The sequence below is a fragment of the Triticum aestivum genome, chromosome 4A (genome assembly GCF_018294505.1).
Source record: "Triticum aestivum cultivar Chinese Spring chromosome 4A, IWGSC CS RefSeq v2.1, whole genome shotgun sequence".
In the NCBI taxonomy this organism is placed as follows: Eukaryota; Viridiplantae; Streptophyta; class Magnoliopsida; order Poales; family Poaceae; genus Triticum; species Triticum aestivum.
The window spans coordinates 630,822,690-630,894,778 of NC_057803.1; the positions used below are offsets into that span (position 1 = coordinate 630,822,690).

At 45.1% G+C, this 72,089-nt stretch overlaps 1 protein-coding gene across 1 annotated transcript; it reads right to left on the minus strand.

Moving 5' to 3' along the window:
• Nucleotides 1-54,001: 54,001 nt before the first annotated feature.
• Nucleotides 54,002-58,968, minus strand: LOC123082763 (uncharacterized). The gene is made up of 3 exons (XM_044505019.1): nucleotides 58,490-58,968; nucleotides 58,329-58,391; nucleotides 54,002-54,222 (listed from the first exon to the last, which is right to left on the minus strand). Exons 1-2 carry the CDS (start codon nucleotides 58,875-58,877, stop codon nucleotides 58,342-58,344), a joined length of 438 nt encoding a protein of 145 aa, XP_044360954.1. The 5' UTR covers nucleotides 58,878-58,968; the 3' UTR covers nucleotides 54,002-54,222; nucleotides 58,329-58,341.
• Nucleotides 58,969-72,089: the final 13,121 nt, after the last annotated feature.

Consider the following 72,089-nt stretch of genomic DNA (forward strand, 5'->3'; position numbering starts at 1 on the left):
ATTGGGCATCAAGATCTATAGAGATAGATCAAGATGCTTAATTGGACTTTCACAAAGACATACCTTGATAAAGTTTTGAAGACGTTCAAAATGGATCAAGCAAAGAAAGGGTTCTTGCATGTATTGCAAGGTGTGAATCTGAGTCAGACTTAATGCCCGACCAATGCAGAAGATAGAGGCAAAATGAAAGTCATCCCCTATGCTTCAGCCATAGATTCTATCATGTATGCAATGCTGTGTACCAGACCTGATGTGTGCCTTGCTATTAGTTTAGCAGGGAGGTACCAAAGTAATCCAGGAGTGGATCACTGGACAGCGGTCAAGAACATCCTGAAATACCTAAAAAGGACTAAGGATATGTTTCTCGTTTATGGACGTGACAAAGAGCTCGTCATAAATGGTTACGTCAATGCAAGCTTTGACACAGATCCTGATGACTCTAAGTCACAAACTGGATACGTATTTTTATTGAATGGTGGAGCTGTCAGTTGGTGCAGTTCCAAGCAGAGCATCGTGGCGGGATCTACATGTGAAGCAGAGTACATAGCTTCTTCAAAAGCAGCAAATGAAGGAGTCTGGATGAAGGAGCTCATATCCGATCTAGGTGTCATACCTAGTGCATCGGGTCCAATGAAAATATTTTGTGACAATACTGGTGCAATTGCCTTGGCAAAGGAATCCAGATTTCACAAGAGAATCAAGCACATCAAGAGACGCTTCAATTCCATCCGCGATCAAGTCAAGGAGGGAGACATAGAGATGTGCAAGATACATACGGATCTGAATGTTGTAGACTCGTTGACTAAGCCTCGCTCACAAGCAAAACATGATCAGCACCAAGAATCCATGGGTGTTAGAATCATCACAATGTAATCTAGATTATTGACTTTAGTGCAAGTGGGAGACTTAAGGAAATATGCCCTAGAGGCAATAATAAAGTTGTTATTTATATTTCCATATATCATGATAAATGTTTATTATTCATGCTAGAATTGTATTACCCGAAAACTTAGTACATGTGTGAATACATAGACAAACTGAGTGTCACTAGTATGCCTCTACTTGACTAGCTCGTTAATCAAAGATGGTTAAGTTTCCTAGCCATGGACAAAAAGTTGCCATTTGATAAACGGGATCACATCATTAGAGAATGATGTGATTGACTTGACCCATCTATTAGCTTAGCACTATGATCATTTAGTTTATTTCTATTGCTTTCTTCATAACTTATACATGTTCCTATGACTATGAGATTATGCAACTCCCAAATACCGGAGGAACACATAGTGTGCTATCAAACGTCACAACGTAACCGGGTGACTATAAAGATGCTCTATGATGACCCACAAGTATAGGGGATCTATTGTAGTCCTTTCAATAAGTAAGAGTGTCGAACCCAATGAGCAGCAGAAGGAAATGATAAGCGGTTTTCAGCAAGGTATTCTCTGCAGGCACTGAAATAATAGGTAACAGATAGTTTTGTGATAAGATAATTTGTAACGAGCAACAAGTAACAAAAGTAAATAAAGTGCAGAAAGGTGGCCCAATCCTTTTTGTAGCAAAGTACAAGCCTAGACAAACTCTTATATAGAGAAAAGCGCTCCCGAGGACACATGGGAATTATCGTCAAGCTAGTTTTCATCACGTTCATATGATTCACGTTCGGTACTTTGATAATTTGATATGTGGGTGGACTGGTGCTTGGGTGTTGTCCTTACTTGAACAAGCATCCCACTTATGATTAACCCCTATTGCAAGCATCCGCAACTACAAAAGAAGTATTAAGGTAAACCTAACCATAGCATGAAACATATGGATCCAAATCAGCCCCTTACAAAGCAACGCATAAACTAGGGTTTAAGCTTCTGTCACTCTAGCAACCCATCATCTACTTATTACTTCCCAATGCCTTCCTCTAGGCCCAAATAATGGTGAAGTGTCATGTAGTCGACGTTCACATAACACCACTAGAGGAGAGACAACATACATCTCATCAAAATATCGAACGAATACGAAATTCACATGACTACTAATAGCAAGACTTCTCCCATGTCCTCGGGAATAACGTAACTACTCACAAAGCATATTCATGTTCATAATCAGAGGAGTATTAATATGCATAAAGGATCTTAACATATGATCTTCCACCAAATAAACGAACTAGCATCAACTACAAGGAGTAATCAACACTACTAGCAACCTACAGGTACCAATCCCAGACTTGGAGACAAGAATTGGATACAAGAGATGAACTAGGGTTTGAGAGGAGATGGTGCTGGTGAAGATGTTGATGGAGATTGGCCCTCTCCCGATGAGAGGAGCATTGGTGATGGCGATGATTACCCCTCCCAGAGGGAAGTGTCCCTGGCAGAACAGCTCTGCCGGAGCCCTAGATTGGTTCCGCCTTGTGGCGGCGGAGTCTCGTCCCGAAAGCTTGCTTATGATTTTTCTTCGGAAGAAAGACTTCATATAGCAGAAGATGGGCACCGGAGGGCCAGCAGGGGGCCCACGAGGCAGGGGGCGTGCCCAGGGGGTAGGCGCTCCCCCCACCCTCGTGGCCAGGGTGTGGGCCCCCTCTGGTATTTCTTCCGCTCAGTATTTTTTATTATTTCCAAAAACAACTTTCATGGAGTTTCAGGACTTTTGGAGTTGTGCAGAATAGGTCTCTAATATTTTCTCCTTTTCCAGCCCAGAATTCCAGCTGCCGGCATTCTCCCTCCTTATGTAAACCTTGTAAAACAAGAGAGAATAGGCATAAGTACTGTGACATAATATGTTATAACATCCCATAATGCAATAAATATCGATATAAAAGCATGATGCAAAATGGACGTATCAACTCCCCCAAGCTTAGACCTCGCTTGTCCTCAAGCGGAAGCCGATAACGACAAATATGTCCACCAGTTTAGAGATAGAGGTGTCGATAAAATAAAATACGGACATGAGGGCATCATGATTATTCTTAAAACAACAACATATATGGATAATGTCATATGATTTCTTATGCTCAAGTAATAATCTATTCACAATGCAAAGTATGAATCAGAAACTTTATTGAGAACCAACAACTATATTCTCAGTCATTGAAGCAATTGCAATTTATCATAACATCAGAAAGAGTCTATGTCAGAGCTTTTCAGCAAGTCCACATACTCAACTATCATTTAGTCTTTCACAATTGCTAACACTCACGCAATACTTGTGGTTACGGAATTTTAATCGGACACAGAGAAAGATAGGGGCTTATAGTTTTGCCTCCCAACCTTTTACCTCAAGGGTAATGTCAACAATAATAACTCATGCTAACTTACATCCAATTATATATATATATATATATATATATATATATATATATATATATGTCTGGATCTTTCCAACACACTGTGCTTGCCAAAGGATAAAATATAAAAAGCAAAGGTGAAGATCACCATGACTCCTAAACAAGGTAGAAGATAATAGTAAAAGATAGGCCCTTCGCAGAGGGAAGCAGAGGTTGCCATGCGCTTTCAGAGTTGGATGCACAAAATCTTAATGCGAAAGAACGTCACTTTATATTGCCACTTGTGATATGGACCTTTATTATGCATTCCGTCGCTTTTATTTCTTCCACATCACAAGATCGTATAAAGCTTATTTACTCCACACCAATCAATCATACATATTTAGAGAGCAATTTTTATTGCTTGCACCAATGACAACTTACTTGAAGGATCTTACTCAATCCATAGGTAGGTATGGTGGACTCTTATGGCAAAACTGGGTTTAAGGCTATTTGGAAGCACAAGTAGTATCTCTACTTGGTGCAAAGAATTTGGCTAGCATGAGGGGGAAAGGCAATCTCAACATGTTGGATGATCCATGACAATATACTTTATTTCAGATATAAGAAAACATAACCCATTACATTGTCTTCCTTGTCCAACATCAACTCTTTAGCATGTCATATTTTAATGAGTCCTCACAATCATAAAAGCTATCCAAGATAGTGTATTTATATGTGAAACCTCTCTTTCTTTGTTACTTCCTATTAATTGCAACGATGACCAAAGCTATGTTTGTCAACTCTCAACAACTTTTAATCATCATACTATTTCTATGTGAAGTCATTACTCTCCATAAGATCAATATGATCTCTTTGTATTTCTTTTTATTCCTTTCTCTTTTCTTTTATTCCCTCAAGATCATAATCAAGCCCTTGACTCAACGCTAATCTTTATTATATAGCTCATGGACTCGATTACATAAAGGGATCATAAAGCAAAACTCAAAACTAGATCATACCAAAACTTTTATTCTACTAGATCAAAATATTACTAAAAGTATCGAACTAAGAAAAACAGTAAAGATATGAGTGTGATGGTGTTATGATACTGGGGCACCTCCCCCAAGCTTGGCAGTTGCCAAGGGGAGTGCCCATACCCATGTGATTATATCTCCTTTGCTGGTGAAGGGGTTGTTGATGACGGATAGTCGCACATCGAGCGTAAGAGGTCCTCCAACTTGCAGATAATGCCCTTGAGTGCGATGATATGCTCCTCCAAAAAAATATTTTCACGTGTGAGATACTTGTTTTGTATGCGAGCTAACTCAATCATCTTGAAAGCTTCGACCTAAGTTGAGGTAAGAAGATTGTGATCAAGTTGAAGGATGTCTTCTGTTTCCGGAACTTGGTCCTCCATGGCCTTCTTGATCCCTTCATCCTGGTTGATCTCCTTGGGTTCTTCCCTCTTCAGCTCTATCTTCATTAGCCAAGCATCGTTGTCACCATTGTTGGAGGAGGGGGATGACATGATGCCTGGCCTTGACAACCCTGACAGAAAATAGCTCGAAACGAAAACAGAGGATATTTGCGTGATACATGATTCCAAACGTTTGGGAGGTTATATAATGAATTTTTACCGACCAAAATACGTATCGTGCAAGAAAACGAAGTCCGGAGAGCGCACGAGGTGCCCACGAGGCAGGGGCGCGCCCAGGGGGTAGGGCACTCCCTCTACCCTCGTGGAGGCCTCGTGTCCTTCCCGGACTGCTTCTTATTTTTCTATTTTTCTAAATATTCCAAAACGGAGAAAAAATGCCATTAGAACTGTTTTGGAGTCGGTTTACTTACCATACCACATACCTATTCCTTTTCGGAGTCTGAAACGTTCCGGAAAGTGTCCCTTATGTATTCCTTGAAGGAAATATGCCCTAGAGGCAATAATAAAGTTATTATTTATTTCCTTATATCATGATAAAGGTTTATTATTCATGCTAGAATTGTATTAACCGGAAACATAATACATGTATGAATACATAGACAAACAGAGTGTCACTAGTATGCCTCTACTTGACTAGCTCGTTAATCAAAGATGGTTATGTTTCCTAACCATGGACAAAGAGTTTTCATTTGATTAAAGGGATCACATCATTATTGAATGATCTGATTCACATGACCCATTCCATTAGCTTAGCACCCGATCGTTTAGTATGTTGCTATTGCTTTCTTCATGACTTATACATGTTCCTATAACTATGAGATTATGTAACTCCCGTGTGCCGGAGGAACACTTTGTGTGCTACCAAACGTCACAACGTAACTGGGTGATTATAAAGGTGCTCTACAGGTGTCTCCAAAGGTACATGTTGGGTTGACGTATTTCTAGATTAGGATTTGTCGCTCCGATCGTCAGAGAGGTATCTCAGGGCCCTCTCGGTAATGCACATCACTTAAGCCTTGCAAGCATTGCAACTAATGAGTTAGTTGCGGGATGATGTATTACGGAACGAGTAAAGAGACTTTCCGGTAACGAGATTGAACTAGGTATTGGATACCGACGATCGAATCTCGAGCAAGTAACATACCGATGACAAAGGGAACAACGTATGTTGTTATGCGGTCTGACCGATAAAGATCTTCGTAGAATATGTAGGAGCCAATATGGGCATCCAGGTCCCGCTATTGGTTATTGACCGGAGACATGTCTCGGTCATGTCTACATTGTTCTCGAACCCGTAGGGTCCGCACGCTTAAGGTTTCGATGACAGTTATATTATGAGTTTATATGTTTTGATGTACCAAAGGTTGTTCGGAGTCCCGGATGTGATCACGGACATGACGAGTAGTCTCGAAATGGTCGAGACATAAAGATTGATATATTGGAAGCCTATGTTTGGATATCGAAAGTGTTCCGGGTGAAATCGGGATTTTACCGGAGTACCGGGAGGTTACCGGAACCCCCCGGGAGGTATATGGGCCTTAGTGGGCCTTAGTGGACAAGAGAAGAGGCAGCCGGAGATGGGCCGTGCGCCCCTCCCCTCCCTTGGTCCGAATAGGACAAGGAGAGGGGGCCGGCCCCCCTTCCTCCTTTCCCCCTCCATGAATCCTATTCCAACTAGGATTGGGGGGGATCCTACTCCCGAAGGGAGTAGGACTCCTCCTGGCGCGCCTCTCCTAGGCCGGCCGCACCCCCCCCCCCCCCCTTGAGCCTTTATATACGGAGGCAGGGGCACCCCTGAGAAAGAGAAGTTGATCCACGTGATCATATTCTTAGCCGTGTGCGGCGCCCCCTGCCACCATAGTCCTCGATAATATTGTAGCGGTGCTTAGGCGAAGCCCTGCGACAGTAGTACATCAAGATCGTCACCACGCCGTCGTGCTGACGGAACTCTTCCCCGACACTTTGCTGGATCGGAGTCCGGGGATCATCATCGAGCTGAACATGTGCTAGAACTCGGAGGTGCCGTAGTTTCGGTGCTTGATCGGTTGGGCCGTGGAGACGTACGACTACATCAACCAAACGCTTTCGTTGTTGATCTACAAGGGTACGTAGATCACACTCTCCCCTCTCGTTGCTATGCATCACCATGATCTTGCGTGTGCATAGGAATTTTTTTGAAATTACTATGTTCCCCAATAGTGGTATCAGAGCCTAGGTTTTATGTGTTGATGTTATATGCACGAGTAGAACACAAGTGAGTTGTGGGCGATATAAGTCATACTGCTTACCAGCATGTCATACTCTGGTTCAGCGGTATTGTTGGATGAAGCGGCCCGGACCGACATTACGCGTACGCTTACGCGAGACCGGTTCTCCCGACGTGCTTTGCACATAGGTGGCTTGCGGGTGACAGTTTCTCCAACTTTAGTTGAACCGAGTGTGGCTACGCCCGGTCCTTGCGAAGGTTAAAACGGCACCAACTTGACAAACTATCGTTGTGGTTTTGATGCGTAGGTAAGATTGGTTCTTGTTTAAGCCCGTAGCAGCCACGTAAAACTTGCAACAACAAAGTAGAGGACGTCTAACTTGTTTTTGCAGGGCATGTTGTGATGTGATATGGTCAAGACATGATGCTAAATTTTATTGTATGAGATGATCATGTTTTGTAACCGAGTTATCGGCAACTAGCAGGAGCCATATGGTTGTCGCTTTATTGTATGCAATGCAATCGCGCTGTAATGCTTTACTTTATCACTAAGCGGTAGCGATAGTCGTGGAAGCATAAGATTGGCGAGACGACAACGATGCTATGATGGAGATCAAGGTGTCGCGCCGGTGACGATGGTGATCATGACGGTGCTTTGGAGATGGAGATCACAAGCACAAGATGATGATGGCCATATCATATCACTTATATTGATTGCATGTGATGTTTATCTTTTATGCATCTTATCTTGCTTTGATTGACGGTAGCATTATAAGATGATCTCTCACTAAAATATCAAGATAAAAGTGTTCTCCCTGAGTATGCACCGTTGCCAAAGTTCGTCGTGCCCAGACACCACGTGATGATCGGGTGTGATAAGCTCTACGTCCATCTACAACGGGTGCAAGCCAGTTTTGCACACGCAGAATACTCAGGTTAAACTTGACGAGCCTAGCATATGCAGATATGGCCTCGGAACATTGAGATCGAAAGATCGAGCGTGAGTCATATAGTAGATATGATCAACATAGTGATGTTCACCATTGAAAACTACTCCATTTCACGTGATGATCGGTTATGGTTTAGTTGATTTGGATCACGTGATCACTTAGAGGATTAGAGGGATGTCTATCTAAGTGGGAGTTCTTAAGTAATATGATTAATTGAACTTAAATTTATCATGAACTTAGTACCTGATAGTATCTTGCTTATGTATGTTTGATTGTAGATAGATGGACCGTGTTGTTGTTCCGTTGAATTTTAATGCGTTCCTTGAGAAAGAAAAGTTGAAAGATGATGGTAGCAATTACACGGACTGGGTCCGTAACTTGAGGATTATCCTCATTGCTGCACAGAAGAATTACGTCCTGGAAGCACCACTGGGTGCCAGGCCTGCTGCTGGAGCAACACCAGATGTTATGAACGTCTGGCAGAGCAAAGCTGATGACTACTCGGTAGTTCAGTGTGCCATGCTTTACGGCTTAGAATCGGGACTTCAACAACGTTTTGAACGTCTTGGAGCATATGAGATGTTCCAGGAGTTGAAGTTAATATTTCAAGCAAATGCCCGGATTGAGAGATATGAAGTCTCCAATAAGTTCTATAGCTGCAAGATGGAGGAGAACAGTTCTGTCAGTGAGCATATACTCAAAATGTCTGGGTATAATAATCACTTGATTCAGATGGGAGTTAATCTTCCAGATGATTGCGTCATTGACAGAATTCTCCAATCACTGCCACCAAGCTACAAGAGCTTCGTGATGAACTATAATATGCAAGGGATGAATAAGACTATTCCTGAGCTCTTCGCAATGCTAAAAGCTGCGGAGGTAGAAATAAAAAAGGAGCATCAAGTGTTGATGGTCAACAAGACCACTAGTTTCAAGAAAAAGGGCAAAGGGAAGAAGAAGGGGAACTTCAAGAAGAACAGCAAGCAAATTGCTGCTCAAGAGAAGAAACCCAAGTCTGGACCTAAGCCTGAAACTGAGTGCTTCTACTGCAAGCAGACTGGTCACTGGAAGCGGAACTGCCCCAAGTATTTGGCGGATAAGAAGGATGGCAAGGTGAACAAAGGTATATGTGATATACATGTTATTGATGTGTACCTTACTAGAGCTCGCAGTAGCACCTGGGTATTTGATATTGGTTCTGTTGCTAATATTTGCAACTCAAAACAGGGACTACGGATTAAGCGAACACTGGCAAAGGACGAGGTGACGATGCGCGTGGGAAACGGTTCCAAAGTCGATGTGATCGCGGTCGGCACGCTACCTCTACATCTACCTTCGGGATTAGTATTAGACCTAAACAATTGTTATTTGGTGCCAGCGTTGAGCATGAACATTTTATCTGGATCTTGTTTAATGCGAGACGGTTATTCATTTAAATCAGAGAATAATGGTTGTTCTATTTATATGAGTAATATCTTTTATGGTCATGCACCTTTGAAGAGTGGTCTATTTTCGATGAATCTCGATAGTAGTACCACACATATTCATAATGTTGAAACCAAAAAATGCAGAGTTGATAATGATAGTGCAACTTATTTGTGGCACTGCCATTTAGGTCATATCGGTGTAAAGCGCATGAAGAAACTCCATACTGATGGACTTTTGGAACCACTTGATTATGAATCACTTGGTACTTGCGAACCGTGCCTCATGGGCAAGATGACTAAAACACCGTTCTCCGGTACTATCGAGAGAGCAACAGATTTGTTGGAAATCATACACACAGATGTATGTGGTCCAATGAATATTGAGGCTCGTGGCGGATATCGTTATTTTCTCACCTTCACAGATGACTTAAGTAGATATGGGTATATCTACTTAATGAAACATAAGTCTGAAACATTTGAAAAGTTCAAAGAATTTCAGAGTGAAGTTGAAAATCATCGTAACAAGAAAATAAAGTTTCTACGATCTGATCGTGGAGGAGAATATTTGAGTTACGAGTTTGGTGTACATTTGAAACAATGTGGAATAGTTTCGCAACTCACGCCACCCGGAACACCTCAGCGTAATGGTGTGTCCTAACGTCGTAATCGTACTTTACTAGATATGGTGCGATCTATGATGTCTCTTACTGATTTACCGCTATCGTTTTCGGGTTATGCTTTAGAGACGGCCGCATTCACGTTAAATAGGGCACCATCAAAATCCGTTGAGATGACGCCTTATGAACTATGGTTTGGCAAGAAACCAAAGTTGTCGTTTCTTAAAGTTTGGGGCTGCGATACTTATGTGAAAAAGCTTCAACCTGATAAGCTCGAACCCAAATCGGAGAAATGTGTCTTCATAGGATACCCAAAGGAGACTGTTGGGTACACCTTCTATCACAGATCCGAAGGCAAGACATTCGTTGCTAAGAATGGATCCTTTCTACAGAAGGAGTTTCTCTCGAAAGAAGTGAGTGGGAGGAAAGTAGAACTTGACGAGGTAACTGTACCTACTCCCTTATTGGAAAGTAGTACATCATAGAAAACTGTTTCTGCGACACCTACACCAATTAGTGAGGAAGCTAATGATAATGATCATGAAACTTCAGAACAAGATACTACTGAACCTCGTAGATCAACCAGAGTAAGATCCGCGCCAGAGTGGTACGGTAATCCTGTTCTGGAAATCATGCTACTAGATCATGATGAACCTACGAACTATGAAGAAGCGATGGTGAGCCCAGATTCCGCAAAATGGCTTGAAGCCATGAAATCTGAGATGGGATCCATGTATGAGAACAAAGTATGGACTTTGGTTGACTTGCCCGATGATCGGCAAGCAATTGAGAATAAATGGATCTTCAAGAAGAAGACTGACGCTGACGGTAATATTACTGTCTACAAAGCTTGACTTGTCGCAAAAGGTTTTCGACAAGTTCAAGGGGTTGACTACGATGAGACCTTCTCACCCGTAGCGATGCTTAAGTCTGTCCGAATCATGTTAGCAATTGCCGCGTTTTATGATTATGAAATTTGGCAGATGGATGTCAAAACTGCATTCCTAAATGGGTTTCTGGAAGAAGAGTTGTATATGATGCAACCGGAAGGTTTTATCGATCCAAAGGGAGCTAACAAAGTGTGCAAGCTCCAGCAATCCATTTATGGACTGGTGCAAGCCTCTCGGAGTTGGAATAAACGCTTTGATAGTGTAATCAAAGCATTTGGTTTTATACAGACTTTCGGAGAAGCCTGTATTTACAAGAAAGTGAGTGGGAGCTCTGTAGCATTTCTGATATTATATGTGGATGACATATTACTGATTGGAAATAATATAGAATTTCTGGATAGCATAAAGGGATACTTGAATAAGAGTTTTTAAATGAAAGACCTCGGTGAAGCTGCTTACATATTAGGCATAAAGAGCTATAGAGATAGATCAAGACGCTTAATTAGACTTTCACAAAGCACATACCTTGACAAGATTTTGAAGAAGTTCAAAATGGATCAAGCAAAGAAAGGGTTCTTGCCTGTATTACAAGGTGTGAAGTTGAGTCAGACTCAATGCCCGACCACTGCAGAAGATAGAGAGAAAATGAAAGATGTTCCCTATGCTTCAGCCATAGGCTCTATCATGTATGCAATGCTGTGTACCAGACCTGATGTGTGCCTTGCTATAAGTCTAGCAGGGAGGTACCAAAGTAATCCAGGAGTGGATCACTGGACAGCGGTCAAGAACATCCTGAAATACCTGAAAAGGACTAAGGATATGTTTCTCGTATGTGGAGGTGACAAAGAGCTCATCGTAAACGGTTACGTTGATGCAAGCTTTGACACTGATCCGGACGATTCTAAATCGCAAACCGGACGATTCTAAACAAAGCGTCGTGGCGGGATCTACATGTGAAGCGGAGTACATAGCTGCTTCGTAAGCAGCAAACGAAGGAGTCTAGATGAAGGAGTTCATATCTGATCTAGGTGTCATACCTAGTGCATCGGGTCCAATGAAAATCTTTTGTGACAATACTGGTGCAATTGCCTTGGCAAAGGAATCCAGATTTCACAAGAGAACCAAACACATCAAGAGACGCTTCAATTCCATCCGGGATCTAGTCCAGGTGGGAGACATAGAGATTTGCAATATACATACGGAGCTGAATGTAGCAGACCCGTTGACTAAGCCTCTTCCACGAGCAAAACATGATCAGCACCAAAGCTCCATGGGTGTTAGAATCATTACTGTGTAATCTAGATTATTGACTCTAGTGCAAGTGGGAGACTGAAGGAAATATGCCCTAGAGGCAATAATAAAGTTATTATTTATTTCCTTATATCATGATAAAGGTTTATTATTCCACTGGTAGAAAAGGGCCTATAGTCCCGGTTCGTAAGGGCCTTTAGTCCCGGTTCCGGAACCGGGACTAAAGTGTCGGTACTAATACCTCCCCCCTTTAGTCCCGGTTCAATCCAGAACCGGGACTAAAGGCCCTCCATGTGGGCAGTGCGCAGAGCCCAGTCAGGAGACCCTTTGGTCCCGGTTGGTGGCACCAACCGGGACCAATAGGCATCCACGCGTCAGCACTTCTGTGGCTGGGGTTTTTGTTTTTTTTTTGAAAGGGGGGGGGGGTTGGGGGTTTTGGGGGGTTAATTTAGGTGTTTCATATATTGTGTTAGCTAGTTATAATTAATAGAGAGAAGTGTCCTTTGTTATCTCCGTGCTTGGTCGACGCTACGTACTATACATACGTATATAGAGAGGACTAGACACGCTAGCTAGCTAGTAAGTAAACGAAGGAAAGAGAAGATCGTCATGAACATATATGCATACATACAGAGAGAAGTGATATCGACCACCTCTCCTTCTCCGAGAGATTGGTCGAACAACAAGTTCTCGTATATCTATCTGACACTACCGGCTACATATATACAATAATTATCTCTTACAAATATAATCATATGGACTCAGGGTCCACATAGAATTCTCCGTCTTCAGGGATCACGTGGTCAAGAAAGAATGCCGCCAATTCCTCTTGAATTGCTCGCATGCGAGTTGGTGCTAGGAGTTCATCCCGCTTCCGAAACATCTAATTTGAAGAAGGGGGTCAATACATATATATATATAAATGAATGAAACTCAACACAAATGATGGTAATAAAATAAAATTGTGAATGTTGTTATTTACGTACTTCATATTGTTCGTTAGAGTACCCGCCCCGCTCACAGGTCGTGTGGCGGATGGACTCGCAGATGTAGTATCCACAGAAATCATTCCCTTGTTCCTGCCACAACCACTTTACAAGAAATAGAGGTCAATCAAACTGATAAGCAAGAATGCTAAATGGTATTGATGAAACTAGCACTTGAATCACTAGGAGCTGCGCGGAACATGCTACTATAGTACTTACTTTCGGGTGTCTAAATTCCAGCTCCTTCGGCAGTCCCGGAACTGTTTTGGTGAATTTTCTCCAAACCCTGCCGGACAAAGAAAACAATTACTTGATATCAGGAAATGAACAAAGTTGCTGATATGGTGGATAATGATCGATTTAACTTACTTCTTGAGGATTTCAGTCATGTCCGCATATTCCTTGGGATCTTTTCGTTTAGAGTCCAAGACGGTTACTACTCCCTGCTCAAGCTTAATCTCTAGGAGAATATAGTGGAAATTGCACACACATGCATAACTCATGAATTACATTACTATTACCTTGACTAATATATAAGGGAAACCGAATACGCACAAGACAGTAACACTCACCTGAAGTTGTAAGGAAAGAGTATTATATCTTTGTTTTGATTTATTACGAATGATCGTAGCAAGCTAGCCTCGGTAGCTGCGGCATGAAGTTTAACCTGAGTTGCATCTATGAGATATGTGTTAATGAACCCAATATCACCGACTTGTCTTTTCTTCAATTCGGTGATCTTCAATCTGCATAATATAGTGAGGATGATTATAAATACATGCAATGAAAGAGCTAAGCTATATAGAGAAACTTAATGACAGAAGTAGTACTACTTACAGACAGTAGCAGGCGACCGTTGTTTTATCGAGGGCCAATTGATTGAAAAATTGATAGAACTCTTCAAATGGAATAGGCAACAGATCAATTCCAACGAGGTCATGCTCCTTTTTAACTTTCACATACAAAGTACTCCTCCCCCCAGAGTCTCTGCAGATTTTCAAGTACCAATCATGCAATCTTCGCATCATCGTTGATAGAGATCTTTCATCTTTGATGAGAGGCTTCCCGTACTCGTATCTTTGTATTTGCACCTCCATGGGTTCATAATGTACTTCGTCGGGCAGGTAATCTGCAAGATTGCTATAACCGGGCACCATCCTCGGATCATTATCGACGTTGTGGCTAGGCACCTTGAGCGGGGGCACGATTGCTTCACTTGTTCGCCGAGCTGGGCAATTTGTTTCCCAGCTCGTTGTTCTTTCAGCCTTTGATCACTGACAGTACTTCCCGACCGCTCTGCTTCGGCAAATTCCTTTCCAATAATGCGGTCATAGTTTCCTTTCGGCGGATCAGACTTCGGTGGTTTTGTCAGGGCAGCCAGAGTGCGCTTCACTTTCACCCGATCTACCTTCTCCTCCGGAGGTGGATGTTTCTTTGCTTTCACCCCTTCAAAGAAGCTCCTCACTTCTTCTCGCGCGATCTCGGCGTTCTCCTCCAGGGTCCTCTCATATGGTAACTTCTCTGGAGTCTTCAGAGAAGGACCGAATCTGTATGTCCTCCCGCATCTGGTTGTACTGCTAGACGCCGACCGAGAAGACATAGCGGTTGTCTTCTTTACTTGCTTAAGAGGCGGAGGAGAAGGACTACGACGCCCCGGAGCAGCTGGAGCGGTGGCAGGTCTCTTCCGCCCTTACTGACGAGGCGGAGAAGGAGGAGGCTGGCTGCTCGGGCGCGTCGGCGCAGGCGGAGAAGGAGGCGGAGTGCCGCCACGCGCCGGAGAAGGAGCCGGCCGAGGGCCCTGATCATCACTCGCCGGAGGAGGAGGCGGTGGAGGCGGAGTGCCCTGACTCGCCGGAGGAGGAGGAGGAGGCGGTGGCTTCCAGTTCGGAAGGTTGATGAGCTCCTTCCGCCATAGGCATGGAGTCTTCAGAGCAGACCCCAGCCGAGTCTCCCCTTCACCGGTAGGGTGGTCAAGCTGGAGGTCCTCAAATCCCTCCGTTATCTCATCCACCATCACCCTAGCATATCCTTCTGGAATCGGCCGGCAGTGAAAAGTTGCACCGGGTTTAGTAGGAAAAACAGAGCCAACAGCCGCCTTGACCTTCAAATTCATCCATTGCATCATAAGGTGGCAATTTTGAGACTCCGTTATAGCATCCACGGGATAGCTGGCAGGAGCCGTCAAGGCATGCTCCGGCTGAAGCAGCTCGGTGGAAGCCACGCTGCTTCTGCGCTGAGATGGCGGGGTAGCTTCGGGGGAGGCTTCGGCAGTACGTTTGTTGTGATTTGCTTCTCGTTAGCCTTGGTACGATTTCTGGATCGATCACCTTCTGAGAGATTGCATTGAGGAATGCACATAGCTTCACAATGGCTAATCGGACGTTTTCCGGTAGAAGCCCCTTCAATGCAACCGGAAGCAGTTGCGTCATAATCACGTGGCAGTCATGAGACTTTAGGTTCTGAAACTTTTTCTCTGGCATATTTATTATTCCCTTTATATTCGACGAGAAGCCAGTCGTGACCTTCATACTGAGCAGGCATTCAAAGAAGATTTCTTTCTCTTCTTTCGTAAGAGCGTAGCTGGCAGGACCTTTATACTGCTTCGGAGGCATGCCGTCTTTTTCGTGCAAACGTTGCAGGTCCTCTCGTGCCTTAGGTGTATCTTTTGTCTTCCCATACACGCCCAAGAAGCCTAGCAGGTTCACGCAAAGGTTCTTCGTCACGTGCATCACGTTGATTGAGGAGCGGACCTCTAGGTCTTTCCAGTAGGGTAGGTCCCAAAATATAGATTTCTTCTTCCACATGGGTGCGTGTCCCTCAGCGTCATTTGGAACAGCTAGTCCACCGGGACCCTTTCCAAAGATTACGTAGTGTAAATCATTGACCATAGCAAGCACGTGATCACCGGTGCGCATGGCGGGCTTCTTTCGGTGATCTGCCTCGCCTTTGAAATGCTTGCCTTTCTTTCGACATTGATGGTTGGTCGGAAGAAATCGTCGATGGCCTAGGTACACATTCTTCCTGCATTTGTCCAGGTATATACTTTCAGTGTCATCTAAACAGTGCATGCATGCGTGGTATCCTTTGTTTGTCTGTCCTGAAAGGTTACTGAGAGCGGGCCAATCGTTGATGGTCACGAACAGCAACGCCTTAAGGTTAAATTCCTCCTGTCTGTGCTCATCCCACGTACGTACACCATTTCCATTCCACAGCTATAAAAGTTCTTCAACTAATGGCCTTAGGTACACATCAATTTCGTTGCCGGGTTGCTTAGGGCCTTGGATGAGAACTGGCATCATAATGAACTTCCGCTTCATGCACATCCAAGGAGGAAGGTTATACATACATAGAGTCATGGGCCAGGTGCTGTGATTGCTGCTCTGCTCCCCGAAAGGATTAATGCCATCCGCGCTTAAAGCAAACCATACATTCCTTGGGTCCTTTGCAAACTCATCCTAGTACTTTCTCTCGATTTTTCTCCACTGCGACCCGTCAGCGGGTTCTCTCAACTTCCCATCTTTCTTTCGATTCTCACTGTGCCATCGCATCAACTTGGCATGCTCTTCATTTCTGAACAGACGTTTCAACCGTGGTATTATAGGATCATACCACATCACCTTCGCAGGAACCCTCTTCCTGAGGGGCTCGCCGTCAACATCACCAGGGTCATCTCGTCTGATCTTATACCGCAACACACCGCATACCAGGCATGCGTTCAGATCCTTGTATGCACCGCGGTAGAGGATGCAGTCATTAGGGCATGCATGTATCTTCTCCACCTCCAATCCTAGAGGGCATACGACCTTCTTTGTTGCGTATGTACTGTCGGGCAATTCGTTATCCTTTGGAAGCTTCTTCTTCAATATTTTCAGTAGATTCTCAAATCCTTTGTCAGCCACAGCATTCTCTGCCTTCCACTGCAGCAATTCCAGTACGGTACCGAGCTTTGCGTTGCCATCTTCGCAATTGGGGTATAACCCTTTTTTGTGATCCTCTAACATGCGATCGAACTTCAGCTTCTCCTTTTGACTAATGCATTGCATCCTTGCATCGACAATGACCCGGCGGAGATCATCATCATCGGGCAAATCGTCTGGTTCCTCTTGATCTTCAGCAGCTTCACCCGTGGCAGCATCATTGGGCACATCGTCTGGTTCCTCTTGATCTTCACCAGCTCCCCCCGTTGCAGCATCACCGTATTCAGGGGGCACATAGTTGTCATCGTACTCTTCTTCTTCGTCGTCTTCCATCATAACCCCTATTTCTCCATGCCTTGTCCAAACATTATAGTGTGGCATGAAACCCTTGTAAAGCAGGTGGGAGTGAAGGATTTTCCGGTTAGAGTAAGACCTCATATTCCCACATTTAGTGCATGGACAACACATAAAACCATTCTGCTTGTTTGCCTCAGCTGCATCGAGAAACTCATGCACGCCCTTAATGTACTCGCGGGTGTGTCCGTCACCGTACATCCATTGCCGGTTCATCTGCGTGCATTATATATAATTAAGTGTCCAAATTAATAGAAGTTCATCATCACATTAAAACCAAAGTGCATACATAGTTCTCATCTAACAACATATAGCTCTCCAGAGCATCTAATTAATTAAACCATACATTGAAACTATGTAAAACATTTCAATGCGAAAACAAATGCGATCATAATCGCAACCAAGGTAACAATTGATCCAACGGCATAATGATACCAAGCCTCGGTATGAATGGCATATTTTCTAATCTTTCTAATCTTCAAGCGCATTGCATCCATCTTGATCTTGTGATCATCGACGACATCCGCAACATGCAACTCCAATATCATCTTCTCCTCCTCAATTTTTTTAATTTTTTCCTTCAACAAATTGTTTTCTTCCTCAACTAAATTTAACCTCTCGACAATAGGGTCGGTTGGCATTTCTGATTCACATACATCCTAGATAAATAAAATCTATGTCACGTTGGCCAGCATAATTTTCATAAACAATAAATGAACCAATAGTTATGAAGATAATATACATACCAAATCCGAATCATAGACAGGACGAGGGCCGACGGGGGCGGATACCAAAACCATCGCACTATATAAGATGCAATAATAAATGTAAGAAAATGATACAAGTATCTATCTAAACATACAAGTAAGACTATTTTTCCTTTCAGAAAGAAGATAAGAACAAGAGGCTCACCACGTTTGTGTCGGTGATGAGATCGGCGCGGGTGATCGACGGTGGTGAAGACGGGGACGGGACATGACGGACCGCTAAATCTAGACAAATCTCGAGGAAAATGGAGCTTGGAGGTCGAGCTTCGAGAGGAGAAAGCTTAAGTAGTATGGCTTGGGCATTCCATCGAACACCTCATGTGCATAGGAGGTGAGCTAGAGCACCACAAAGCCCTCTCCCCCTCGGCCAGAAAAAACAGAGCACTGTGCTCTGCTCTTGCGCGAGGGGGTATATATAGGCACCTCGTTGGTCCCGGTTGGTGGCATGAACCGGGACTAAAGGGGAGCCTTTGGTCCCGGTTCAGGCCACCAACCGGGACCAATGGTGGTGGGCCAGGAGCGAGGCCCATTGGTCCCGGTTCGTCCCACCAACCAGGACCAAAAGGTCCAAACGAACCGGGACCAATGGCTCACGTGGCCCGGCCGGCCCCCTGGGCTCACGAACCGGGACCAATGCCCACATTAGTCCCGGTTCTACACTGAACCGGGACTAATGGGCTGAGCCGGCCTAGACCATAGCCCTGTTTTCTACTAGTGTTCATGCTAGAATTGTATTAACCGGAAACATAATACATGTGTGAATACATAGACAAACAGAGTGTCACTAGTATGCCTCTACTTGACTAGCTCGTTAATCAAAGATGGTTATGTTTACTAACCATGGACAAAGAGTTGTCATTTTATTAAAGGGATCACATCATTAGTTGAATGATCTGATTGGCATGACCCATTCCATTAGCTTAGCACCCGATCGTTTAGTATGTTGCTATTGCTTTCTTCATGACTTATACATGTTCCTATAACTATGAGATTATGTAACTCCCGTGTGCCGGAGGAACACTTTGTGTGCTACCAAACGTCACAACGTAACTGGGTGATTATAAAGGTGATCTACAGGTGTCTCCAAAGGTACATGTTGGGTTGACGTATTTCGAGATTAGGATTTGTCACTCCGATCGTCGGAGAGGTATCTCAGGGCCCTCTCGGTAATGCACATCACTTAAGCCTTGCAAGCATTGCAACTAATGATTTAGTTGCGGGATGATGTATTACGGAACGAGTAAAGAGACTTGCCGGTAACGAGATTGAACTAGGTATTGGATATCGACGATCGAATCTCGAGCAAGTAACATACTGATGACAAAGGGAACAACGTATGTTGTTATGCGGTCTGACCGATAAAGATCTTCGTAGAATATGTAGGAGCCAATATGGGCATCCAGGTCCCGCTATTGGTTATTGACCGGAGACGTGTCTCGGTCATGTCTACATTGTTCTCGAACCCGTAGGGTCCGCACGCTTAAGGTTTCGATGACAGTTATATTATGAGTTTATACGTTTTGATGTACCGAAGGTTGTTCGGAGTCCCGGATGTGATCACGGACATGACGAGGAGTCTCGAAATGGTCGAGACATAAAGATTGATATATTGGAAGCCTATGTTTGGATATCGGAAGTGTTCCGGGTGAAATCGGGATTTTACCGGAGTACCGGGAGGTTACCGGAAACCCCCGGGAGGTATATGGGCCTTAGTGGGCCTTAGTGGAAAAGAGAAGAGGCAGCCGGAGATGGGCCGAGCGCCCCTCCCCTCCCTTGGTCCGAATAGGACAAGGAGAGGGGGCTGGCCCCCCTTCCTCTTTTCCCCCCTCCGCGAATCCTATTCCAACTAGGATTGGGGGGGATCCTACTCCCGGAGGGAGTAGGACTCCTCCTGGCGCGCCTCTCCTAGGCCCGCCCCCCACCCCTTGAGCCTTTATATACAGAGGCAGGGGCACCCCAGAGAAAGAGAAGTTGATCCACGTGATCATATTCTTAGCCGTGTGCGGCGCCCCCTGCCACCATAGTCCTCGACAATATTGTAGCGGTGCTTAGGCGAAGCCCTGCGACAGTAGTACATCAAGATCGTCACCACGCCGTCGTGCTGACGGAACTCTTCCCTGACACTTTGCTGGATCGGAGTCCGGGGATCGTCATCGAGCTGAACGTGTGCTAGAACTCGGAGGTGCCGTAGTTTTGGTGCTTGATCGGTCGGGCCGTGGAGACGTACGACTACATCAACCAAATGCTTCCGTTTTTGATCTACAAGGGCACGTAGATCGCACTCTCCCCTCTCGTTGCTATGCATCACCATGATCTTGCATGTGCGTAGGAAATTTTTTGAAATTACTATGTTCCCCAACATTCCTCTGGGTCACGGTTTCAATAACATTGGTTTCAACATTTGTGGGATTGCCTGAGATATAATGTTTGATTCTTTGACCGTTCACCACCTTCGGATTTGTGCCTTCGAAGTTGTTGATTTTTATGGCACCGGAACGATAGACCTCCTCGATAACATAAGGACCTTCCCATTTGGAGAGAAGTTTTCCTGCAAAAAAACTTAAACAGGAGTTGTATAGGAATACATAATCACCTACATTAAACTCACGCTTTTGTATTCTTTTGTCGTGCCATCTTTTAACTTTTTCTTTAAACAATTTGGCATTCTCATAGGCTTGGGTTCTCCATTCATCAAGTGAGTTAATGTCAAATAACCTCTTCTCACCGGCAAGTTTGAAATCATAGTTGAGCTCTTTAATAGCCCAATAAGCCTTATGTTCTAGTTCGAGAGGCAAGTGACATGCTTTACCATAAACCATTTTATACGGAGACATACCCATAGGACTTTTATATGCAGTTCTATAGGCCCATAATGCATCATCCAGTTTCTTGGACCAATTCTTTCTAGATCTATTAACAGTCCTTTGCAAAATTAATTTGAGCTCTCTATTACTCAATTCTACTTGACCACTAGACTGTGGGTGATAAGGAGATGCAATTCTATGATTAACATCATACTTAGCAAGCATTTTACGGAAAGCACCATGAATAAAATGTGAACCACCATCGGTCATCAAATATCTAGGGACTCCAAACCTCGGAAAAATAACTTCTTTAAGCATCTTAATAGAAGTGTTATGATCAGCACTACTAGTTGAATAGCTTCTACCCACTTAGTAACGTAATCAACAGCAACTAAAATATGTGTATATCCATTAGAGGCAGGAAACAGTCCCATATAATCAAAGCCCCAAACAACAAATGGTTCAATAACAAGTGAATAATTCATAGGCATTTCTTGACGTATACTAATATTACCAATTCTTTGACATTCATCACAAGATAAGACATACTTACGGGCATCCTTGAAGAGAGTAGGCCAATAAAAACTGGATTGCAATACCTTATGTGCAGTTCTATCTGCAGCGTGGTGTCCTCCATAAGCCTCGGAGTGACACTTGCGTAGGATCTATTCCTATTCATGCTCAGGTACACAATGTCTAATAACACCATCTACTCCTTCTTTATAAAGATGTGGGTCATCCCAAAAGTAATGTCTCAAATCATAGAAGAACTTTTTCTTTTGTTGGTATGTGAAACTAGGTGGTATAAATTTAGCAACAATGTAATTAGCATAATCAGCATACCATGGAGTAGTACGAGAAGCATTTATGACATTTAATTGTTCATCAGGAAAGTTATCATCAATGGGTAGTGGGTCATCAAGAACATTTTCTAACCTAGACAAGTTATCTGCAACGGGGTTCTCAGCTCCCTTTCTATCAATAATATGCAAATCAAATTCTTGTTGCAGGAGAACCCATCTAATAAGTCTAGGTTTAGCATCTTTCTTTTCCATAATATATTTAGTAGCAGCATGATTAGTGTGAATAGTTACTTTAGGATCAACAATATAAGGTCTGAACTTATCACAAGCAAATACAACTGCTAAGAATTCTTTTTCAATAGTAGCATAATTTCTCTAAGCATTGTCTAGAGTTTTACTAGCATATTGAATAACATTTAATTTCTTATCAACTATTTGCCCTAGAAGAGCACCTACAGCATAATCACTAGCATCACACATAATTTCAAAAGGTAAATTCCAATCAGGTGGCTGAACGATAGCTGCAGAAATCAATGCTTTCTTAAGTATTTGAAATGCTTCTACACAATCATCATCAAAGACAAATGGTATATCTTATTGTAATAAGTTAGTCAGAGGCCGAGAAATTTTTGAGAAGTCCTTAATGAACCTCCTATACAACCCAGCATGACCAAGGAAACTTCTTATACATTTGATGTCCTTGGGACATGGCATCTTTTCAATAGCATCAACCTTGGCTTTATCAACTTCAATACCTCTTTCAAAAAAATTATGACCCAAGACAATACCTTCATTAACCATAAAGTGACACTTCTCCCAGTTCAAGACAAGATAAGTTTCTTCACATCTCTGCAAAACTCGATCAAGGCTGCTCAAGCAATCATCAAAAGAGGATCCATAAACGGATAAATCATCCATAAAAACCTCACATATCTTTTCACAAAAGTCGGAGAATATAGCCATCATGCATCTTTGAAAGGTAGCAGGTGCATTACATAAACCAAAAGTCATACGTCTATAAGCAAAAGTACCAAAAGGGCAAGTAAAAGTGGTCCTTGATTGATCATCGGCTGACATAGGTATTTGAGAGAAACCAGAGTAACAATCTAGAAAGCAAAAATGTGTATGTTTGGATAATCTTTCTAGCATTTGATCAATAAAAGGCAAGGGGTAATGATCTTTTTTAGTAGATTTATTTAATTTGCGGAAATCTATTACCATCCTATAACCTGTAATAATTCTTTGCGGGATCAATTCATCTTTATCATTAGGAACGACGGTAATACCTCCCTTTTTAGGGACACAATGGACAGGACTTACCCATTGACTATCAGCAACGGGATAAATAATACCTGCCTCAAGAAGCTTTAGTATTTCTTTTCTTACCACTTCTTTCATCTTAGGATTCAGCCGTCATTGGTGATCACGAACCAGTTTGGCATCTTTCTCCAAATTTATTTTGTGTTGGCATAGAGTGGGACTAATGCCCTTAAGATCATCAAGAGTATATCCAATAGCAGCGCGGTGCTTCTTCAGAGTTTTCAATAATCTCTCTTCTTCATGCTTTGAAAGGTTAGCACTAATAATAACAGGATATATCTTTTTCTCATCAAGATAAGCATATTTAAGAGTATCAGGTAACGGTTTAATCTCAAACACGGGATCACCCTTGGGTGGAGGAGGATCCCCTAGGATTTCAACAGGCAAGTGGTGTTTCAGGATGGGTTCCTGTTTAAAGAATACTTCATCTATTTCCCTTCTTTCATTCATAAACATATCATTTTCATGGTCTAGCAAATATTGTTCTAAAGGATCACTAGGAGGTACGGCAATAGAAGCAAGACCAATTATTTCATCCTTACTAGGCAATTCCTCTTCACGGTGTTGTCTATGAAATTTAGAGAAATTAAACTCATGAGACATATCACCTAGACTGATAGTAACAACATCCTTTTCATAGTCTATCTTAGCATTTACAGTGTTCAAGAAGGGTCTACCAAATATAATGGGACAAAAGCTATCTTGTGGGGAACCAAGAACAAGAAAATCGGCAGGATATTTAGTTTTCCCACACAAGACTTCAACATCTCTAACAATCCAAATTGGTGAAATAGTATCTCTATTGGCAAGTTTAATTGTGACATCAATGTCTTCTAACTCAGTAGGTGCAATATCATGCATGATTTCTTTGTATAAGTCAATAGGTATTGCACTAGCACTAGCACCCATATCACATAAGCCATGATAACAATGATCTCCTATTTTAACAGAAATAACAGGCATGCCTACCACAGGTCTATGTTTATCTTTAGCACAAGGTTTGGCAATTCTAGCAGTTTCATTACAGAAATGAATAACATGCCCATCAATATTATCAGACAAGAGATCTTTAACAATAGCAATATTAGGTTCAACTTTAACTTGCTCAGGAGGTGTATAAGTTATAATATTTCTTTTACGAACCACAGTTGAAGCTTTAGCATGATCTTTTATCCTAACAGGGAAAGGTGGTTTCTCAACATAAGCAGTAGGAATAATAGGATCATTATAAGTGATAGTCTTTTTTTCAACTTTAATAGGTTCAACTACTTTTACTTCTATGGGAGGATGATATTTAGTGCTAGAATTACAGAAAACATCGGTATCCATAAATTTTTTAACACAATCAAACTTAGGTGTCATACCTGACTCCTTACCTTCGTCGAGGTCCCAATCTTCAGAGTTGCATTTAATTCTTTCCAATAAATCCCATTTGAATTCAATAGTCTTCATCATAAAGGAGCCAGCACAAGAAGTATCGAGCATGGTGCGATTGTTATCAGAAAGCCGAGCATAAAAATTTTGAATAATTATTTCTCTTGGGAGCTCATGATTGGGGCATGAATATAACATTGATTTAATCCTCCCCCAAGCTTGAGTGATGCTTTCTCCTTCGTGAGGCTAGAAATTATATATATAATTGCGATCATGATGAACAAGATGCATAGGATAAAACTTCTCATGAAATTCCAATTTCAATCGTTTGTAGTTCCATGATCCCATATCATCACATAGCCTATACCATGTCAATGCATCTCCCTTCAAAGATAAAGGGAAGACCTTATTCTTAATAACATCATCAGGAACACTTGCAAGGTTAAATAATCCACAAACTTCATCCACATATATTAGGTGCTCATCAGGATGTAATGTTCCATCTCCTGCAGAAGGATTAGCTAGCAGTTTTTCTAACATACCCGAAGGAATTTCAAAGTAGACATTTTCATTTTCAGTGGGTTCAGTAGGTTGAGGAGCAACTCTTTGCTCTACTGGTCGGGGTGAAGATACCCCGAACAAGCCCCTGAGAGGATTACTTTCCATAGTAACAAGTGACAGTAAATTTCAGCACACTATATATATTTTTCCTTACCAAATTCCACCTACCAAAGGTGCTTCACTCCCCGGCAACGGCGCCAGAAAAGAGTCTTGATGACCCACAAGTATAGGGGATCTATCGTAGTCCTTTCTATAAGTAAGAGTGTCGAACCCAACGAGGAGCAGAAGGAAATGATAAGCGGTTTTCAGCAAGGTATTCTCTGCAGGCACTGAAATAATAGGTAACAGATAGTTTTGTGATAAGATAATTTGTAACGAGCAACAAGTAACAAAAGTAAATAAAGTGCAGCAAGGTGGCCCATTCCTTTTTGTAGCAAAGGACAAGCCTGGACAAATTCTTATATAGAGAAAAGCGCTCCCGAGGGCACATGGGAATTATCATCAAGCTAGTTTTCATCACGTTCATATGATTCGCGTTCGGTACTTTGATAATTTGATATGTGGGTGGATCGGTGCTTGGGTGCTGTCCTTACTTGAACAAGCATCCCACTTATGATTAACCCCTATTGCAAGCATCCGCAACTACAAAAGAAGTATTAAGGTAAACTTAACCATAGCCTGAAACATATGGATCCAAATCAGCCCCTTACAAAGCAACGCATAAACTAGGGTTTAAGCTTCTGTCACTCTAGCAACCCATCATCTACTTATTACTTCCCAATGCCTTCCTCTAGGCCCAAATAATGGTGAAGTGTCATGTAGTCGATGTTCACATAACACCACTAGAGGAGAGACAACATACATCTCATCAAAATATCAAACGAATACCAAATTCACATGACTTTTAATAGCAAGACTTCTCCCATGTCCTCAGGAACAAACGTAACTACTCACAAAGCATATTCATATTCATAATCAGAGGAGTATTAATATGCATAAAGGATCTGAACATATGATCTTCCACCAAATAAACCAACTAGGATCAACTAAAAGGAGTAATCAACACTACTAGCAACCTACAGGTACCAATCCTAGACTTGGATACAAGAATTGGATACAAGAGATGAACTAGGGTTTGAGAGGAGATGGTGTTGGTGAATATGTTGATGGAGATTGGCCCTCTCCCGATGAGAGGAGCATTGGTGATGACGATGGCGATGATTTCCCCCTCCAGGAGGGAAGTGTCCCCGGCAGAACAGCTCTGCCGGAGCCCTAGATTGGTTCCGCCAAGGTTCCGCCTCGTGGCGGCAGAGTCTCGTCCCGAAAGCTTGCTTATGATTTTTCTTCGGACGAAAGACTTCATATAGCAGAAGATGGGCACCGGAGGGCCAGCAGGGGGCCCACGAGGCAGGGGGCGCGCCCAGGGGGGTAGGGCGCGCCCCCCACCCTTGTGGCCAGGGTGTGGGCCCCCTCTGGTATTTCTTCCGCTCAGTATTTTTTATTATTTCCAAAAACAACTTTCGTGGAGTCTCAGGACTTTTGGAGTTGTGCAGAATTGGTCTCTGTTATTTGCTCCTTTTCCAGCCCAGAATTCCAGCTGTCGGCATTCTCCCTCGTTATGTAAACCTTGTAAAATAAGGGAGAATAGGCATAAGTATTGTGACATAATATGTAATAACAGCCCAGAATGCAATAAATATCGATATAAAATCATGATGCAAAATGGAAGTATCACTCTACAGGTGTCTCCGATGGTGTTTGTTGAGTTGGCATAGATCAAGATTAGGATTTGTCACTACGTGTATCGGAGAGGTATCTCTAGGCCCTCTCGGTAATGCACATCACTATAAGCCTTGCAAGCAATGTGACTAATGAGTTAGTTACGGGATGGCATTACAGAACGAGTAAAGAGACTTGCCAGTAACGAGATTGAACTAGGTATTGAGATACTGACGATCGAATCTCGGGCAAGTAACATACCGATGACAAAAGGAACAACGTATGTTGTTATGCGGTTTGACCGATAAAGATGTTCGTAGAATATGTGGGAGCCAATATGAACATCTAGGTTCCGCAATTGGTTATTGACCGGAGACGTGTCTCGGTCATCTACATAGTTCACGAACCTATAGGGTTCGCACGCTTAACGTTCAGTGACAATCGGTATTATGAGTTTATGTGTTTTGATATACCGAAGGTTGTTCGGAGTCCCAGATATGATCAAGGACATGACAAGGAGTCTCAAAATGGTCGAGACATAAAGATTCATATATTAGACGGCTATATTCGGACACCGGAAGTGTTTCGGGTGATTTCGGAGAAACCCCCCCACCCACCCCTGGGGGGAACTAGTGGGCCTAGATGGGCCTATGGAGAGAGAGAGAGAGGCTGCTAGGGCAGGTCGCGCGCCCCCTCCCCCTTGAGTCCGAATTGGACTAGGACTAGTCTGAATTGGACTAGGACTAGGTGGCGCCCCCCTTTCCTTCCCCTCTCCCACTCCTTCCTTCCCCCTCCTAGTAGGACTAGGAAAGGAGGAATCCTAGTCCTACTAGGAGGAGGATTCCTCCCCTCCTTGGCGCGCCCTAGGGCCGGCCGGCCTCCCCCCTGCTCCTTTATATACATGGGCAGGGGGCACCCTAGAACACACAAGTTGACATTGTCTTAGCCGTGTGTGGTGCCCCCTCCACCATAATCCACCTCGTTCATATCTTTGCAGTGCTTAGGCGAAGCCCTGCGCCGGTAGATTCATCATCACCATCATCACGCCGTCGTGCTGACGAAGCTCTCCCTCGACACTCAGCTGGATCAAGAGTTTGTGGGACGTCACCGAGTTGAACGTGTGCAGATCGCGGAGGTGCCATACTTTCCGTACTAGGATCGGTTGGATCGTGAAGACGTACGACTACATCAACCACATTGTCATAACATTTCTGCTTACGGTCTACGAGGGTGCGTGGACAACACTCTCCCCTCTTGTTGCTATGCATCACCTAGATGGATATTGCGTGTGCGTAGGAATTTTTTTGAAATTACTTCGTTCCCCAACACAAAAAGCAAGGAACAAAAATAAAATTGGGTTGCCTCCCAACAAGCGCTATCGTTTAACGCCCCTAGCAAGGCATAAAAACAAGAATAGATCTAGGTATTGTCATCTTTTCCCTTTTGGTGATAAAGGGAGACTTTCTTATCTAAAGCACTTATCTTTCTATTTTGTGAAAGCACATGGCCATTAATGGTAGAAGAAAGATTAAGCACACTACGAAAATTTGCATCTAAGCTAGCCTTCATCTCTTTGATAATTTCATTCTGATAAAAACACAAAAGAGAGGTGTACTCAACTTTTTCACTCATGGGGTGCCCAAATATAGCTTTCATCTTTTCGTAAGTATCGATGGCATCCCCCTCAAGAAAACCTTCTTCAAAAAAAGAATCTAAATTTTGCTTGAAAGAAGAGGGTAAGCTAACATAAAAGCTTCTTAAGTATATCTCAATTTGATATTGGGGTACATAGCTGGCTCGGATCCTTGACAGCTTGTCCCAAGCATCTTTCAAAGATTCATCAAGCAAATAACGAAGAATTCCGGGGTCATCTTCATCAAGATTATTTATATTTTCATTGATAACCCCAATAGGTCTTTCCATAACATCATTATTTATGAGCTTAGAAATGATAGAGGGATTATCCAAGGTATTAAAACCCGGGAAACCCTTAGCCCCTTTTGGTTCGGCCATAGTAACAGAAAGGCGAGCTTTAAGAAAACAAGAGGACAATGAGAGAAGGCAAAGGAAAAGAGGCGAATAAAACGACAAGGGTGAAGTGGGGGAGAGGAAAACGAGAGGCAAATGGCAAATAATGTAATGCGTGGGATAAGAGTTTGTGATAGGTACTTGGTATGTCTTGACTTGAGCGTAGATCTCCCCGGCAACGGTGCTAGAAATCCTTCTTGCTACCTCTTGAGCATGCGTTGGTTTTCCCTTGAAGAGGAGAGGGTGATGCAGCAAATTAGCGTAAGTATTTCCCTCAGTTTTTGATAACCAAGGTATCAATCCAGTAGGAGACTACACGCAAATCATCTACTACCTGCACAAACAATTAAGAACATTGCAACCAACGCAATAAAGGGGTTGTCAATCCCTTCACGACCACTTGAAAAAGTGAGATCTGATAAAGATAATAAGATAAATATTTTTTGTATTTTTGTTGTATAGATTGGAAAATAAAGATTGCAAAATAAATAGTAAACTAGAATTGTAGATCGGAAACTTATATGATATGAACTAGACCCGGGGGCCATAGGTTTGACTAGTGGCTTCTCTCATGATAGCATATATTACGGTGGGTGAACAAATTACTGCCGAGCAATTGATAGAAAATTGCATAGTTATGAGAATATCTAGGCATGATCATGAACATAGGCATCATGTCTGTGTCAAGTAGACTGAAACGATTCTGCATCTACTACTATTACTCCACACATCGACCGATGTCCAACATGCATCTAGAGTATTAAGTTCATAAGAACAGAGTAACGCATTAAGCAAGATGACATGATGTAGAGGGATAAACTCAAGCAATATGATATAAACCCCATCTTTTTATCCTCGATGGAAACAATACAATACGTGCCTTGCTGCCCCTACTGTCACTGGGAAAGGACACCACAAGATTGAACCCAAAGCTAAGCACACTACTAGGAAAAACCCTAGCAGTAGCGCTGGTTTTGTGCTCACTAGTAGCGCGGGTAGGCGCGCTACTAATAAAGCGCTACAGCTATTGCTTAGCAGTAACGCGTGCCGCACGCGCTACTGCTAGGACAAATAGCTGCAGCGCTTGTTCACTCGCACGCTGCTGCTAATGTAACTACTGGCAGCGTGTTTTCTTTCCATCGCTACTAGTATTGTTTTTTTATTTTTTTTATTTTTAGTGTATTTATGCGCCATCATACAAATATTGGTACAATACCAGTTATGAGGTTTACATCATTATGTCCATAACAGTGTGTCAAATGAAGGTGGATTAGGTTCAAGTGGAGGCAATATGTGGTGCATGTCAAAAGTATACTACTAATCCAAACTTGATCTAGTTTGGACTAGTAGTACTTTCGATGTGCACCACATGTTGCCTCCACTTGAATCTAATCCGCCAGCACAAGCTATTTAATCATCATCATAATCATTAGCACTAACAGTATTTATTTAATCACCACTAACACTAGCTAATAATAATCATCAGTCATTACCACCAACACTAGCTATTTTATCATCATAGTAATAGTGTAGCACATCATCATCCTTAAACTCATTTCTAGCTAATCACTCCTGCTGCTCTCTCTTAGCTAAAACAACATAAAACATGTGTAGCTCTCCTCCTTGATCAAGTTGGAGCATGCAGATGAACCTGTCTCCTAATTTTGGGTAGCACATCTGTTTGCTGCCCCCTAGTACTTGTCTGCGCTCCCCCATCACATATCTGGTCCAGTCTTGCACTATTAAGCATTCATCGCTGATCTTGAATGCATTAAAGTAACATGTAGGATATCTTGGCCGTAAGCTAATAATACTCATGGTACCTTTAGTCTCGATCCCATAAGGCACAACATTCATCGGGAGTCCCTGTTGAAGAACATCGTATGGTCACATACTTAGCAATGAAGTTTAGCTTCACAAATAATGTATGGAAAAGATGCACTAAGGACAAATAGTAAAAATCTTACCATCCTTCCTAAATAGATGTGACCGTAGTTCATGACGAACACTATTGGTCGCACGTTTTCAGTACTAAGATTTCTAAGTCCAGGAAGAAAATTTGTCTTGACGGTATCAAGATCCTCAAGCCATGAAACATAATGACTTAGCTCCTCGCAGTTTAGTTCAGCCCCGGGACAGTAGTAGGTCCTGTCTACCAAGCGTTGGACATGTTTGCTTGCACCGAAATAAGCTGACTATACAAATTAGTTGTCAACTATTTTTGAATAAACAATATCAAAGACATAAATATGGTTGAGAAACTTACATTTTGGTGTAACTGGAGGCGTCTGCACATTGACCCAGATGTCGGTATTACCTTCAATATCATCTTCCGGACGAATATCAAAGGTGATAACCATATCAGGCTGAAATGCATAAGTCTTGCATAGTGCTCGCCATGTTTTGCATCCAAAATAGGTGTAGTTGTCTGAATTGTATAATTTTGCGTGGAAAATATAACCATGCTCGGTCTTCAAATAAACTTTCTTTACCTCCATAGTATGACTGAAACCTATCTTATCCAATACAAAAACTCTTGCATGGCAGGGGATACGCTAGTAGAATAGTAAAAAAAATATAAGTTGAAGCAAATGAAGCAGATGTCATGCTTAATTACGAAAAAAGACTTGTCGTTGTCACTTACTGTATCCACTTCGAAGTTCTCGTCCAGCTTGATGCTGAAGCGCCTATCATCATCTAGGAAGATTCCGTCGCATAGGCCGCGCTCGACTTCGCAGTATTGCAAATACCAAAATCCTTTTTGTCGTCAGACATTTCCTTTGTTCATAGTTAAAACATTAATTGAAAATCGATAGAAGACAACTACCAGGATACTCAACACACAAATCCGGGGCACTCGATATTTCCTACATATTCTGGCAAAAGTCATGCCAAAATTCACGGAAAAATCTGGCATGACCTTTGCTAAAATAGGATATATCGAGCGCCTGAAATTTGCCAGAACGGAAATGAATCAACACTCCGGCAAAACATAGGCCACTCGGAGGTATAACCTGCAAACATGACCGGCCTCTTGGATATTGAGCAACACAAGATATACATTTCAAAATATCTTATTAGACTCAAATTAGCATGCATTCAATAAGCAAAAGTAAATCATCTCATGCGTCCGTACATCGTCGAATATTATCACTAATACATCTCGAATAGTGTCATACATATAACATCACTAGTACAACTAAAACCCTAGCACACGACAGGTATCGGCGCAGGCGGTGGACACCCGCAGAGAAGGAACCATCACGGGATCATAGCTCCAGTGAGATCCCTGGAAAACCTGCCAGGTATTGGAGAACCTGTGCTCCAACGCAAACAAGTAGCGACGGACGTGCGCGTCCTCCTCACTGACACGGTGACGCACCACCACCGCGGAGTCCTCGAGCCTCTGGACCGTCACTGGCCCACGCGACCGCCACCAAAGAAGGTTCGGGTCAATGACAGGCTGGCTCCTCACCAACCTGTGCACCCCGGTAGGTAGCGCCTCCCAGTACCACCCCTGCGGAGCCCAGTCCCGGACATGGCCCATCTGGTCAAGCAGGTGTCGTCCTCCGCTGACTCGACAACGAGGATGCGGGATAGGCATCGTCCACGTCGATGCGGGAAAATTGCTTTAACTAAAAAAATAGCAACAAGTTCTTACTAACTAGTTCTATTAATTCAACTAGTTCTTACTAAAAATAAACTTACTATAAATAAAAATATTCTAGTACCTAATTAGTACCTAGTTCTTACTAACTAATTAGTACCTAAGAACTACTGCCCTAATTACCATCTAATTTGATAAACCTATAGGGGTGGAAAGTTGTAGCGGATATTCCAATTATCCAACTATAAAGTGAAACAAGTGGTCAAATTTTACTCGTTTTATGATTCATCTTAGAAATTGCATTCGTTTCCACTCTTACATGAACCCTAACTCATTTGAGCCGCATCCGCATCTGATTCGTTTCCACCCTAACTAATTTGATGGAGGTAGAAACCCTAGGCAGAGGTAGGGGAGAGGGAGGAACAGGCGTGCTCACCTCGGGTGCCTGCGACGAGGGAGGGGCAGGCAGCGTCGAGGTCGTGGTCGGGGCTCCGGGGCGGCGTTGAGGTCGGGGGGCGGGGACGGCGTCCGGGGCGGCGTTGAGGTCGGGGTCGGGGGCAGCGTCCCGGGCGGCGTTGATGTGGGGGCGGGGCCGGCGTTGAATCTGGGGTCGGGGGCGGCGTGGGGAGAGCGCACGGCGGCCGAGGGGCGACGACAGCGGCGAGAGTGGAGTTGATTTGGGGGATGAAGTGGCCGTGGGAAGTATGAAGCGTGGTTAAGTCAGAAGTACCAGTAGCGCGTTCCAGAAAGGGCGCTACTGCTATGTTAGCTACAGCGCGTTCTAGAATACACGCTACAGCTATAGCGATTTTCTGCAGAACCCGCTACTGCTATTCCTTTCTCCTTTTTTCCCTTTTTTCTTTAATTTTTCTTTACATTTTATTTTTTCCCTTTCTCCTTTTTCTATTTCTTTCATTTTCATTTACTTTTATACTTGTTTTTCACTTTATTTTATTTCCGTTAGCAGCAGCGCTTTACACGTAAGCGCGCTGCAGCTAAGGAGATTAGCAGTAGCGCTAGGCCATTATACGCGCTACTGCTAGGTTGGGCTAGCCATGTGCGCCCAGTTCAAACATAGCAGCAACGCTTTTCGCTAGTACGTGCTACTGCTAAAGTCATAGCAGTAGCGCGGTTTATTTACGCGCTCTGCTACTAAGTAGCAGCAGCGCTTGATTTTGTACAGCGCTACTGGTAAAATTCTGTGTATAGGCTTTTCCCTAGTAGTGGCACTTCTCCCATTGCAATAAAGATCAATCTAGTAGGCCAAACTAAACCAATAATTCGAAGAGACTTGCAAAGATATCAAATCATGCATATAAGAATTCAGAGAAGAACCAAATATTGTTCATAGATAATCTTGATCATAAACCCACAATTCATCGAATCTCGGCAAACACACCGCAAAAGAATTACATCGAATAGATCTCCAAGAACATCGAGGAGAACTTTGTATTGAGATCCAAAGAGAGAGAAGAAGCCATCTATCTAATAACTATGGACCCGAAGGTTTGTGGTAAACTACTCACACATCATCGGAGAGGCTATGGTGTTGATGTAGAAGCCCTCCGTGATCGAATCCCCCTCCGGTAGATCGCCGGAAAAGGCCCCAGATGGAATCTCATGGGTACAGAAGGTTGTGGCGGTGGAAAAGTGGTTTCGTGGCTCTCCTGGATGTTTTCAGGGTACAAGAGTATATATAGGCGAAAGAAATAGGTCGGTGGAGCTCTGTGGGGCCCACGAGGGTGGGGGCGCGCCTACCCCCCTGGGCGCGCCCTCCTACCTTGTGGACACCCCACAGTGTTCCAGACTTCCATTCCAAGTCTCCTGGATTGCATTCCGTTTGGATTCCGTTTGATATTCCTTTTCTGCGAAACACTGAAATGGGCAAAAAACAGCAACTGGCACTGGGCCTCCGATTAATAGGTTAGTCCCAAAAATAATATAAAAGTGCATATTAAAGCCCATTAAACATCCAAAACAGATAGTATAATAGCATGGAACAATCAAAAATTATAGATACGTTGGAGACGTATCAGCCTTATTCTCTGACACTTGATACAGCGTCGGGACCAGCATCTCCATTGGCTGGGAGATGGCCGGGTTCTCCGGCAGCGGCTCCGGATAGTTGATCTGCTCCGCCTTTGCCGTCCAGCCCTGTGCGGAAACAGGATGATATAAATCTTCGTCATCATCCGAAGTGTTAGCCAAATCAGTCTTTGGAAGGGCTATGCTTACCGCCGAGGCTGGGTTCTCGTTGTCGAGTCCGATGTCTTCGGTCTTCATTGGCCAACTCTTTTGGGCCTCGAAAAGTTTCTTCCATATATCTTGGTGCGTGGTGCCGAAGAAGCGCTTCAAGGTTCGTGGATCTTCCAGATTGAACCCCCACATGGGGAGGGCCGGAGTTGACGGGGGAGGACAAGGCGGAAGAGCATTGCCTGGATCACGTTTGTGAGACCAGTGTTTTTGCCCAACACATTGGAGATGCACTTTTGCAGCATCATCACCTCCGGCTGGGACCCCCAATCAAGGCCCTTGGCGGTCCACGAGGTGAGTCTCGTAGGGGGTCCAGATCTGAAGTCGGGTGTGGCCGCCCACTTGGCGTTGCGGGGTTCGGTGATATAGAACCACTCCTGCTGCCACACCTTGACTGTCTCCACAAAAGCCCACTTGGGCCAGACGGTGTTGGGAAGCTTGCTCGCCATAGCACCACCGCAGTCTGCGTGTTGCCCATCGACCAACTTCGTCTTCAGATTGATGACCTTGATCCATAGGCCGAAGTGTGAGGGGATGCAGAGTAGAGCCTCACATACGACGATGAACGCCGATATGTGGAGGAAGGAATTCGGGGCTAGAGCATGGAAATCTATCCCGTAATAGAACATGAGACCTCGAACGAAGGGTTGGAGGGGAAACCCTATCCCTCAGAGGAAGTGGGGAATGAATACAACCCTCTCACCGGGCTCCAGAGTGGGGGATGACCTGATCTTTGGCAGGGAGCCTGTGCGCGATATCCGCGGACAGATATCCCGCGCCCCAGAGCTCCTTGATGTCATTCTCGGTGACGTAGGAGGACTCCCACTTGCCCTTGGAACCGGATCTAGACATGGCTGGGGAGGTTGGTGGCAGTGGGAAAGATTGAAGTTTTGGGTGCTGGAGCTCAAAGGTGGGAAGGCAGGAGCTAGAAGAAGGCGTGGGGAAAGAAGAAGGGATTTTTTACCCTCTTATAGGCGGTGAAATACCAAATGCCTCCCTCCTCTCTCAAGCCTCAAAACTCGTCTGTTCCCAAAGAGATCGTGCGAATGGCACGGTTGGATTACCCAAAAACATATTGATGAGAACCCCGCAATGGGCGGGCACGATCTCTGTTTTGACGGGACGTGCCCATGGAGGCTATGCCTCGAAACGCGAAATGGGAGGCGTAAAAATGGTTCAAAATGTTAAAGAGCCAGACGTGACGCTTCATCGAAAAAGTACTCAGTAAAAGACACTGTTTTATTTTGATATCTTTCCTTCATGGCTAAGGATTGTATTAGTTATACAGAGATGGATATAGCTCCTTTGTGCAGGGAGTTATCTTAAAATGTTTAAGAGAAGGAACCCGCCTTGCAATGCCGAAGACAATCTGCGTGCCGAACACATCGTCATCGAAGACTGATTTAGGGGCTACTGAGGGAGTCCTGGATTAGGGGTCCTTGGGTGTCCGGACTATTTGATATGGGCCAGACTAATGGGTCGTGAAGATAAAAGCAGAAGACTTTCCCCCGTGTCCGCGTAGGATTCCCATGTGCGTGGAAGGCAAGTTTGGTGTCCGGATATGTTGTTTCCTTCCTTTACAAACCGACTCTGTACAACCCTAGGCCTCTCTGGTGTCTATATAAGCCGGAGAGGTTAGTCCATAGAGATCATCAGAATTCTCATAAGCTAGACAGCTAGGGTTTAGCCATTACGATCTCGATCAAGGTAGTTCAACTCTTGTAACCCCTATACTCAATGAATACAATCAAGCGGGACGTAGGGTTTTACCTCCTTTAAGAGGGCCCAAACGTGGGTAAACATTGTGTCCCCCTCGTCCCTTGTTACCATAGATCTTCAGACGCACAGTTCGGGACCCCCTACCCGAGATCTGCCGGTTTTGACACCGACAGTCACCAAATCACATAACTCATATAATACAAAATCGTCATCAAACGTTGAGCGCGCGGAACCTACGGGTTCGAGAACTATGTAGACATGACCGAGACACCTCTCCGATCAATAACCAACAGCGGAACCTGGATGCTCATATTGGTTCCTACATATTCTATGAAGATCTTTATTGGTCGTACCGTAATGACAACATATGTTATTCCCTTTGTCATCGGTATGTTACTTCCCCGAGATTCGATCGTTGGTATCTTCATACCTAGTTCAATCTCATTACCGGCAAGTCTCTTTACTCATTCCATAATACATCATCCCGCAACTAACTATTAGTCACATTGCTTGCAAGGCTTCTTATGATGTGCATTACCGAGAGGGCCCAGAGATACCTCTCCGATACTCGGAGTGACAAATCCTAATCTCGATCTATGCCAACGGAACAAACACCTTCGGAGATACCTATAGAGCATCTTTATAATCATCCAGTTACCTTGTGACGTTTGATAGCACACAAGGCATTCCTTCGGTATCCGGGAGTTGCATAATCTCATAGTCAAAGGAATATGTATATTACATGAAGAAAGCTATAGCAGTAAAACTGAATGATCAATATGCTAAGCTAACGGATCGGTCATGTCCATCACATCATTCTCCTAATGATGTGATCCCGTTCATCAAATGACAACACATGTCTATGGTTAGGAAACTTAACCATCTTTGATTAACGAGCTAGTCTAGTAGAGGCTTACTAGGCACACAGTGTTTTGTCTATATATCCACACATGTATCAAGTTTTCGGTTAATACAATTCTAGCATGAATAATAAACATTTATCATGATATAAGGAAATATAAATAACAACGTTATTGTTGCCTCTAGGGCATATTTCCTTCAGTGATTCCCTTAATGGTGTCATGTGAATGTCGACTACATCACACTTCACCAAATTTGGGCCTAAGGGAATGCATTGTGGAGTAGTTATTAGATGATGGGTTGCGAGAGTGACAGAAGCTTAAACCCTAGTTTATGCGCTATTCCGTAAGGAACTGATTTGGATCCAAAAGTTTAATGTTATGGTTAGAATTTATTCTAAATACTTTCTCGTAGTTGCAGATGCTTGCAAGGGGGTTAATCATAAGTAGGAGGTTTGTTCAAGTAAGAACAGCACCTAAGCACCGGTGCACCCACATATCAAATTATCAAAGTAGTGAACACAAATCAAACCAACATGATGAAAGTGACTAGATGAAATACTCGTGTACCCTCAAGAACGCTTTGCTTATTATAAGAGACTGTTTTGGCTCAAAAGGATTGGGCTACCTTGCTGTACTTTTGCTACCGTTACCGTTACTTGCTCGTTACAAATATCTTGTTACCAAACTACTTGTTACTTACAATTTTAGTGCTTGCAGACGATACCTTACTGAAAACCGCTTGTCATTTCCTTTTGCTCCTCGTTGGGTTCGACACTCTTACTTATCAAAAATACTATTATCGATCCCCTATACTTGTGGGTCATCAGCGACACAGAACTAACTCCAGTTCATCATTATAATATAGGCATGTATTCCGTAAATAGTCATACATGCTTATGGAAAAGAACTTGCATGACATCATTTGTCCTCCTTTTAATAGACAACCGGAACAAAGCAGTAGCACATAGTGAATACATGAACTCCTCAAACTATGGTCATCACCGAAAAGTATCCCAATTATTGTCACCTGGGGGTTTACGGGTCATAACACGTAACAGGTGCATATGACTTACAGGATCGGATCAAGAACAAAGATATAGTGATAACATAAATCGTTCATATCTAAAATCATGGCACTCGGGCCCTAGTGATAAGCATTAAACATGGCAAAGTCATAACAACATCAATCTCAGAATGTAGTGGATAGTAGGGATCAAGCCCTAACAAAACTAACTCAATTACATGATGAATCTCATCCACCCACCACTGTTCAGCAAGCCTACGAAGGAATTACTCACTCCCATGGTGAGCATCATGAAATTGGTGATGGAGGATGGTTGGTGATAACGATGGTGGCGAATCCCCTGCTACCTCTTGAGCACTTCGTTGGTTTTCCCTTGAAGAGGAAAGGGTGATGCAGTAAAGTAGCGTAAGTATTTCCCTCAGTTTTTGAGAACCAAGGTATCAATCCAGTAGGAGGCTACGCTCGAGTCCCTCGCACCTACACAAACAAATAAGAACCTCGCAACCAACACAATAAAGGGGTTGTCAATCCCTTCACGGTCACTTACAAGAGTGAGATCTGATAGATATGATAAGATAATATTTTTGGTATTTTTATGATAAATATGCAAAGTAAAATAAAAGGCAATAGAAATTGCTAAGAGTTGGAAGATTAATATGATGGAGAATAGAACCGGAGGCCATAGGTTTCACTAGTGGCTTCTCTCAAGAGCATAAGTATTACGGTGGGTGAACAAATTACTATCGAGCAATTGATAGAATTGAGCAAAGTTATGAGAATATCTAGGTATGATCGTGTATATAGGCATCACATCGGCAACAAGTAGACCGACTCCTGCCTGCATCTACTACTATTACTCCAAACATCGACCGCTATCCAGCATGCATCTAGAGTATTAAGTTCATAAGAACGGAGTAACGCTTTAAGAAAGATGACATGATGTAGAGGGATAAACTCATGCAATACGATATAAACCCCATCTTGTTATCCTCGATGGCAATAATACAATACGTGCCTTGTTGCCCCTGCTGTCACTCTGAAAGGACACCGCAAGATTGAACCCAAAGCTAAGCACTTCTCCCATTGCAAGAAAGATCAATCTAGTAGGCCAAACCAAACTGATAATTCCAAGAGACTTGCAAATATAACCAATCATACATAAAAGAATTCAGAGAATATTCAAATATTGTTCATAGATAAACTTGATCATAAACCCACAATTCATCGGTCCCGACAAACACACCGCAAAAGAAGATTACATCGAATAGATCTCCAAGAGAATCGAGGAGAACTTTGTATTGAGATGCAAAGAGAGAGACGAAGCCATCTATCTAATAACTATGGGCCTGAATGTCTGAGGTAAACTACTCACACATCATCGGAGAGGCTATGGTGTTGATGTAGAAGCCCTCCGTGATCAATGCCCCCTCCGGCAGGACGCCAGAAAAGGCCCGAAGATGGGATCTCACGGGTACAGAAGGTTGCGGCGGTGGAATTAGGTTTTCGTGGGTGCCTCTGGTGGTTTGGGGGTACGTAGGTATATATAGGAGGAAGAAGTACGTCGGTGGAGCAATGTGGGCCCCACGAGGGTGGAGGGCGCGCTTGGGGGGCAGGCGCGCCCCCTGCCTCGTGCTCTCCTCGTTGATTACTTTACATGGACTCCAAGTCCTCTGGATCACGTTTGTTCCGCAAATCACGTTCCCGAAGGTTTCATTCCGTTTGGACTCCGTTTGATATTCTTTTTCTGCGAAACCCCGAAATAGGCAAAAAACAGCAATTTGGGTTGGGCCTCCGGTTAATAGGTTAGTCCCAAAAATAATATAAAAGTGTATAATAAAGCCCATTAAACATCCAAAACATAATATAATATAGCATGGAACAATCAAAAATTATAGATACGTTGGAGACGTATCAAGCATCCCCAAGCTTAATTCCTGCTCGTCCTCGAGTAGGTAAATGATAAAAACAGAATTTTTGATGTGGAATGCTACTTGCCATAATTTTCAATGTAATTATCTTAATTGTGGTATGAATGTTTAGATCCGAAAGATTCAAGACAAAAGTTTAATATTGACATAAAAATAATAATACTTCAAGCATATAACTAAGCAATTATGTCTTCTCAAAATAACATGGCCAAAGAAAGTTATCCCTACAAAATTATATAGTCTGGCTATGCTCTATCTTCATCACACAAAGTATTTAATCATGCACAACCCCGATGACAAGCCAAGCAATTGTTTCATACTTTTGGTGTTCTCAAACTTTTTCAATCTTCACGCAATACATGAGCGTGAGCCATGGACATAGCACTATATGTGGAATAGAATGGTGGTTGTGGAGAAAAAAAAAGGAGAAGATAGTCTCACATCAACTAGGCGTATCAACGGGCTATGGAGATGCCCATCAATAGATATCAATGTGAGTGAGTAGGGATTGCCATGCAACGGATGCACTAGAGCTATAAGTATATGAAAGCTCAACAAAAGAAACTAAGTGGGTGTGCATCCAACTCGTTTGCTCACGAAGACCTAGGGAATTTTGAGGAAGCTCATCATTGGAATATACAAGCCAAGTTCTATAATGAAAATTTCCCACTATTATATGAAAGTGACAACATAAGAGACTCTCTATCATGAAGATCATGGTGCTACTTTGAAGCACAAGTGTGGTAAAAGGATAGTAGCATTGTCCCTTCTCTCTTTTTATCTCATTTTTTTCTTTGGCCTTTTCTCTTTTTTATGGCCTTCCTTTTTTTTAGTCCGGAGTCTCGTCCCGACTTATGGGGGAATCATAATCTCCATTATCCTTTCCTCACTTGGGACAATGCTCTAATAATGATGATCATCACACTTTTATTTTCTTACAACTCAAGAATTACAACTCAATACTTAGAACAACAATATGACTCTATGTGAATGCCTCCAGCGGAGTACCGGGATATGCAATGAATCAAGAGTGACATGTATAAAAAATTATGAACGGTGGCTTTGCCCCAAATACGATGTCAACTACATGATCATGCAAAGCAATATGACAATGATGAAGCGTGTCATAGTAAACGGAACGGTGGTAAGTTGCATGGCAATATATCTCGGAATGGCTATGGAAATGCCATAATAGGTAGGTATGGTGGCTGTTTTGAGGAAGGTATATGGTGGGTTTATGATACCGGCAAAAAGTGTGAGGTATTAGAGAGGCTAGCAATGGTGGAAGGATAAGAGTGTGTATAATCCATGGACTCAAGTTAGTCATAAAGAACTCATATACTTGTTGCAAAAATCTATTAGTTATCAAAACAAAGTATTACGCGCATGCTCCTAGGGGGATAGATTGGTAGGAAAAGACCATCGCTCGTCCCCAACCGCCACTCATAAGGAAGACAATCAATAAATAAATCATGCTCCGACTTCATCACATAACAGTTCACCATACGTGCATGCTACGGGAATCACAAACTTTAACACAAGTATTTCTCAAATTCACAACTACTCAACTAGCATGACTCTAATATTACCATCTTCATATCTCAAAACAATTATCAAGCATCAAACTTCTCATAGTATTCATCACACTCATAAGAAAATTTATATTTTTATTTTTTTTTCTTTCTAATCTTGGATGCCTATCATAATTAAAGCAAATTATCACGCTATTTTGTAGGACTCTCAAAATAATATAAGTGAAGCATGAGAGAGCAATAGTTTCTATAAAACAAATCCACCACCGTGCTCTAAAAGATATAAGTGAAGCACTAGAGCAAAACTATATAGCTCAAAAGATATAAGTGAAGCACATAGAGTATTCTAACAAATTCCGAATCATGTATGTCTCTCTCAAAATGTGTGTACAGCAAGGATGATTGTGGCAAAGTAACAAATAAAGACTCAAATCATACAAGACGCTCCAAGCAAAACACATATCATGTGGTGAATAAAAATATAGCTTCAAGTAAATTTACCGATGGATGAGGACGAAAGAGGGGATGCCTTCCGGGGCATCCCCAAGCTTTGGCTTTTTGGTGTCCTTAGATTATCTTTGGGTGCCATGGTCATCCCCAAGATTAGGATCTTTCCACTCCTTGTTCCATAATCCATCAAATCTTTACCCAAAACTTGAAAACTTCACAACACAAAATTTAACGGAAAATCTCGTGAGCTCCGTTAGCGAAAGAAAACAAAACACCACTTCAAGGTAATGTAATGAACTCCTTATTTATTTATATTGGTGTTAAACCTACTGTATTCCAACTTCTCTATCGTTTATAAGCTATTTTATTAGCCATAGATTCATCAAAATAAGCAAACAACACACGAAAAACAGAATCTGTCAAAAACAGAACAGTCTGTAGTAATCTGTAACTAACGCAAACTTCTGGAACTCTCTGCCAAAATAGGACGACTAAATAATTTGTTTAATGATCTGCTACAATTGGAATCAATATTATATCACGTTCTGGTAATGTTTAACAATTGTTTTCGTGAACAGAAAGTTTCTGGAATTTACAGCAAGATCAAATAACTATCATCCAAGAAGATCCTATAGGTTTAACTTGGCACAAACACTAATTAAAACATAAAAATCTAACCAGAGGCTAGATCAAATATTTATTCCTAAACAGAAGCAAAAAGCAAAAAAATAAAATTGGGTTGCCTCCCAACAAGCGATGTCGTTTAACGCCCCTAGCTAGGCATAAAAACACGGATAGATCTAGGTATTGCCATCTTTGGTAGGCAATTCTTAAGTGGCTCTCATAATAGATTCATATGGTAATTTTATTTTCTTTCTAGGGAAGTGTTCCATGTCTTTCCTTAACAAAAATTAGAATCTAATATTCCCTTCCTTCATATCAATAATTGCACCAATCGTTCTAAGGAAAGGTCTACCAAGAATAATAGGACATGAAGGATTGCAACCTATATCAAGAAAAATAAAATCTACGGGCACATAATTCCTATTTGCAACAATAAGAACATCATTAATTCTTCCCATGGGTTTCTTGATAGTGGAATCCGCAAGGTGTAAGTTTAAAGAGCAATCATCAAATTCGCGGAAACCTAACAAATCACACAAGGTTTTTGGAATCGTGGAAACACTAGCACCCAAATCACACAAATCATATCATTCATGATCTTTAATTTTAATTTTAATAGTAGGTTCCCATTCATCATAAAGTTTTCTAGGGATAGAAACTTCCAACTCAAGTTTTTCTTCATAAGATTGCATCAAAGCATCAACGATATGTTTGGTAAAAGCTTTATGTTGACTATAAGCATGAGAAGAATTTAGCACGGATTGCAACAAGGAAATACAATCTATCAAAGAGCAATTATCTAATTAAATTCTTTGAAATCCAAAATAGTGGGTTCATTGCTATCTAAAGTTTTGACTTCTTCAATCCCACTTTTATCAATTTTTGCATCAAGATCTAAAAAAATCCGATTTTTTGGAACGCCTTCTAAGTAAATGTGGCTCATATTCAGTCCCATCATTATCAAGATTCATATTGCAAAACAAATATTTAGTAGGGGACACATCAATAACTTTTAGATCTGCATCTTTATTCTCATAAAAATTAGAAGAACACGCTTTCACAAAGCAATCTTTCTGAACACGCATCCTAGCGGTTCTTTCTTTGCACTCATCAATGGAAATTCTCATGGCTTTGAGAGACTCATTGATATCATGCTTAGGTGGAATAGATCTAAGTTTCAAAGAATCAACATCAAGAGAAATTATGTCCATGTTCCTAGCCAATTCATCAATCTTAGGCAACTTTTCTTCAAGCAAAGCATTGAAATTATTTTGCGAATTCATAAACTCCTTAACACTAGTCTCAAATTCAGGGGGCATCTTATTAAAATTTCCATAAGAGTTGTTGTAAGAATTACCATAATTATTATAGGAATTACTAGGATACGGCCTAGGATTAAAGTTTCCTCTATACGCGTTGTTACCAAAATTATTCCTACCAACAAAATTCACATCCATAGATTCATTATTATTCTCAATCAAAGTAGACAAAGGCATATCATTAGGATCAGAAGAAATACTCTTATTGGCAAATAATTTCATAAGTTTATCCATCTTTCCACTCAAAACATTAATTTCTTTTATCGCATGCACTTTTTTATTAGTAGATCTTTCGGTGTGCCATTGAGAATAATTAACCATAATATTATCGAGGAGTTTGGTAGCTTCTCCTAAAGTGATTTCCATAAAACCTCCCGCGGCCGAATCTAAAAGATTTCTAGAAGCAAAATTCAATCCGGCATAAAAAATTTGTATAATCATCCACAATTTCAGATCATGAGTATGGCAATTACGTATCATTAATTTCATTCTCTCCCAAGATTGTGCAACATGTTCATGATCAAGTTGCTTAAAATTCATAATATCGTTTCTAAGGGAGATGATCTTAGCGGGAGGAAAATACTTAGAGATAAAAGCATATTTGCACTTATTCCAAGAATCAATACTATTTTTAGGCAAAGACGAAAACCAAGCTTTTTTTGAGCATCAGTACAGACATAAGCGCTCATATACACGCGCATACACCCATCCCTATGAATGCACACACGCACACCCTACCCCTATGAGCACCTCCGAGAGACTGAGCCGGCATATCATCTTGAGATTTTACGAAGTCACCGTAGGCGCCTCGTAGTCGACGGGAACGTGTCCTCCCACTGAAAGTGTATCGCCGGAATTCCTGAAATAAATCCAGGATAAATGCGAGCACCAGGATTTGAACCCTGGTGGGTTGGGGATACCGCTGTCCACCTAACCATCTCAACCAGAGGTTGGTTCGCACGAAAAACAAGCTTTAGCACGATCTCTAAGCGAAAAAGGAAATAGCTTCAATCTAACAATATCATTGTCCACATCTTTCTTCTTTTGCTTATCACACAAATCAACAAAGCTATTAAGATGGGTAGCGGCATCTTCACTAGGAAGGCCGGCGAATTGGTCTTTCATGACAACATTCAACAAAGCAGTATTAATTTCACAAGATTCAGTATCGGTAAGAGGAGCAATCGGAGTGCTAAGAAAATCATTGTTGTTGGTATTGGTAAAGTCACACAATTTAGTATTGTCTTGAGCCATAGTGACAAGCAAGCAATCCAACACACGAGCAAACAAGAAGCGAGTGAAAAAGAGGCGAACGGAAAAGAGAGGGCGAATAAAACGGCAGGGGTGAAGTGGGGGAGAGGAAAATGAGAGGCAAATGGCAAATAATATAATGCGAGGGATAAGGGTTTGTGATGGGTACTTGGTATGTTGACTTTTGCGTAGACTCCCCGGCAACGGCGCCAGAAATCCTTCTTGGTACTTCTTGAGCACTGCATTGGTTTTTCCCTTGAAGAGGAAAGGATGATGCAGTAAAGTAGCGTAAGTATTTCCCTTGGTTTTTGAGAACCAAGGTATCAATCCAGTAGGAGGCTACGCTCGAGTCCCTCGCACCTACACAAATAAATAAGAACCTCGCAACCAACGCGATAAAGGGGTTGTCAATCCCTTCATGGTCAGTTACGAGAGTGAGATCTGATAGATATGATAAGATAATGTTTTTGGTATTTTTATGATAAAGATGCAAAGTAAAATAAAAGGCAATAGAAATAGCTAAGTGTTGGAAGATTAATATGATGGAGAATAGACCCGGGGGCCATAGGTTTCACTAGTGGCTTCTCTCAAGAGCATAAGTATTACGGTGGGTGAACAAATTACTGTTGAGCAATTGATAGAATTGAGCATAGTTATGAGAATATCTAGGTATGATCATGTATATAGGCATCATGTCCGCGACAAGTAGACCGATTCCTGCCTGCATCTACTACTATTACTCCAAACATCAACTGCTATCCAGCATGCATCTAGAGTATTAAGTTCATAAGAACAGAGTAATGCTTTAAGCAAGATGGCATGATGTAGAGGGATAAACTCATGCAATATGATATGAACCCCATCTTGTTATCCTCGATGGCAACAATACAATACGTGCCTTGCTGCCCCTGCTGTCACTAGGAAAGGACACCGCAAGATTGAACCCAAAGCTAAGAACTTCTCCCATTGCAAGAAAGATCAATCTAGTAGGCCAAACCAAATTGATAATTCGAAGAGACTTGCAAAGATAACCAATCATACATAAAAGAATTCAGAGAAGATTCAAATATTGTTCATAGATAAACTTGATCATAAACCCACAATTCATCGGTCCCGACAAACACACCGCAAAAGAAGATTACATCGAATAGATCTCCAAGAGAATCGAGGAGAACTTTGTATTGAGATCCAAAGAGAGAGAAGAAGCCATCTAGCTAATAACTATGGACCCGAAGGTCTGAGGTAAACTACTCACACATCATCGGAGAGGCTATGGTGTTGATGTAGAAGCCCTCCGTGATCAATGCGCCCTCCCGCAGGACGCCGGAAAAGGCTCCAAGATGGGATCTCACGGGTATAGAAGGTTGCGGCGGTGGAATTAGGTTTTCATGGATGCTCTGATGGTTTGGGGGTACGTAGGTATATATAGGAGGAAGAAGTACGTCGGTGGAGCAACGTGGGCTCCACGAGGGTAGAGGGCGCGCCTGGGGGGTAGGCGCGCCCCCCTGCCTCGTGCTCTCCTTGTTGATTACTTTAAGTGGACTCCAAGTCCTCTGGATCACGTTTGTTCCGAAAATCACGTTCCCGAAGGTTTCATTCCGTTTGGACTCCGTTTGATATTCTTTTTCTGCGAAACCCTGAAATAGGCCAAAAACAGCAATTTGGGCTGGGCCTCCGGTTAATAGGTTAGTCCCAAAAATAATATAAAAGTGTATAATAAAGCTCATTAAACATCCAAAACAGAATATAATATAGCATGGAACAATCAAAAATTATAGATACGTTGGAGACGTATCATCCCCCTCTCCGGAGCCCAGAACGGACTCCAGATATGCCCTCCTGATGAAGAACGGGAGGTGGCGGCAGCTCCGTATCATAAAATGCGATGAAACTTCCTCTCTTATTTTTTTCCCAAAAATGTGAATTTATAGTATCCGGAATAGGGTTGGGGAAGCCTCGTGGGCCCTACTACCCACCAGGGCGCGCCAGAGGGGCGTGGCGTGCCCTGGTGTCTAGTGGGTAGCTTCCTCCCCCTCCAGTGGGTCTTGGTTCCAGTATTTTTTTATATTCCAAAATAATTCTCCAAAAAGTTTCGTCCAATTCCGAAAACTTTTATTTCTCCACCTTCACGACGCGTTGGGGCGGCGGTGAGAGCCGCTCGTCCTTCACAGCGTGCCCGGGCGGCAGCGAGAGCCGCTCTTCCATAACGCAACGTCCGATTTGGACGCTGCTGTTGTGCGGCGGTGGAGAGCGTGGAGGGGATGCTGGCTCCGGCTTCACGGGGAGGAGCGCCTCCAGTGGCGGAGCCGGGCCGTTGGTGTGGACGACGGAGCGACGGAGCATCAACTCCATCTGCTCCTCGAACTCCGGGTCGGTGCCGGTGCAGACCTTGCCCACCACCCGCTGGCATGAACTGAGTCGGATGCTGGTCCTCCTCGTCGCCGGAGTAGATGACGATCCGCATCGAGTCGCAGCCAGCTGATGAGGACGATTGCCCTGGAGTCCGAGGGCGGCGTCTCCACGAGCCGCCAGATCCCGCCTCAGAACCACCTGCCGATGCTGACGCCTAGGACTTGCCCATCGCCGAAGATGTGAAGGGGGTGCGGCGAGGAGGAGGAGGATGTGATGTGGACGGTGCTGGAGTGCAGCTTAAATAGCCGCGACCAGGCCATGCGAAGGGCCGGTCAGCCGCTTCAATGCGACGCAGTGGCCGGGGTTGGTTCCTCGGGAACCTGCGTCCGCATTGAAGCGGCGGCTGCCGAGAGGTCGCGTCGTTCAACGCCGCCCTCCCTCCCTCCGGTCACATCACGGCATCAATGCCGGCCTCCACGTGCTCTGGGCGGCATGAATGCGGCGCAATAAGCGGCGCGTGCATCGAAAGAAAGGTTCGGGAGAGGCGGGTGACGGGTTTTTGGTGGGTCAGGGTCGTCAAAAACGGGGTTGGGAGCGGTCCGGACTCCCGTAAACCTCCTCCACTTTTGTCTTTGATTTGCGGGAGAAATCGTGTCCGAACTGCTCCACGGACCGATACAGATCGGCGTTGGATGGCTTTCGTGGTCCGGACAACCCGGTCCAGACAGTTGCGGGAGGTTTACGGGTCCGCCTTGGAGATGCCCTTAGAGTTTAGGTTCAGTGTTATCTGGACAAGTTGGCTATTTGCTTTGGATTGAGCTGATGCGTGAGGTTGCAGTCCGATTTAAGAAACACATGTAATTTTATTCATAACAATAATAATACACTAGTTTGGATATATAAAATTCAAGAAAACACAAAGTAACTCCTATGACTAAGAATTACCATGAAATCTTTTGGAACACCTTCTTCGTGATAACAATCTCTGCTAGAAAAAATACTCAAAAGACTTCAGTAAAGCTGCTACAATTGGACTGTAGCAATGATGTTGTGAGTCTTTCACTCACACAAATATTATCAATAATGATTTTTGAAAGCACCTTGAATCGCCCATCCAAAAAGATGGAAAGCCTTGATCAAATCACAATATCTTTACCATGATGTCGATGAAGTATTCGATTCCACAATCAAACCAACAAAACAAGTTCGACACACCGACATAAACTCATTAGATTCGAACAATCCGATCTACGAGGACAGAAAACTCTCTAATCTCATGCCACCGTAAAAAAACAGGCATAAATTTATTCTCACAAAAAACAATAATCGCTGGTTATTAAATCAAAACTTGGCTTGCTGTTCCAAAAGCTCTTAACTTTCGCGTTACAATTGATCTCTATGCCAATGGCACAACGGGGCATCTAGTTATGTATAAAGTTCAAAACCAAGTCAGCTAGTTGAGCCATAGTGGCTCTAAGTAATACCTTTCTGGAAAGACCGGTCCACCTTGTAGATTCAAGGTCTCTTGCCAAATCCACGGCCTCTCCCTCATCATCTTTGCAGCCTCTACTTCGTCGTAGTCAAAGGGGTCCATAGAAGTCAAAGATGTCTGCTTCATCGTCTCCATCATCATGATATAGAGATCATGCCCCACGGCGTGGATATACCGACCGAAATCACAAGAAACAAGATTGGGGATACCAGGGTCGCCAAAATAGTCCACAAGACATACAGAGGCCTATATGGTTTTATTCTGCAGGTTAACGGCGAGCAAATAGTGTGCTTGTGTTGGGATAAACTTCCGGTTTCTTTGCTTCTCGCTGTTCTCGCGATACTCACCGAGTGCAAAGTAGACAACGTCATGATCCTCTGTGCTAAGAAGGGGGTACATGGGGGTTATGTCCTTTGGGATGTCCCCGAATCCATCGAGCCCCCAGAGTGTCTCGACGCGGAGCTCATACTCTTTCTTCCAGCCCATGTCATGGTCCAACAACCTCCAAACTGTTAAGGTGCGGTCCTTGAGTTCAACATGCTCGAGGACGCCATCAATGGAAATAAACTTGATGATGGAGTCCCGGACGACCCCCATGTTACGGTAGGCTTTCGGCTGTGCCACCCGGGTGTTGCTGCGGCGGTGGTCCGCTCCGGGCAACTCTCCGGGCAGGGGAAAGAAGCCAAACTTCACCACTGGGTCGTCGTCACCCTCGTTATTGAAGAGGGCGTCGCAGAGGCAGTATGTGACGCCGCGCAGGAGGTCTGCCCAGTAGCTGATGCCGTTGACCGAAAACGCCATGTCGGCTTGGAACATGCTCATGTCGATGAGGGACTTGTTTGGGAACATGGCCTTCTTGACCTCAGACCAAGGAGGCGATGATGAGGAGATGGGCCGCCATAGCAGGAGAGCATCTTGATCTTGTCCACCATAGGTGACGTGGAGCTTGCCCGCGAGGACTAGCGCGTAGTCGTGGCAATAGCGTGGCCGCTGGATGAGGATGCGATTGGTGAGGCCTGTGAACCCCCAGGAGGGGTTTTGCGGCGTGGGAATCACGTGGAGCGACCCATTAACGGCGTCATAGATCAGATAGACGATGTGGCCGAAGTCGTGAAGCAATGTAGTACGGAGAACGATGGTGCCTCTGTCGACGGCTTCGATGTTGGCAAATGGGCTGCTGCCTCGGAGGCCAAGGCATGAGAGTCCGGGCGGGGTGTCGGCTAGGTGCACCCCGATGTCCATGCGCTGGACCATCTCCTCGGCGCTGGCCTGCAATTGGGATGAGAACCCGAACGCCTTCTTCTCCGCGCATCTCAGAATCGTGAACGGCTGCATGGCGATTAGGTCTTCCTGATCGTCGTCGTTGAAATCGGTGCGCACGCGTTGGTCCAGCACGCAGCCGGGCGGCAGGGTTGCACGGACACCGCCCGACATGGCTGACCGTCCAGGTGCAGCTAGGTAGGGGTGGCTGGATCGGATATATGAAGGCGGTGAACGAGACGATTCAGAGCTAGGCGAAGCAGGCGGCTGGCTGGATTGATTCTAGCCGCCGTACCTAATCTCGATTGGTTTGCAAAAAAACAGGGGTGTGTGGATCCTGTAGGTTTGTTGCTTTGATCTGAGTTGTATATAATTAGTTACAAGATCAATCCTTCTCGGTGCACAATTCCTAACCTACTCGGACAATAACAATATTGGAGCGACACGCCCGTGTTTTCTGTAAAACCAACCGATATCAGATTCTTTCTTTTTTCTTTTTCTTTTTCTTTTTTTTCGCGGGGAAGGAAGAAAAATATATCCTATGAGACCGTGATGCACGCCCATCCAAAATTAAGCAGCAACACAGATAATTTGGTGCCCCTAAAAGAACAGATAATTTGGTGACAGGAAGTTTCTCCATCTCTTGTGCAAAGTTATTTCTTTTCGAGAAAGGGTTTCCCCCGCTTTGTATTACAAAGCAACCACCACGATAGAGCGAATGATAGGTGCTGGGGCGGAAGCAGCACAATCACGGCCAAAAGAAACGGAAGAGAAAACAAAAAAGAAACAAATGCCAAGAGCGGCGGATCAACGAAAAAGAAGAAGCCTCGCGACCGCTGCGCCCACAGGAGTACTCCCACCAAGCTCCACGACTCCGTAATGCCGGCACCAAGCAACACCTCCAAGAAGGGATGCGACGACGACGACGACGCTGCTGCGAAGGGTCTCCCCCGGTACGCGGCGAGGGGATAGGAAGGGTCGCCCCGACGCCCTCCAGGAAGGACTAACGACACCCGCAAGCGCCGCCACGCTGGTGTCGGCCAAGCTCTTGTGCAAAGTTCACCTCTCGATCCAAATGATTCCATTATAAGGGCCTCCTTGATTCATAGGATTTTGAAAACGTAGGAATAGGAAAAGTGTAAGGTTGGAGTGGCATGCCCATTTAAATTCTATAGAATTAGCAATGATTGTTTGATGCCACGGGAAAAAAAAAGAAATTGTAAAAAAAAGTTGGAGTGGATGTTAAATTTCCTATGAAACGTAGTACTCCCTCTGTTTTTATTTAGTCCGCATATTAGCTTTGGTCAAAGTTAAGGTTTGTAAGTTTTGACTAAGTTTATAAACAAAAATATTAATATATACAATAAAAAAATCAATACCACTAGATTCATTATTGAATGTACTTTCACATCATATAGATTTGTTATGGTAAATATTTATATATTTTTCTATAAACTTGGTCAAACTTTGCAAAGTTTGACTTCGATCAAACCTAATATGTAGACTAAATAAAAACAGAGGGAGTACAAAAGATTTCATAGGAAAAATTCCTATGAAATCCAATCCTATGAATCAAAGAACCAACATAGGAAAAAATCCTAAGGATTTCAATCCTTCAGAAATCCTTTTAAATTCCTTTGAATCAAAGAAGCCCTAAAATTGGGCAGGATATCATGTATAGAACGAACTAAAATCTAAAGTGTAAATCCGACAGTAGTTTGAGCAGGACGGCGGCGGCGGAGCTCTCCCTCCTCTCGCTCAGTGCAGTGGCGGTTGGCGCGGGCCAGCGGTATTGAGTGATGCGTCACATTGGCGAGTGGCGGGCGCATGGCGGCATCATGGTGGGTTTCGCGTGCAAGCTCGCAACAAGGTCGGGGCTCGGTAAGATCTTGCGGTCCGGTGCCCAAGAACGGCGGGGGGCGCCTCGTCGGCGGGTCATGGGCGCATCAGATGCGGGCATAGTGCGTGGAAGACGTCGACATGCTTGCTCGTTCTCGCGAGGCCCAACGTGGAACCTCCCGTGGTCGACTCCGGGGGCAGATCACAGCCGGCCGAGTTTGGTATGGGTGAGCTTGTTCCATGGGTGGAGTGTGAGGGTGAACCCTAGGCCGTTGATGAAGTGGCCGCCCGCGAGGCGGTCCATGAGCACGCGGGTGGAGAAGATGAGGAGGAAGTCGTTTGGGCGGTGCACGTGGATGGTGAAATTGTCAGGGTGGAGGTCCAAGGAGTGGATGACGCTCTCAGCAACCGCCGGCCTGTCTCCGGTGATGGAAACCACCATCCCATGACGCAGCACCATCTCAGCCTCCTCCATCTCCACAGAGCATGACATGATGACGCGCATTTGGCACCGGCAGCACCGGATGTCGTTGGTGCACTCGCGTACGGGGTGGCCGGGGTCCAGGCAGCGGAAGCAGAGGCCGGCAGCCTCCTCCGGAGATGGGCTTGGGGTTCGGGGCGGCATCTCGCCGCGCACCCCAGCGGCGGTTCCTGTGGCGGGAGACCTGGAAGCCGTCCACGTCCACCATCTCGCTGCGAGGCCGAGGCTGGTGGCACGGTAGGGCCGTGCCGCACGTCGCCAGTGGAGGGGAGGCGGTGGGAGCCTGGCTTGGGGTGGTCGGAGGTGTCCGGGCAACGTCGCGGAAGACTCGCTCCGGCGGAGCAGGACGGCACCGAGGAAACAAGAACCCAGCTGGCACTACGATTCTTAAGTTTGTAATAATAAATTCATAAAATAGAGGAACAAAAGCAATACGATTTCACAGTCGATGGTGACATTTGTATGCCTATATTTCATTACAAAGATCTCATCATAAAAACAGAGCTTGTTCGATTCAGATTAGCATAGCTCTCACGAAGTCATGATACATGCAAGCTTCACTGTCCGACTACTAGCCTCCTACTCTGCTGAGCTATACATCACAACAGAACATTAGGATGTACTGCAGTTCAGATTCAAGAAAACAGAGTATATACTCTTGCGATGGACAAGAAAAGAAAATGGACAACGAAACAAAACAACCAATACTTGCTAAGATCTTGAGCATAAATCACTCCACTATTTTGGTAAAAATAAATCTTGAGCATACACAGACATCAACAACAAACAAGGGAATCTAATTCACGCTCTAATTTAATTTGCTAATGAAGAATGAACTAGTGACCTATTGCTAGTGCCCCAACTGTGAACTGATTTAAAACTATACTCATTCAACCCAGCACTAGTTTTCAAATAGTCTCAGCCCGTTAATCCTCGGCACGAGGAAACCAACAAATCAGTTGATTTGCCAGAAAATTCAACAAGCAATATATCTAAATACAGTGTATGAACAACTATCTAAGTAACTACTACATGCTACATTTGCTATGCCGATACGATGATGCAGACCACAAACTGCTTCCCCTTTTCTTTCCTTTGGCAGGTGAGATTTTCCAGCCACAGGGGGGTTGGGAATTGAAAGGAATCTGATGATCCCGTCCTCCCCACCTAATTCCCTCTAATCCCTCCCCCACATAATTCCCCGCGTTTGGTTAAACTTCCTACAACTTACGTACTAGCAGGAGCATACAACAGCAAGCTTCCGGACTACAACAACACCACCATACAACATCAACAGTACTACTACAAGACTTGCATTCCAACATTACGAGGTATAAAGTCAACTTCCATGTGCAATAATTTATACTTCGGTCGCTCATCTCTGAATTATCAAGTCATGACAAAAGCTAAATTTTCAACACTCATGACAGTCGGAAAGTTTCAATAGAAGAAAATGACAAGAAAGTAAGTTATGCAATTTCAACGACACTCCGCTTGTTCTAAGTGCTGCGACATCTGCAAGACAACATTGTTTCTCTTCAAGCCATGCAACTCCTGGAGAATAAGAGGAAGGCAAATTCATCAAGCTAGAAAGGACAAGCATGATAGCTGTAGATGTAAAACTAGCATGATCAGATTAATTATTTGCATTAATATTTTGCATGATACAGTGATCTATCATCTTGCATGACAAAAAAGAACTTGTAACATAAGTACAAATCCAAAGAATATACTCAACCCTCAGAAGTTCAACAAAGTAAAACATGACATGGCATTAGACTTTAATCTGGTAGCAATCTAAATTTCCTCATAAATACATGTCACATCAACGCTTGGTACTACTTATTTTCGCAATCAGATCTTACAAGAAATCATCATTCATGGCACATAAAACATGAAAGAAGGTAAAGAAACAGCAAAAAAAGGGAGAGCTTATGTCACAACCGAATATGGTGCTCACACATTAAATTCCCTTTCAAAGGATATCCTATTCGACTTTTATGCCATACTTGGGCAAAGCCATCGAACAGGAATTCATGCTAGAGAGAGTTCAGAGGTGGGGATGAGTTCATAAAACTTGAAAGTAGATCTACACTTCAGACATTTCTTATTCGCCACTGTTAACTAACTGCACTCAGATCAATGACACGGTAGAAAATTAACATGTTTCCTTTCATGTACATATACTGTGACAACCAATAATTGTTTGTAATTAACATGTTTGCACTGTGCTTGTTATAAAAAGATCTATCAGCAGAACGCAAAATGCCGGTTATTTATTATCTGCCCTTCGAGACATAAGAGCTATACATTTAAGAATACCACTAGCACACCTCATCTAACTTGCGCAATTGATGATCAATCAGTTATACAAATTAGCAATACAATCAACGCGGAGTATTCCACCGGGCATCACCACATTCAGGTTCACTTCTCCAGGTGGAATTTAAAGGAATATATATATGTGTCTCCCCTAGAAAGCATGGTAATACTCATATGGTGATATGCAGAAAAGAATATATAAAGGAAGTGCGATGATATGATGCAAAAGAGCAGCAATGACGACACAATAATGTCTGCCGTTCACAGAGTTCTAAACCAACTGGTGATTAACAATCCAAAGTCTTTAACTGCACAAATCCCTCTTAGTTGGCAGTTTGGCACAATCTCTATAGTGTCTACACAAAAGATAGCTTTGGAGGACTAAAAGTTTCAGCTCAGAGATGATCAGAGACACAAACAAAGAGTTAAATGCTACAGAATACAAGACGTGCTACATGAACTATCTAGGCAAGAGTTCCGAACATAGCAACAATTGAATTTACTGTGCAAGTACTCGTTGTAAAGTAGTAAGCTATCTAGTTGGTCATTTTTCAGACCAGATCAGCACAAATGCATCAAACTCCCCACATGGAGATTATACTTTGAGATAATCATGTGGAACAGCAAAAGCATGGTGCAGAAAACACTAAACTCATCAAACAGCACAGACATACCGTACTATCCTGTTTGTTTGCTCACATCACACGTACCGATCGAGCAGCATATATAGGGTAGGTTCAGAGTTTCAGGCACAACAATACTACTGTAGATTTGTTGGTGTGAAGGTTCGGAGTTTCAGGCACAACAATACTACTGTAGATTTGTTGGTGTGACTTATCATGAAGCAACGTAATCATCTTGAAATGTTCTTCTGTAGCCCCTTACCCCTTCATGTCAAGCATAAAAAATGCAATTGTACACAACCTCTCTCAGTTTATTTATTTCACGTTTCGAACAAAACAAAACAGCCAATGCTTAATTAAACAAAATATAGTATATACTTTTGGCATGGTCAGGAAAAAAATGGAGAACAAAACAGAACAGTCAATGCTCAGTCAAACAAAACCGAGCATATACTTTTGGAATGGTCAGGAAATAAATGGAGAACAAAACAGAACAGTCAATGCTCAATTATACAAAACAAAGCATATACTTTTGGGATGGCCAAGTGCAATGTGAAGATAGTAGAGAGAGATGGAACCGACTATCTGGACACCAGCCGCCAAATCTGCTCGGGGGCTGCTGGAAGAGGAGTAAATCCGGAAGGGGTGGATGCTGCAGTATGGAGATCATCAGCTGAGGGGTAGGTACTCATGCAACAGAGAATAGGCAGCCATGCAGCCATGATGAGGTTGCATCGCCCCCTGCTCACGGAGGATGTCATGGGAGGGAGGCCGAGTGACACCCGTCCAGAAGGCCGACAATCTATGGGGCCAGAGAACCCCTTCTACGTTTGGCGAGGGCTCGCAGCACACAAAGAGCAGCAACCGTGAAAGCACTCGAGCGTAGTTCGGGCCGCTGTGAAGCGTAAAATCCTACTCCTGCTTTGGTGGAATTATGTGTGTAAGTGCCCAATGTACAAAGAGCACGACCTTGCCGGCAAGGAGCTCGGGAGGTGCTGCTAAGCTACTACAAATGGGCAGGGTTTTGACCCTTGTAAAGGTAACCATGGGCCTCCTTTTATACATGAAAGGGGTCACCACAGTGGCAAAATGATATTTACAGAGGGTGAATAGTGGCTACAGTGCTATCATACCTAACCCTGACGGTATAGGACAAAAGCAATAAATGCACCGTTAGGTGTCACGCTGGTATGAATGCCGGCAAGGGACCACCGCTCCACCTGTACCGTCAGCCCAGCTACCCTTTATTATCATGACACGCCTTCTGGACGGGTGTCAATAAAGTTGATCTTCAAGCGGCGAACTGCCACATGCCCCGACAAGCTCTACTCGCCACCTGTCAGCAAGCTTCTAACGGGCTGCCAAGGTGGAGCGGTGGAGGGAGCTTGCCGGTCTTGAACTTGCCGGCCCGAAGCTTGCCGGCTTGGAGCTCGCCGGCAATTTGAGTCTGGATCTTCAGTACTTCCTTAGTACTTCTCGATGACCTGCCTGGAGGTCTTCCTCATGGTTTTTGTCTACTAAGCTTGAGTGCTTGAAATAAGTTCATCTTCTGCCAAGCCCTTCCTGACAGAGAGGCTACAACTGTCTGTCCATAGTCAGGGGTATGAACACCCATGTTCAATACACCGACACCGAGGAGGTCGCAAGGTGCAGGGGGCGCTCGGTCACGAGGCGCAGGTTTCCTCCTAGACGTCCGGAGGTGTGGAGTTCTCACCCAGGGACGTGGCGTGGATCAGGCAGAATAGCCCAGTCCAGGGAGACAATCAAATGGCTTTGCAGGCTGTGTGGGGCTGATTTGGTCAGTGGTTCTCTCCCCAGGGATTAGAGGGTCATGTGCAACCAAAATGAGGCCAAAGTGATCTGCAACTACTTCAACGGTTAGAAGTTGAAGGCCCAGTCTTGACTAGTCAATGAGTCGCAAAGTGATTGTCGCATGTAGACTAGCTCACTGAGTCCAGCAATCGAGCGACTAGTCATAGACTAGTCTGGACTAGTCATGCTGGTTGAGCTGATCGACTCAAATTTGGGAGGTAACAAGTGAGCAGCCTGCAGCCCGTGGGAGGGAAAACTTGGGAAGCTAGGTTTCCAGGCTCGCTCCAGAACGAGACACCTCACCTGGGACGAAGCCGCCGCCAGCACCCACTCACCAACCGCCGCCGGAGCATTGCGACGCTATCCCTCCACTCCTCCCCTAGATCACCCCCCCCCCCCCCCCCCCCCTGCTGATTATGTCCCTCTCCTGGATCAGCCCCTCCGGTCTCCCTCTGCTGGTTCTATTCCTGGATGCGCCCCTTCGCTGTACTCCTCTGCAAGTAATTTCTCCCTTCTCTCCTTCCCTTCTTGGGTTTGATTTTCTCCCCCACCCTCTATCTTATTTTCGTTTTGCCTGTTTCAACTTCAAGATCCTTAGGTCTGAGCTACAATGTCTAGGCCGTTGGAGATATCTCAAGTAATGTGTTCAGCAGCAGCAGCAGCTGCAGCTCAACCTGATGAGCATTGCAGCCCATCGAAGGATCCTGCGAGGAAGGCAACTTGGAGAAAGGACCCAGCATGGAAATATGCAGAAACATGCTTTCTGGCCTGATCTGCAGGATAAACTGACGCTCCAATGCATACTATACTGTACTATGTAGTATATACTACATACTAGGTATTAGTAATTGAGTACCAAATTACCATGTCGACTACAAGTGGTAGTCTCCACAATAAACTTACCGGAGGAAGGATATCACTCCATGATAACTCCAGAATGGTGCTCTGGAACGGTGTCTACAATGCCTGTGCAAAGAAAGTATCATCTTAAGCATTGAGAACAAAAAAAAAACTCACAGATTCTAACATTCAGAGGCCTAGAGATTTAAACAACTCACAAATACCTGACTGGGCTAGTCTTGAGTTAAAATAATAATGAGCTGGAAGATCAGCTCGTCCATCATGTTCCTTGGAAGACTGCTGCTTCCTCATCTCCATCATCAAGATGTGAGAATCGAGATCTACGACACGAGCGTACTGGCAGAAATTGGAAGCGACGAAGTTGGGGATGACAGGCTCGTCAAAACGGTCCACAAGAGAAATTATACTCTCACGGACGTTGCACCATATGTCGAGCTCGAGTAGATATTCTGCTCCTGTTGGGATGCACATCCCGTTGCTCCGGTTCTCACGGAGCTTGCCAGCCGCAAAGTAGACAGTTCCATTATTGGTGGGGTTGAGAAGGGGGTACATTGGGGCTAATTTACTTGGAACGTCGAAGTATAAGGGCATCTCCAGCCGTTGGCCCCCCAAGGACGCATAAAAATCGCCCCCTGGAGGCGAGCCGGCGATGCACTCGGCGCTGGGGGCGGGTTTGCGCCCAGTCGTCGCCCCCAGCTCGCCCCCAGGCGCCGAAATTGGCCCACTTTGCAGCCCAATTTCGGCGAATAAACGGCCCATATGGGCGAGAATAGGCCCATATTCGGCGTGGTTTCGCCGTGTCTCGGCGTTCAATTATCAACACAATTATTTCTTATCACATATTTCATCACAGAAAAATCAAATACTTCAACAAAATACTACAACAACAAATAATTCAATACAAATTATATTGTTCAACAAATAAAAACTCGTATTTCATCACGAGGCGTCCCCCTTGAGCCTCCATAGGTGCTCAATCAGATCTTTCTGCAGTTGATGATGCACCTGTGGGTCTCGGATCTCCTGACGCATACTGAGATAGGCAGTCCAAGTTGTCGGTAGCTGGTGATCAACTTCGGCTAGAGGACCCTGCCTGTAGTATGGTTCAGTGTCAATCACTGGGTCTTCTTGCTCGCTCTTAATGATCATGTTGTGCAAGATGACACAGCAAGTCATGATCTCCCACATTTGATCTTTCGACCAGGTCTGAGCGGGGTACCGAACAACAGCGAATCGAGATTGGAGCACACCAAATGCCCGCTCGACATCCTTCCGGCAAGCCTCCTGAACTTTCGCAAACCAGGCGTTCTTGCCTCCTGGCACAGGGTTTGAGATTGTCTTCACAAATGTCGACCATCTCGGATAGATGCCGTCAGCTAGATAGTACCCCTTGTTGTATTGGTGCCCATTGATCTCGAAGTTCACCGGAGGAGAATGGCCCTCAACGAGCTTGGCAAAAACAAGAGAGCACTGCAGCACGTTGATGTCATTGTGAGTTCCTGGCATACCAAAGAAGGAGTGCCAAATCCAGAGGTCCTGTGTGGCTACCGCCTCAAGCACCACACTGCAACCGCTTTTGGCGCCTTTGTACATCCCCTGCCAACCAAATGGGCAGTTCTTCCATTTCCAATGCATGCAGTCGATGCTTCCAAGCATCCCAGGAAATCCTCTTGATGCATTCTGGGCTAGGATCCGAGTAGTGTCTTCCGCATTGGGTGTTCTCAAGTATTGTGGCCCAAACACTGCCACCACTGCCCGACAGAATTTGTAGAAACACTCTATGCTGGTGGACTCGGCCATGCACCCATAGTCGTCGAGTGAATCACTTGGAGCTCCATATACAAGCATCCTCATCGCTGTCGTGCACTTCTGGATGGAGGTGAATCCAAGAGCGCCAGTGCAATCCATCTTGCACTTGAAGTAGTTGTCGAACTCCCAGATGGAATTCACAATCCTGAGGAAGAGCTTTCGGCTCATCCGATAACGGCGCCGAAATGTTCTCTCGCCATGAAGTGGAGCATCGACGAAGTAGTCGGAGTAGAGCATGCAGTAGCCTTGCAGACGATGCCGGTTCTTTGCTTTCACCCGCCCCGGCGCCGAGCCACCTCGCCGCGGCTTTTCACTGCTTGCCAGCAGCTGGGCGAGGGCGGCGAGCACCATGAGATGCTCTTCTTCCTGGACGTCGGCCGCGGCTTCCTCCTCCAGCAGCGCGGCGAGCTCTTCCTCCTCATCCGAGTCCATCGCCGAGGCAGGCAAAACGCCGAACACCTTGCGCTCGGTGGGCATGTACCCGCCGTTAAACCGCGCCTCCGCAGCCGGAAACGGCGGCCGGAAACGCCCAGCTGCTGTGGGAGGGGCTGCCGCGGCGAAGTGCTGCTATTTTCCGGCGGGGAATGGCTATCTAGCGGAGTAGGGCGGCGGCCGTCGTCGGGATATAGCTAGTGGTGGCCAAGGGCGCGGGGGGTGCGAGGCGAGTAGGGGGGAGAAAACCTTGACTTTTCCCCTGTCGGTGTGGGCCAGGCGTGCTTTTCCCTAGCGCCGGAGCCCCCAACGGATCCCCAGCGCGCCTGGTTCAGCCTGTGACCGCCGGGCGAAAAAAAGATCCAAACCGGCGATTTTCGGCGTCCTGGGGGCGCAACTGGGCCGTTTTTTCGGCGCCGGCGCCGAAAAAGTGGCCGGGGGGGGGGGCCTGTTGGGGGCGCGGCTGGAGATGCCCTAAATTGTCTTGAAAAAGGGCCCTGTGGTTGACCTTAGTCACCAGGTTCCAATCCATGTATTCTCCGCTCAGCGACCAGCAATGTTTTTGAGTCGATGAGTCGACGGGTCGCTCAGAGGGGGCGACTCTAGACTAGTCGTGACTAGTCTAGACTCACGGTCGACGAGTCGACATGGCGACGAGTCGACGTGAGTTAAGCAGCGGGCAGTCAGGGGAGGAGCACAAGTGCACAGCAGCAGCAGCAACCAGGGGAAGAGGGGAGGAGCACACCACCAGCAGCAGTAACTAGGGCCAACTGAGAGATGGGCCACTAGTTATGCACTTCCCTGTGGCCCAAAAGCCCATCTAGTAGCTATATACTCCTCCCGTGACCTAATCCACCATCCACACTCCCTCCTCCCTCACCACAGCCGCCACACATTCTGCTGCCACTCTCTTGCCACCAGTCCACCACTCCTCCCAGCGATGGATCTCTCAACTCCCCGCAGCAGCTCCTCACTGCTCCTCCTCCCAGCCTGCTCCTCTTGCCGCTGCAGCTTCAGCAGCAGCAGCGGCGGCGGCCAGCGCTGCAGTGGGGGCGCAGAAGCAGCAGCATCAGCAGCAGCATCAGCAGCATGGCGGTGGGAGAGTGCTCCAGATCCAGCGCTGCCTCGAGTCGTTCGACCCAAAATCCGCGACTAGTCGTGACTAGTCGAGACTAGTCGCGCGAGTCGCTCGACTCATCCCATGAGTCGAGTCGAGAGGCTGAGTCGGCCCTGGAACTGCGACTCGTCGAAGTCGACGACTAGTCGCGACTAGTCGAGCGACTCGAAATCCATGGCGACCAGACGGACACGGTGCGGTCCTTGTTCTTGACATGCTCGAGGAAGCCGTCAATGGAGACAAACAACACTTTGTTGTTGACGACGCCCACGGTTCGGTAGGCTTTTGGCTGTGCCACCCGAGTGTTGCTGCGAGAGTGATCCAACGACTTCTTGTTGGCCAACTCTTTTGGCAGGGGAAAGAGGTGAAACTCGAGCAAGGGCTGTTTGTCACCGTAGTTGTTGAAGAGGGTGTCCAAAAAGCAGTACATGCCGCCTCGCAGAAGATCCGCCCAGCAGCCCATGCCGCTGGCCGAAAAGGTGACATCAGCTCGGTATGAGGAGCTCTTGCCGTTGATGCCTGAGGGAAAGCTAGCCAGCTTGACCTCAGACCATGGCACGGTGGAGGAGCCGGGCCGCCATACCAAGAGGGCATCCCCCTGTTGATCCATCTTCCCCAATAGGACCAGCACGTAGTCATCGTCCCCACTGGACGGGCGCGCAATGAGAAGGCGAACAGTGAGCCCGGTGAATATCCAGGAGGGGTCTTCCGGCGCCGGGGCCATGCGAATCGATCCCCGGACAGCATCATAGACTACATAGATGATGCGGCTGAAATCATGTAGGAACGTGGTCGAGAAGACAATGACGCCCTCATCCACCGCCTCGATCGTGGTGAGCGGGCTGCCGCCTTTGAGGACCAAACAAGACAGATTGAAAGACCCCATATTGTCCTTGTCCTTTAATAAATCCACCTTGGCGAGATGCACACCGATGTGTAGACCCTGAACCACCTCGTCGGCATAAGGCTGCATCACGGATGAGAACCCCGAAGCCTTCCTGTCTACACACCTGAGAATCTTGAATGGCTGCTGGGCGATAAAATCGAATTCGTCTTCGTCCTCGAAGTCCGTCCGCACGCGGCGGTCCAGCAGGCAACCGCGTGGCAACCTATCTAGGGGTGGAGGTAGAGCCATGGAAGCGGCGGCGAGGCGACAGGGGAGGAGGGCGGCGGCGGGCGACAGGGGAGGGGGGCGGGGCGGCGCGGGGGGCGTAGGCTAGGTTTTCCTTGGGAAGATGCCGATGGGGAATCTTGTGGCGGATGGAACGCGAGATAGGTGGTTAGGAGGTGAACGCGCGAACTTGGCCCGGCCCAGGTACGGGACGGGGCTCCCGTGTTTCTTTTTTTTTTCTGTTTTTGTTTTTTTGCTTCTTCAGAAAAGTCCGAGATTTCAAATATATAGAATTTCAGAAAATTTTCACTAAAGCAAAAGCATGTTTCCGAATTCATAAAAAAAATGTTCACAATAAAAAACTGATTTTTAAAAAAAATTGATGAATATTTCTTGTATTTTGATGAAAATAATTTGATTTTTTTCATCAAAATTTTTCGAATTTAGATGAACATTTTTTATTTCATCATAAAAAATTAAATTCAATGGAATTTTTTTAATTTGATTAACATAATTTTAATTCAAAAATAGTTTTCCAAATATGATGAATGGATATTGAATTTGATGAACAAACTTTTAATATCCAAAAATGTTCTTGAATTTCAAAAAATATTCCCATACTTCAGAGACTGTCAGTCGGGCGTGGTAGGCGCATAGCCACCCGTATCCTCCCCTCCCCCCTCCCCCGCTTGTGTGGCCGGAGCGCAGGAAATGCTCGCCCAAGAGCGGGATTGAGGCTGCCGCGATGAACCCTCTCTTTCTCGACGGGGAAATGGCCTTTGGTGGGCAGGTGGGTGGCGCCGGGCGGAAGGGGTAGCCGAACCGGCGGAAATCGGGGGCGCGACTAGGGGAAGTTTTCGGCGCCGGCGGAAAATAAACGCGCCTCGGTGGCCCTGTTGGGGGCGGGAGTGGAGATGCTCTTAGGCAGCGGAGGTTGGGAACCCCGGCGATGGTGGCGGCGGAGGCTGGGAACCACGACGATGGTGGCAGGGGCATCCCAAAACGACGCCCTAGGATTTCCTAGATGGAGGGAGCAGCTGGATCGAGGGGAAGTCACGGCGTATTTTTCTTTCCTGTGTAGTGTTTACTGCAATCTAGTGGTGGTGAGGCGAAAAAAAAGACAAAAAAGATCAAGGTGAAGGGAGGAAGGAAGGTGAAACAAAAAAATCATGGAACGATAATACCAAGTATAGATTTGGTTGGATGTGTCATGCGACATTAATGTGATTAGACGACATATGGTAATGATAATTAATTTAATTTTGATGATGTATAGAAAGATTAATTAAACTGGCTGGCGACTTATGGTAAGGTTAATTAATTTAGATTTGATCTTTAAAGATTCATTAAAGATTGACCGTGATTGATTCTTTCACATAAAGATATTACTAAATAACTTATGACCGCATGGAAATTTTGGATCCGTTCAGATTTATTTTCCATTGTGTGGGAGGTAAAATAAAAAATACAAAGGAATATGGTGGTGGAAAGTGATGCGGAAAAAAAACCTACACGAAATAGATGGCTATGAAAGGAGGGACAAAAAAACAGACAAAGGTGGGAGGAGAGACTAAAAAAACCGTGGCAAGCCGGCTACCAAGTCCCCAATTAGGAGTAGAGATTTGTTTGTCGTGATTTAGATGTTAATTTCGTTAAAATTTGTTATTTGTTTCCTAAAAATCTATTACTTGTTTCCTAAAACAAATTGCACTAATGAGAGGAATCGGTTGATTTGGATGAGTTAGGAAAATTAGATTAAAATTTATTATTTGTTTTCTAAAACAAATTGCACTAGTAAGAGCGATCAATTGATTTGCATAACTTAAGAAAGTTAGATCCGTGTTTTGTTATACGTTAGAAATGTTCTGGTTTTGTAATAAAGAGTGGAGAGAAAAATAAACCGGTGGACCAGGATGAGAGGGGGTGGTGGGAGGTGAGACAAAAAAAACATGTGAAAGTGGAAGACGAAAATTAACCATGGAGACTATCCTATCAACCGAGACATTAGGAGTGGAGATTGATAGTATCATCTCGTTACACTTCTCAAAAGACACATATGGAACAAATAGTGCTTAGATATAGGCGACAATACTTAATCCAGAACTAGAGATCAAATCTTTCTCATCTTGTGCCAAGTGAGCCTGAAGATACAAAACGTACTAGAGATTTAATCTGTATCCTCTCCACAATAAACTTACCGGAGACAGGATATCACTCCATGATAAACTCCAGAATGGTGCTCTGGAACTGTGTCTACAATGCCTGTGCAAAGAAATTAACATCTTAAGTATTGAGAATGAGAACAAAAAAACTCACAGATTCTAACATTCAGAGGCAACAATGAGAGATGGCTGAAAGGATGCAATGAGAAGCACCACCAAGATTTAAACAACTCACAAATATGAACTACCTGACTGGGCTAGTCTTGAGTGAAAATAATAATGAGCTGGAAGATCAGCTCGCCCATCTTGTTCCTTCGAAGACTGCTGCCTCCTCATCTCCATCATCAAGATGTGGGAATCGAGATCGACGACACGAGCGTACCGGCAGAAATTAGAAGCAACGAAGTTGGGGATGAAAGGATCGTCAAAGCATTCCGCAAGCGATAATATACTCTGGATGGTGTTCGTCCGTATGTTGAGCGCGAGTAGATATCGTGCCCCTCTTGGGATGCACATCCAGTTGCTCCGGTTCTCACGGAGCTTGCACTACCGGAAACTGGCCCTACCCCGACGGCCAAATCAATGCCGACGGTTGCCGACGGCCTACTTTGCGCTATGCCGACAGCCACGTCTCGGCCGTCGGCGTATCTTGGCCGTCGGGCTACCACGAGCTAAGCCGACGGCACCCGTCGGCATACATATGTCGTCGGCCCAGCTGCGAACATGGCGACAGCAGCCGTCGGCATACCCAGGCCGTCGGCATACCCGTGGGCCCGGCGACCCCGCCCGTGACCAGCGGCTAACGTCGTCAAATCTATGCCGACGGCCTGGACGGCCGGCCGTCGGCATATATCGTCATGCCACGTCACAGATCCGCGACGCACCGTCCATGAGCTAAGCCGCGGCTGCCGTCGGCATACCTGCCACGTCAGCGATCCGCTGCACGCCGCCCGCCGCCTAAAACCTGGCCGTCTCTATGCCGACGGCATAGCCTCGGCATAGGTAGACTTTTTTTTCATATGTATTTTTTTAAGCTTTTTTATGTATTATTATATAAACTAACATGTAGCATGTTAAATATACGCATACATATGAATATATATGTAGTTTGTATTTTTTCATATATTATGAATATATATATATATATATATATATATATATATATATATATATATATATATATGGTTTGTATTTTTTCGAGCACGTTAATAATGTGCGGTCATGTTCTTTTGAATATAGATCATTATATTTTATTAAAATCAAAAACAGCTATGCCGACAAAAGTTTTGTGGCGGTTGCAAACGCCCGACACCCGTCTCCAGAGTGTGACCCCCCTCACGTCCGCGGTGTGCCCCCCTCATGGACGGCGCCGGCACCTAGAGGGGGGAAACGGACGCGTCGAGTCTACACGATGGATGTAGCTGTGGGTTTGGCCCGGATGTTGCTCCCGGGTGTCCCTACGGGTGACCTGACACAACCGGGTGCAGAGGTCCACTGGTCAAAGCCCGTCCGTGGGAAGTCAAAAGGCTAGATCTCGTGGTCAACCGCTCCACGGTTAGGCGGGACGGGGGCCCTGGGGCGGGTAGCAATGCCACCGGAGCATTGTACCGGACCCTCATACATGCGAGGTGGTGTTGTGGCATGTTCAAAGAGGCGGCACGCATCTCAGGGGCGTGGCCCCCCTAACGGACGGCGCCGCCGCCGGCACCTGGAGGGGGAAAACGGACACATCGGGTCTACACGGAGGGGATGTAGCTATCGGTTTGGCCCGGATGTTTCTCCCAGGTGTCCCTCTGAGCTGACCTAACACAACCGGGTGGAGAGGTCCACTGTTCAAAGCCTGTCCGTGAAAAGTCAAAGGGCAAGATCTCGTGGTCAACCGCTCTAGGGTTAGGCAGGACAGGGGCCCTGGGGGGTAGCAATGCCACCGGAGCGTCGCACCGAGCCCTCATGCATGCGGGGTGGTGTGGTGGCATGTCCGAAGAGGCGACACGCGTCTCCGGGGTTTGGCCCCCCTCACGGACGGCGCCACCGCCGGCACTTGGAGGGGGGAAACGGACGCGTCGGGTCTACACGGAGGGGATCTTGCTGTGGGTCTGGCCCGGATGTTGCTCCAAAGTGTTCCTATGGGCTGACCTAACACAACCGGGTGGAGAGGTCCACTGGTCAAATCTCGTCCGTGCAAAGTCAAAGGGCTAGATCCCTTGGTCAAACGCTACAGGGTTAGGTAGGACGGGGGCCCTGGGAGGGTAGCAATGCCACTGGAGCGTCGCACCGGGCCCTCATACATGCGGGGTGGTGTGGTGGCATGTCCGAAGAGGCGGCACGTGTCTCCGGGGCATGGCCCCCCTCACGGACGGCGATGACACGGTAGTAGCCATTCTGCGGTAACGATGCGGCGTGAATATTATTAAATACTCGGAGCGCGATAAAATCATGAGTTTTTTTGCACGATGTGGGCACATGTGCTATAGGAACGATAATTTTTTTCATAATTTTTGGTGATGGAGAAGTAACCGAAAAATTCCCTCTACGCGGATTGCCCTTCGCGCGTCTACGGCTGTGGCCGGCGGCCTCCGGGGGCTAGCATGCCGCCAAATCTTGCATAGGCGGTCTCTCACGAGTTTGGAAGTGTTGTGGTGGTTGCAAACGCCCGGCACGCGTGTCCGGGGTGTGCCCCCCCTCACGGACGGCGCCGCCGCCGGCACTTGGAGGGGGGAAACGGACGCGTCGGGTCTACACGGAGGGGATCTTGTTGTGGGTCTGTCCCAGATGTTGCTCCAAAGTGTTCCTATGGGCTGACCTAACACAACCGGGTGGGGAGGTCCGCTGGTCAAAGCCCGTCCGTGCAAAGTCAAAGGGCTAGATCCCGTGGTCAAACGCTACAGGGCTAGGCGGGACGGGGGCCCTGGGGGTAGCAATGCCACCGGAGCGTCGCACCGGGCCCTCATACATGCGGGGTGGTGTGGTGGCATGTCCGAAGAGGCGGCACGCGTCTCCGGGGTTTGGCCCCCCTCACGGACGGCGCCACCGCCGACACCTGGAGGGGGGAAACGGACGCGTCGGGTCTACACGGAGGGGATCTTGCTGTGGGTCTGGCCCGAATGTTGCTCCAAAGTGTTCCTATGGGCTGACCTAACACAACCGGGTGGAGAGGTCCACTGGTCAAATCCCGTCCGTGCAAAGTCAAAGGGCTAGATCCCGTGGTCAAACGCTACAGGGTTAGGCGGGTCGGGGGCCCTGGGGGGTAGCAATGCCACCGGAGCGTCGCACCGGGCCCTCACATATGCGGGGTGGTGTGGTGGCATGTCCGAAGAGGCGGCACGTGTCTCCGGGGCGTGCCCCCCTCACAGACGGCGATGACACGGTAGTAGACGGATCAGGCACTCGCATAGTTACCGGATCAGGCACTCGATAACGGTACCCCTCAGTCAGTTGCTCTCCTATGTATCACCTTTCACGAGACCATAGAAAAAAATATACGTGATATTTTAGAAAATTGTTGTACAATATAAAAAAAGATGATGTCATTAAAAATAATGTTTCAAATCATTAAAGAAAATGTATGGTACATTTTAAATAATGTTCTGCATGTAAAAAATATGTATAAGAAAACATTAAAATATTTATAAAAAATAAGAAAACATTACAAAATTTATACAAAATAAGAAAAGTAAAAATGAAAATATGCCGACGGCAACTGCGGCCATAGGGAAGCTTATACGCGGATCGGTGACGTGGTTAATAAAAAAGAAAAAAAAAGTATGCCTACGGCTAAGCCGTTAGCATAGGTGCCACGTGGCGCCCTGAGCTATGCCGACGGCTTAGCCGTCGGCATAGTTGACCTTATCCACTCGCGTTTTCCCCCATCCACTCACTGTCTCCCCCACACCCCGAGCTGCCGCCGCCGCACCCCCCGACCCCGACCTGCACCGCCGCCGCACTCCCCACCCCGACCTGCCGCCGCCGCCGCACCCCCACCCCGACCTGCCGCCGCCGCCCCACCCTCCACCTCCCCCTGCCGCCGCCGCCCTCCCCGCCTCCACCACGCTCGCGCGGCCCTCCCCGCCTCCACAGCCGCGTCACCGCCCCCGCCTCCACACAGGCCGGCGCCGCCGTCTCCACCCGTCGTCGCCCCGGCCTCCCCCGACCACGCGCTGCACCGGCCTCCCCCGACCCCGCCACTGCGACGGCCTCCCCCGACCCCGGCGCCCCGGCCTCTCCCGACCGGCCCGCCGGCCGCTGCTCCTAGAGCCGGCCGCGGCTCCGTCCGGCCCGTCCCTCCCGTCCCCGACCGCCCCTGCCTCACCATCCCCTCCACCGCCTCGCCCCCTGCCACCCCCCTCTCGGTGAGCTACATTTTTTTTGCATTTTTTTGCATTTTTTTCTACTATTGGATGGATGAATGAATGCATGGATGGATGTTGGATGTTAGATTGTTAGGTTAGATGTTAGATGTTAGGTTGTTAGGTTGATATATAGTTGAATGTTGGATGTTAGGATGTTAGATTGTTAGTTTGCATTATTTTTATCATGATGATCTTGTCATTTGAGATGTGCTCTAAAATTGGTATAAGATGAGTGATTATTTTTATCATGATGATCTTGTCAAAAAAATTGAACCGGACAAAATTTGACACTTGACAAAATAAGATTTTTTTCATAGTTTTAAGTGTCAGTGCTTAATGTTAAGTAGCTATGTGAGATGTGCTGCAAAATTATGATATGATGAGTGGTTATTTAATCATGATGATCTTGCTAAAAAAATTGAAGGACAAAATTTGACACTTGACGAAACATGATTTTTTTCATAGTTAAAAGTATCAATGCTTAATGTGAGGTGATGACCTAAATTTTTTTCACTCGGTGTAATTAACAGGATTTGTGGTGTTCCATCTTCGTGGAGTGATTGTCGACGTTGGAGGTGTTGGTCCACGATCGTCCATCTCCTTTGATCGACTACATCGGAGGGTGAGCAACAATTCCATGACCTCGTCCACTTTTTTTCCATGTCACTAGATTAAATTTTCACATCAAGTCGCGTAACCTAGGTCTCCCGTCCGAAAGGGTTGCATCGATAAATATGCATTCAATTGCATATTTATCACCGCAGCTCTTTCGGATTGTCCAGCGCTTTCCACGGACAACCCGAGGATGTGTAGATTGGGTACGTTGTTCATGCTCTACCCTGTTCCGAGACAGGATTTCGGCGGCGCCTCCCTGTTGTTCTCCAGATGCACATTCTCTCGGCATTTTGCCGAGACGTGTATTTGGAGAACAGCGGGGAGGTGCTGCCGAAATTTTGTCTCGGAATGGGGTAGAGCATGGACAACGTACTCAATCTACACATTCTCGGGAAAGTAATTTTTCACACTTTCAATTAAACTCATGCACCCTATAATTTCAATTAAACTCATGCACCCTATAATTTCAATTAAACTCATGCACCCTATAATTTCAATTAAACTTGTAGGGAAATGATCCGACCGAATCAATGGATGAAGAATTGAGATGGGTTTCCATGGGTTTTGATCCTGTCGTCATGACATGCGAAAAGTATGATGTGAATGGGTATCGCTTCCATACAGAGGAGCACCAGAACAGTCGGCCTGATCCCAAAACCATAAATACCGGAGTCTTCACTGAAGGAGATAATGAAGTAGATTACTACGGAAGGGTAGGAAAAATATACGAGCTTACATTCAAATGTGGCCGCGAACACCTAAGTCCCACTGTGTTCAAATGCCGATGGTTCGACCCCAAAAAGGGTCTGAGACATACGCCTTCTGTTGGTTTAGTTGAAGTTAAACCATCAACCGTCTATGCCGGAGCTGATCTCTTTATCGCCGCTACCCAGGCCACACAAGTATATTATCTGCCTTACCCATGCTAGAAAGAGTACCTAAAGGGTTGGGAAGTTGTGTTCAAGGTGTCAACGCATGGTAAGCTACCGGACCCGAACGATGATGATTACTACAACATAAACCCCATGACATACGAGGGAGTGTTCTATCAAGAGGAACATGATGACGTGGTCCGAAACAACAAGGATGATGGCTTGGGTTATGTTGACCTGGACCCAAACGACGACGACGCACGGATTGATGGTGAGGCAGTTGTGAATCAAAGAGACATAATTATGCTTGAAAAGTTAAATGAAGACGCTGACGATGAGGAAGAGCCTCCACCTCCGTCAGACAATGAAGAAGATATGCGTGATAGTGATGATGAGACCGGTCCACAAATAGATTACAATAGTGATGATTCATATGGGTTCTAGAAAATGTAAGTTCTTTTAATGATCATTACAATAGTATGCTTAATGTGCTCTTCTGGTATTAATGTTTTTCCTGTATGCTTGTTTAATTGATATCCTTACTAATTGTTTATTCTCTTCTCAATGCAGGTTTAATAATCATGGGCAAGTCTAGCGGCGCTAGTTTCCTCAGTAAATTTAAAGGACTTACTCGGAGTGGACGAGCCCACAAGGTTCCCTCCCGACTACGCGAGGATGACACCTCACAGGGAGGTGGAGGGGTCGGGGGAGGAGACCCTAGAGGAGGAGGCGGTGGGGGGAGAGCCCCTAGAGGAGGAGGAGGTGGGGGAGAGGCAACCGGGGCAAAAAACTCCGGGCCGTGTCTGAAATAGGAGGGTCTTCTTCGATGCCCTCCTATACAGAGGCACCTTCTGAGTCTGAGGAGGAGGAGTATGTTCCTGATGGCGAGGAGGAGGAGGCCGAGGAGGAGGGTGAGGAGGAGGAGGCCGAGGAGGAGGGTGAGGAGGAGGCCGAGGAGGGTGGAGGGGAGGTTGATCCCGCGTTGTGGGGTGACTTGCCACCGGGTTCTTCGCAGGGGTGGCTGCGTGGTAATGCCGGACTACCTACACCACCTTCTATCGAGGAGCACAAGTGGCTCATTGAACCTGTGGGGACAGAGTAAGTGCCTCTCAATCATATTTTCAACACATGACAACATTTTCTTATTGTACACATGGCAATCATTTGATTCTTTTGCAGAAACTGGATCCTTCACGGAAAGGGCCGTAAACCGAACGGCCTTATCACTGTCCTGTTGAAGGAGTTTTGGCCTAGCCTATTCTGCCCGCGGCCAGACAGGGACCTGCAGTAGCGGGTTTTGGCCACGAGCTGGGCCCACTACGAGGCTTGCAGCAAC

Coding starts and splice junctions, on each gene's coding strand:
- LOC123082763 (XM_044505019.1), bottom strand. CDS start 58,877: ATGCCCTTATACTTCGACGTTCCAAGTAAATTAGCCCCAATGTACCCC. Junction 58,392..58,489: donor CTCAAGACTAGCCCAGTCAG/GTATTTGTGAGT, acceptor TTCTTTGCACAG/GCATTGTAGACACCGTTCCA.